This window comes from Triticum aestivum, chromosome 5D (genome assembly GCF_018294505.1).
Source record: "Triticum aestivum cultivar Chinese Spring chromosome 5D, IWGSC CS RefSeq v2.1, whole genome shotgun sequence".
Taxonomy (NCBI): Eukaryota; Viridiplantae; Streptophyta; class Magnoliopsida; order Poales; family Poaceae; genus Triticum; species Triticum aestivum.
Genome location: NC_057808.1, coordinates 74,831,786 through 74,903,874, shown reverse-complemented (window position 1 = coordinate 74,903,874; position 72,089 = coordinate 74,831,786). Strand labels below are relative to the sequence as shown.

Sequence of the window (72,089 nt, the reverse complement as noted above, 5' to 3'; positions counted from 1 at the left end):
TTTTGTTAGGAAACCTCCATGCATGTCTCTCCAACTCTCCTCTCCTTGTTACATGGTCATATCTCATGCATAACTACCTAGATCCTCCAGCTTCAGGACTTGGATTTTATTTTTTCTCCATAACAGCTGTGGCGAAATAATCCCCCTCCGCCCAAGAGTTCTGCTGATGTAGTCAGAGCATCTTCAAATTTGACCCTTATTAATTGTCCGCGGACATGTATGAACTCCGAACCATCATTTGTCCGTGCATGGAGCTTTGTCTCCCCAAATTATTTGGACACGTGTTATATGATTGATGCGGATGAAGAGAGAGAAAAGAAGAAAAAAAATGATCCGGGGTGGGCCAGGTCCCACGTGGCGTGCATTCACACGTCCCAATTCCCCATTTTGCCCCCAAATATGAGCTGAACTTGGGTGTTTGCAGACAGCTCGGACACATGGAACGATTTGGAGGTCCGGCTATGTGTTGTTTTTTTTCTCTCTCCTCTTCGGACAATATCTAGGCTGTCTAACCATACATATAAGGACAGTTTGAGAGCCCAGTTGGAGATGCTTAATATGTAGGAAAAATAAAATAGGTAAAATAAAGACTTGAATCCGGCCAGATGGTACCTTTGAACGTGCGGTTACTAGCTGTGGTCTAGGGTCACTTTCCAGAGGGCACCATATGGTGATGTTTCTGGTGTTAACCTGACCCTGACGCCAGGCCCCTCGACATGAAGCTCCGACTCATATATGTGTGCATTAACTGATTGATTCGTACTGCATGCAGGAGGTCAGAGTCACCAGCTGGAGAGCAGGGCCATCACGATGCTTGGAGGACACAAGCGGCGGCAGCAGCAGCAACAACAACAATAATGGTGCCACCTTACCTGACGACCTCCGAACCTCATGATAATGAACACATCATGCCGGAGAACGGAATGGCACGGCCAGCAGCCCCACGCCGTGGAAGGCCGTCACCGAACAACACCAGCAGCAGCGGCAGCGACGACGTCGACGAGACCGAGAGCTTCGGATGGTTGGCGTTGACGCGGCGGCGCTACGATGAGGACTGTGCAGGCGACCGTGTGCTGCAAGACACGGCCATGGTTATGGCTCCGAGCCTGGAGATGAGGCTGGGGAGGCAGGGGTGGGAGCAGATGGAACCCTCGGCGTCGGCCTCCAAAGAGCTAACCCCGATAGTCAGGTGCTTGTGAAATGATTATAATAAGTACTGGTGGGATTAATATGTTGTTGATTAACTATTACGCAGTACTCAACAAAAGCAAGAGCAACCATGTGAACTCAAAAGCTAGCTAGCGAGCTAGTCCTCTGATCTGTTTTCACTGAGTTTTAGTTATGGTCTCGTTCACCTGGACAGCCGTTGGATGAAAAGCATGCTGAGATTCTTGCTGTTGTGTAGTTGTCCAGTCGCGTGTAGTATTTTTTTGTCCGATGGTTGACGGTGCAGCCCGCTGGTTTATGGGCCTTTTTACTTTTCTTTCTATTGCCAGGCTGAGCTTTTGCCTGTTGCGAACAGTGCCACCAGCCACTGTTTTCTATTATTTCTTCTATGGAATGTTACTTCACGTTGTTTGAGGTGATACCTTTTGTATTGTTTGAACATTCGTACACACTTCTTTACGGGAGCTTCACACTTTAAAAGGGCACATACAATTGGTTTTATTATTTTATATTTTTTTTGTTCTTCATTCTTGATTTTGCTTTTTTTTCATGTTTTTGCTATATTTTTCAGAGGAGTTTCAACTATGCTTTGTTCACGCCATTAGTTGTCAGATCAAATTGCTGTCATTCGCATAGGTTGTCCAATGAGTGTTGTGTGCGGCTACTTGCCCTACGGGTTTTTTTTTCCTTTTTTCTGATTCCACGTTAACATTGCTCCCGGCCCGTCGCTGCGTTTTCTAATTTCGGCGTTATTTTGTTTTGTCAGTGTCCTTTTTTGATACGCAGGTTCAAAATTGGATGAGGGTTGTTGCTAGTTTGTGTGTGTGATAATATACAAATCTGAATTTTTGATATTTTTTATGTATGTGTAATTCATTTTAATTTGTTTTGAAAATTTTGATGCATGTGCCACTTCAAAATTTTCTCCCCTTAAATAAAAGTTTTTCTACGATCCTAGTTAGGTTCCTTTTTTTCTTTAGTTTTAGTAAAATTGCTCAATCTACTTTTTTTTGCCTTTTGTTTTTTATTCATTTTGGAGTATTTTTGCTATTTTTCAGGTATACGCTAATGCATATGTAATTCAGGTTTTTAAAGTAGTAGTTGCAATTACATATTAGCAAAAGTAGTCACAACTCCAAGTTTTAGAAGGGTAGTCGCAACTACAAGTTCTTTAAACTCAGTGGGGGAGGGGGTGGTGGTCCGCAACCGCGCGTGTCTCTAGGGGAGGGGGAGCGGGTTGTAGTCGCAACTGCACATTTTTCGATGGTGAATCGCGATTGCAAGTTTTCCATGGCTAGTCGCAACTACAAGTTCCTCTATGGTAGTTGTAACTATAGGTTTTCCAGGAGGAGGAAGGGGGCCGGGGGTTGCAACTACACATTTTCTAAGGCCGGTCGTGACTGCAAGTTTTTCTATGATACTCGCAACTATAAGTTTTCAAGGGGGTTGCAACTGCATATTTTTCTATGGTACTCGCAACTGCAAATTTTCTAGGTTAGTCGCAACTACACGCTTTTTCAAACGTTGATCGCAACTGCGAGTTTTAATGGGGGCTCGCAACTACATGTTTTCTCGAGGGTAGTTGCCAATGCAAGTTTTCAAGGAGGGGGGGGTCAAAATTGCAAGTTTTTAGGGAGGCGCAAAACTGCAAGTTTCTGTAGGGTACTCGCAATTGCAAGTTCTCAATGGGGATCGCAACTGTTGTTTCTCTAGGGTAGTCGCAACTGCACATTTTCATGTGGGGATTGCAACTGCACGTTTTTCAAGGCTGGTCGCAACTTCAAATTTCTATAGGGTTCTCTCAACTTCAATCTTTTAAGAGGGGATTATGCAACTCCCGAATACCGGAGGAACACCTTGTGTGCTATCAAACGTCACAACATAACTGGGTGATTATAAAGATGCTCTACAGGTGTCTCCGAAGGTGTTTGTTGGGTTGGCATAGATCAATATTAGGATTTGTCACTCCGTGTATCGGAGAGGTATCTCTGGGCCCTCTCGGTAATGCACATCACTATAAGCCTTGCAAGAAATGTGACTAATGAGTTAGTTACGGGATGATGCATCACGGAACGAGTAAAGAGACTTGCCGATAACGAGATTGAACTAGGTATGAGGATACCGACGATCGAATCTCGGGCAAGTAACATACCGATGACAAAGGGAACAACGTATGTTGTTATGCGGTTTGACCGATAAAGATCTTCATAGAATATGTAGGAGCCAATATGAGCATCCAGGTTTCGCTATTGTTTATTGACCGGAGATGTGACTCGATCATGTCTACATAGTTCTCGAACCCGTAGGGTCCGCAAGCGTAACGTCAGATGACAATTTGTATTATGAGTTATGTGATTTGATGTACCGAAGGGTGTTTGGAGTCCCGAATGAGATCACGGACATGACGATGAGTCTCGAAATGGTCGAGACATAAAGATTGATATATTGGAAGGTTATATTCGGGCACCGGAATGGTTCTGAAGTGTATTGTGTATTTTCTGGACTACCGGGGGGTTACTGGAACCCCCCCGGGGGGTTAATGGGCCTTCATGGGCCCTAGTGGAAGAGAGGAGGCAGCAGCCAGGTGGAGGCGCCCCCCCCCCCAAGCCCAAACCTAATTGGACTAGGGGTTGGGGGGCGGGCCCCCTTTCCTTTCTCTCCTCCTCCTCTTTCCCCCTTCTCCTTGTAGGAATAGGAAAGGGGGGGCGAATCCTACTTGGAGTAGGACTCCCCCCCTTGGGCGCGCCACCCTTGGCCGCCCTCCTCCTCCCTCCCTCCTTTATATACATAGGGAGGGGGCACCCTAGGACACACAAGTTGATCTTTTGGCTGTGTGTGTTGCCCTCCTCCACAGAAACACACCTCGGTCATATCGTCGTAGTGCTTAGGCGAAGCCCTGCGCCGGTAACTTCATCATCATCGTCGCCACACCGTCGTGCTGACGAAACTCTCCCTCAGCCTCAACTAGATCAAGAGTACGAGGGACGTCATCGAGCTGAGCGTGTGCTGAACACGGAGGTGCCGTACGTTCGGTGCTAGGATCGGTCGGATCGTGAAGACGTACGACTACATCAACCGCGTTGATAAAACGCTTCCGCTTTCGGTCTACGAGGGTACGTAGACACACTCTCCCCGCTCGTTGCTATGCTCTCCTAGATAGATCTTGCGTGATCGTAGGCAAAATTTTGAAATACTACGTTCCCCAACAGTGGTACCAGAGCCAGGTTTATGCGTAGATGTTATATGCATGAGTAGAACACAAAGAGTTGTGGCAATAATAGCCATACTGCTTACCAGCATGTCATACTTTGATTCGGCGGTATTGTTGGATGAAGTGGCCCAGACCGACATTACATGACCACGTTCATGAGACTGGTTCTACCGCCGTGCTTCGCACACAGGTGGCTAGTGGGTGTCTGTTTCTCCAACTTTAGTTGAATCGAGTTTGACTACGCCCGGTCCTTGTTGAAGGTTAAAATAGCATACTTGACGAAAAATCGTTGTGGTTTTGATGCGTAGGTAAGAACGGTTCTTGCTAGAAGCCCGTAGCAGCCACGTAAAACTTGCAACAACAAAGTAGAGAACGTCTAACTTGTTTTTGCAGGGCTTGTTGTGATGTGATATGGTCAAGACGTGATGATATATAATTTTTTGTATGAGATGATCATGTTTTGTAACAGTTATCGGCAACTGGCAGGAGCCATATGGTTGTCGCTTTATTGTATGAAATGCAATCGCCATGTAATTGCTTTACTTTATCACTAAGCGGTAGCGATAGTCGTAGAAGCAATAGTTGGCGAGACGATAACGATGCTTCGATGGAGATCAAGGTGTCAAGCCGGTGACGATGGTGATCATGACGGTGCTTTGGAGAGGGAGATCAAAGGCACAAGATGACGATGGCCATATCATATCACTTATATTGATTGCATGTGATGTTTATCCTTTATGCAACTTATTTTGCTTAGTACGGCGGTAGCATTATAAGATGATCTCTCACTAAATTTCAAGGTATAAGTGTTCTCTCTAAGTATGCACCGTTGCTACAGTTCGTCGTGCCGAGACACCACGTGATGATCGGGCGTGATAAGCTCTACATTCACATACAACGGGTGCAAGCCAGTTTTGCACACGCAGAATACTCGGGTTAAACTTGACGAGCCTAGCATATGCAGATATGGCCTGGGAACACTGAGGCCGAAAGGTCGAGCGTGAATCATATAGTAGATATGATCAACATAGTGATGTTCACCATTGAAAACTGCTCAATCTCACGTGATGATCGGACATGGTTTAGTCGATATGGACCACTGATACGTCTCCAACGTATCTATAATTTTTGATTGTTCCATGCTATTATATTATCTGTTTTGGATGTTTAATGGGCTTTAATATACTTTTTTATATTATTTTTGGGACTAACCTATTAACCAACGATCAAATCTCGGGCAAGTAATTAACATACCGATGACAAAGGGAACAACGTATGTTGTTATGTGATACGTCTCCAAAGTATCTGTAATTTTTTATTGTTCCATGCTATTATATTATCTGTTTTGGATGTTTAATGGGCTTTAATATACCTTTTTATATTATTTTTGGGACTACCCTATTAACCGAAGGCCTAGTGCAAATTGCTGTTTTTTGCCTATTTTAGTGTTTCGCAGAAAAGGAATATCAAACGGAATCCAAACAGAATGAAACCTTCGCGAGGATCGTTTTTGGAACAAACGCAATCCAGGAGACTTGGAGTGGACGTCAAGGAAGCAACGAGGCGGCCACGAGGTCGGAGGGCGCGCCCAGGGGGGTAGGTGCGCCCCCACCCTCGTGGGCCCCTCGCAACTCCACCGACCTACTTCCTTCGCCTATATATACTCTTATACCCTGAAAACATCCAGGAGCACCACGAAACACTTTTTCCACCGCCGCAACCTTCTGTACCCGTGAGATCCCATCTTGGGGCCTTTTCCGGCCCTCCGCCGGAGGGGGAATCGATCACGGAGGGCTTCTACATCAACACCATAGCCTCTCCGATGATGTGTGAGTAGTTTACCACAGACCTTCGGGTCCATAGTTATTAGCTAGATGGCTTCTTCTCTCTCTTTGGATCTCAATACAAAGTTCTCCTCGATTCTCTTGGAGATCTATTCGATGTAATACTTTTTGCAGTGTGTTTGTTGAGATCCGATGAATGGTGGGTTTATGATCAAGAATATCTATGAACAATATTTGATTCTTCTCTGAATTCTTATATGCATGATTTGATATCTTTGCAAGTCTCTTCGAATTATCAGTTTGGTTTGGCCTACTAGATTGATCTTTCTTGCAATGGGAGAAGTTCTTAGCTTTGGGTCAATCTTGTGGTGTCCTTTCCCAGTGACAGCAGGGGCAGCAAGGCACGTATTGTATTGTTGCCATCGAGGATAAAAAGATGGGGTTTATATCATATTGCTTGAGTTTATCCCTCTACATCATGTCATCTTGCCTAATGCGTTACTCTGTTCTTATGAACTTAATACTCTAGATGCATGCTGGATAGTGGTCGATGTGTGGAGTAATAGTAGTAGATGCAGAATCGTTTCGGTCTACTTGTCACGGACATGATGCCTATATACATGATCATGCCTAGATATTCTCATAACTATGCGCTTTTCTATCAATTGCTCGACAGTAATTTGTTCACCCAACGTAGAATATGCTATCTTGAGAGAAGCCACTAGTGCAACCTATGGCCCCCGGGTCTATTTTCCATCATATTATTTTCCCGACAACTAGCTTTTTCTGTCGCCGTTTATTTTGCAATCTTTACTTTTCAATCTATACAACAAAAATACCAAAAAATATTTATCTTATTATCTTTAGCAGATCTCACTTTTGCAAGTGGCCGTGAAGGGATTGACAACCCCTTTATCGCGTTGGTTGCAAGGTTCTTAATTGCTTATGCAGGTATTAGGGATTTGCGTGTAGTCTCCTACTGGATTGATACCTTGGTTCTCAAAAACCGAGGGAAATACTTACGCTACTTTGCTGCATCACCCTTTCCTCTTCAAGGGAAAACCAACGCATGCTCAAGAGGTAGCAAGAAGGATTTCTGGCGCCGTTGCCGGGGAGATCTACGCACAAGTAAAGACATACCAAGTACCCATCACAAACTCTTATCCCTCGCATTACATTATTCGCCATTTGCCTCTCGTTTTCCTCTCCCCCACTTCACCCTTGCCGTTTAATTCACCCTTTTCCGTTCGCCTCTTTTCGCCTGCTTCTTGTTTGCTTGTGTGTTGGATTGATTGCTTGTCACAATGGCTCAAGAAAATACTAAATTGTGTGACTTTTCCAATACCAACAGCAATGATTTTATTAGCACTCCGATTGTTCCTACTACCGATGCTAAATCTTGTGAAATTAATGCTGCTTTGTTGAATCTTGTCATGAAAGATCAATTTTCTGGCCTTCCTAGTGAAGATGCCGCTACCCATCTAAACAACTTTGTTGATTTGTGCGATATGCAAAAGAAGAAAGATGTGGATAATGATATTGTTAAATTGAAGCTATTTTCGTTTTCGCTTAGAGATCGTGCTAAAACTTGGTTCTCTTCTTTGCCTAAAAATAGTATTGATTCATGGAATAAGTGCAAAGATGCTTTTATCTCTAAGTATTTTCCTCCCGCTAAGATCATCTCTCTTAGTGCAACTTGATCATCAGAATGCTGCACAAGCTTGGGAGAGGATGAAATTAATGATACATAATTGCCCTACACATGGTTTGAATTTATGGATGATTATACAAAAATTTTATGCCTGATTGAATTTTGCTTCTAGAAATCTTTTAGATTCGGACGCGGGAGGCACTTTTATGGAAATCACTTTAGGAGAAGCTACCAAACTCCTATATAATATTATGGTTAATTATTCTCAATGGCACACCGAAAGATCCACTAGTAAAAAGGTTCATGCGATTGAAAAGATTAATGTTTTGAGTGGAAAGATGGATGAACTTATGAAATTGTTTGCTAATAAGAGTGTTTCTTCTGATCCTAATGATATGCCTTTGTCCACTTTGATTGAGAATAATAATGAATCTATGGATGTGAATTTTGTTGGTAGGAACAATTTTGGTAACAACGCGTATAGAGGAAACTTTAATTCTAGGCCTTTCCCTAGCGATTCCTCTAATAATTATGGTAATTCCTACAACAATTCTTATGGAAATTTTAGTAAGATACCCTCTGATTTTGAGACTAGTGTTAAAGAATTTATGATTTCACAAAAGAATTTCAATGCTTTGCTTGAAGAAAAATTGCCTAAGATTGATGAGTTGGCTAGGAACGTGGATAGAATTTCTCTTGATGTTTATTCTTTGAAACTTAGATCTGTTCCTCCTAAGCATGACATCAATGAGTCTCTCAAAGCCATGATAATTTACATTGATGAGTGCAAAGAAAGAACCGCTAGGATGCGTGGAAAAAATATTGCTATGTGAAAGCATGCTCTTCTAGTTTTCGTGATAATAATGATGAAGATCTAAAAGTGATTGATGTGTCCCCTATTAAATCTTTGTTTTCCAATATGAATCTTGATAATGATGGGACTGGAGATGAGTCAACTTTAGTTAAGAGGCGTCCCAACGATTCGGATTTTTTAGATCTTGATGCAAAAATTGGTAAAAGTGGGATTGAAGAGGTCAAAACTTTACATAGCAATGAACCCACTATTTTGGATTTCAAGGAATTTAATTATGATAAATGCTCTTTGATAGATTGTATTTCCTTGTTGCAATCCATGCTAAATTCTCCTCATGCTTATAGTCAAAATAAAGCTTTTACTAAACATATCGTTGATGCTTTAATGCAATCTTACGAAGAAAAACTTGAATTATAAGTTTCTATCCCTAGAAAACTTTATGATGAGTGGGAACCTACTATTAAAATTAAGATTAAAGATCATGAATGCTATGCTTTGTGTGATTTGGGTGCTAGTGTTTCCACTATTCCAAAAACTTTGTGTGATGTGTTAGGTTTCCGTGAATTCGATGATTGTTCTTTAAATTTGCATCTTGCGGATTCCCCCATTAAGAAACCTATGGGAAGGATTAATGATGTTCTTATTGTTGCAAATAGGAATTATGTGCCCGTAGATTTCATTGTTCTTGATATAGATTGCAATCCTACATGTCCTATTATTCTTGCTAGACCTTTCCTTAACGATCGGTGCAATTATTGATATGAAAGGAAATATTAGATTCCAATTTCCATTAAGGAAAGGCATGGAACACTTTCCTAGGAAGAAAATTAAATTACCTTATGAATCTATTATGAGATCCACTTATGGATTGCATACCAAAGATGACAATACCTAGATCTATTCTTGTTTTTTTTTTGCCTAGCTAGGGCGTTAAACGATAGCGCTTGTTGGGAGGCAACCCAATTTTATTTTTGTTCCTTGCTTTTTGTTCCTGTTTAGTAAAAAATATTTCATCTGGCCTCTTGTTAGATTTAGTTTTATGTTTTAATTAGTGTTTGTGCCAAGTAAAACCTATAGGATCTTCTTGGATGATAATTATTTGATCTTGCTGAAAAAGTCAGAAACTTTCTTCTCACGAAACAAATTGTTAAAAATCACCAGTACGTGATAAAATACTGATTCCAATTGCAGTAGATCAATAAACAAATTATCTAGGTCTTCCTATTTTGGCAGAATTTTGTGAGTTACATAAGTTTGCGTTTGAAACAGATTACTACATACTGTTCTGTTCTTGACATATTCTATTTTTCATGTGTTGTTTGCTTATTTTGATGAATCTATGGCTAGTATCGGGGGTATGAACCATAGAGAAGTTGGAATACAGTAGGTTTAACACCAATATAAATAAATAATGAGTTCATTACAGTACCTTAAAGTGGTGGTTTGTTTTCTTACACTAACGGAGCTCATGAGATTTTCTGTTGAGTTTGCTGTTGTGAACTTTTCAAGTTTTTGGGTAAAGATTTGATGGATTTTGGAACAAGGAGTGGCAAGAGCCTAAGCTTGGGGATGCCCAAGGCACCCCAAGGTAAAATTCAAGGACAACCAAAAGCCTAAGCTTGGGGATGCTTCAGAAGGCATCCCCTCTTTCGTCTTCGTCTATCGGTAACTTTACTCGATGCTATATTTTTATTCACCACATGATATGTGTTTTGCTTGGAGCGTCTTGTATGATTTGAGTCTTTGCTTTTTAGTTTACCACAATCATCCTTGTTGCACACACCTTTTGGAGAGACACACATGAATCGGAATTTATTAGAATACTCTATGTGCTTCACTTATATCTTTTGAGCTAGATAATTTTGCTCTAGTGCTTCATTTATACCTTTTTAGACCACGGTGGTGGTATTATTTTGTAGAAATTATTGATCTCTCATGCTTCACTTATATTATTTTGAGAGTCTTTTAGAACAGCATGGTAATTTGCTTTGGCTATAAAATTAGTCCTAATATGATAGGCATCCAAGATGGGTATAATAAAAACTTTCATATAGAGTGCATTAAATACTATGATAAATTTCATACTTGATAATTGTTTTGAGATATAAAGGTGGTAATGTTAGAGTCATGCTAGTTGGGTAATTATGAAATTAAGAAATACTTGTGTTAAGGTTGGCACGTCCCGTAGCATGCGCGTATGGTGAACATTGTGTGACAAATTTGAAGCATGGGGTGTTTTTTGATTGCTTTCCTTATGAGTGGCGGTCGGGGACGAGCGATGGTCTTTTCCGACCAATCTATCTCCCTAGGGGCATGCATAGTAGTACTTTGCTTCGAGGGCTAATAAACTTTTGCAATAAGTATATGAGTTCTTTATGACTAATGTGAGTCCATGGATTATACGCACTCTTACCTTTCCGCCATTTGCTAGCCTCTACGGTACCGTGCATTTCCCTTTCTCACCTTGAGGGTTGGTGCAAACTTCGCCGGTGCATCCAAACCCCGTGATATGATACGCTCTATCACACATAAACCTCCTTATATCTTCCTCAAAACAGCCACCATACCTACCTATTATGGCATTTCCATAGCCATTCCGAGATATATTGCCATGCAACTTTCCACCATTCTGTTTATTATGACACGCTCCATCATTGTCATATTGCTTTGCATGATCATGTAGTTGACATCGTATTTGTGGCAAACCCACCTTTATAATTCTTTCATGCATGTCACTCTTGATTCATTGCATATCCCGATACACCGCCGGAGGCATTCACATAGAGTCATATTTTGTTCTAAGTATTGAGTTGTAATTCTTGAGTTGTAAGTAAATAGAAGTGTGATGATTTTCATTATTAGAGCATTGTCCCATGTGAGGAAAGGATGATGGAGACTATGATTCCCCCACAAGTCGGGATGAGACTCCGGACGAAAGAAAAAAAAAGAGGCCAAAGAAGCCCCAAAAAAATAGAAGGGACAATGTTACTATCCTTTTTCCACACTTGTGCTTCAAAATAGCACCATGATCTTCATAATAGAGAGTTTCTTATTTTGTCACTTTCATATACTAGTGGGAATTTTTCATTATAGAACTTGGCTTGTATATTCCAATGATGGGCTTCCTCAAAATGCCCTAGGTATTCATGAGCAAGCAAGTTGGATGCACACCCACTTAGTTTCTTTTTTATGAGCTTTCATACACTTATAGCTCTAGTGCATCCGTTGCATGGCAATCCCTACTCCTCGCATTGACATCAATTGATGGGCATCTCCATAGCCCGTTGATTAGCCGCGTCAATGTGAGACTTTCTCCTTTTTTGTCTTCTCACATAACCCCTATCATCATACTCTACTCCACCCATAGTGTTATATCCATGGCTTGCGCTCATGTATTGCGTGAGGGTTGAAAAGGCTGAAGCGCGTTAAAAAGTATGAACCAATTGCTCGGCTTGCCATCGGGGTTGTGCATGATGGGAGCATTTTGTGTGACGAAAATGAAGCATGGCCAAACTATATGATTTTGTAGGGATAAGCTTTCTTTGGCTATGTTATTTTGATAAGACATAATTGCTTAGTTAGTATGCTTGAAGTATTACTATTTTTATGTCAATATTAAACTTTTGTCTAGAATCTTTTGGATCTAAACATTCATGCCACAATAAAGAGAATTACATTGAAAATTATGTTGGGTAGCATTCCACATCAAAAATTCAGTTTTTATCATTTACCTACTCGAGGACGAGCAGGAATTAAGCTTGGGGATGCTTGATACGTCACCAACAGTTCTATATTTTTTTGATTGTTCCATGCTATTATATTATCTGTTTTGGATGTTTAATGGGCTTTAATATACCTTTTTCTATTATTTTTGGGACTAACCTATTAACCGAAGGCCCAGTGTAAATTGCTGTTTTTTTTGCTTATTTCAGTGTTTCACAGTAAAGGATATCAAACGGAATCCAAACGGAATGAAACCTTCGCGAGGATCGTTTTTGGAACAAACGCAATCCAGGAGACTTGGAGTGGACGTCAAGTAAGCAATGAGGCGGCCACGAGGTAGGAGGGTGCGGCTAGGGGGGTAGGCGCGCCCCCCACCCTCGTGGGCCCCTCGCAGCTCCACCGCCCTACTTCCTTCGCCTATATATACTCTTATACCCTGAAAACATCCAGGAGCACCACGAAACACTTTTTCCACCGCCGCAACCTTCTGTACCCGTGAGATCCCATCTTGGGGCCTTTTGCGGCCCTCCGCCGGAGGGGGAATCGATCATAGAGGGCTTCTACATCAACACCATAGCCTCTCCGATGATGTGTGAATAGTTTACCACAGACCTTCGGGTCCATAGTTATTAGCTAGATGGCTTCTTCTCTCTCTTTGGATCTCAATACAAAGTTCTCATCGATTCTCTTGGAGATCTATTCGATGTAATACTTTTCGCAGTGCGTTTGTCGAGATCTGATGAATTGTGGGTTTTTGATCAAGATTATCTATGAACAATATTTGATTCTTCTGTGAATTCTTATATGCATGATTTGATATCTTTGCAAGTCTCTTTGAATTATCAGTTTGGTTTGGCCTACTAGATTGATCTTTCTTGCAATGGGAGAAGTGCTTAGCTTTGGGTTCAATCTTGCGGTGTCCTTTCCCAGTGATAGCAAGGGCAGCAAGGCACGTATTGTATTATTGCCATCGAGGATAAAAAGATGGGGTTTATATCATATTGCTTGAGTTTATCTCTCTACATCATGTCATCTTGCCTAATGTGTTACTCTTTTCTTATGAACTTAATACTCTAGATGCACGCTGGATAGCGGTCGATGTGTGGAGTAATAGTAGTAGATGCAGAATCGTTTCGGTCTACTTTTCACGGACGTGCCTATATACATGATCATGCCTAGATATTCTCATAACTATGCGCTTTTCTATCAATTGCTCGACAGTAATTTGTTTACCCACCGTAGAATATGCTATCTTGAGAGAAGCCACTAGTGAAACCTATGGCCCCCTGGTCTATTTTCCATCATATTATTTCCCCGACAACTAGCTATGTTTGTCGCCGTTTATTTTGCAATCTTTACTTTTCAATCTATACCACAAAATACCAAAAATATTTATCTTATTATCTTTATCAGATCTCACTTCTGCAAGTGGTCGTGAAGGGATTGACAACCCCTTTATCGCGTTGGTTGCAAGGTTCTTAATTGTTTGTGCAGGTATTAGGGATTTGCGTGTAGTCTCCTACTGGATTGATACCTTGGTTCTCAAAAACTGAGGGAAATACTTACGCTACTTTGCTGCATCACCCTTTCCTCTTCAAGGGAAAACCAACGCATGCTCAAGAGGTAGCATTATGCGGTTTGACCGATAAAGATCTTCGTAAAATATGTAGAAGCCAATATGAGCATCCAGGGTATGCTATTTGTTATTGACCGGAGATGTGTCTCGGTCATGTCTACATAGTTCTCGAACCCGTAGGGTCCGCACGCTTAACGTTCGATGACGATTTGTATTATGAGTTATGTGATTTGATGTACCGAAGGTTGTTCGGAGTCCCGGATGAGATCACGGACATGACGAGGAGTCTCAAAATGATCGAGACATAAATATTGATATATTGGAAAGTTATATTCGGACACCGGAATGGTTCTGAAGTGTATCGGGTATTTTCCGGAGTACCAGGGGGTTACCGAAACCCCCTCGGGGGTTAATGGGCCTTCATGGGCCCTAGTGGAAAAGAGGAGGCAGCAGCCAGGTGGAGGCGCGCGGCCCCCCAAGCCCAAACCGAATTGGACTAGGGGTTGGGGGGCGGCCCCCCTTTCCTTTCTCTCCTCCTCCTCTTTCCCCCTTGTCCTTGTAGGAATAGTAAAGGGGGGCGAATCCTACTTGGAGTAGGACTCCCCCCTTGGGCGCGCCACCCTTGGTCGGCCTCCTCCTCCCTCTCTCCTGTATATACGTGGAGAGGAGGCACCCTAGGACACACAAGTTGATCTTGTAGCCGTGTGCGGTGCCCCCCTCCACAGAAACACACCTCGGTCATATCGTCGTTGTGCTTAGGCGAAGCCCTGTGCCGGTAACTTCATCATCATTGTCGCCACACCGTCGTGCTGACGAAACTCTCCCTCGGCCTCAACTGGATCAAGAGTACGAGGGACGTCATCGAGCTGAACATGTGCTGAACACGGAGGTGCCGTACGTTCGGTGCTAGGATCGGTCGGATCGTGAAGAAGTACGACTACATCAACCGCGTTGATAAAACGCTTCCGCTTTCGGTCTACGAGGGTACGTAGACACACTCTCCCGCTCGTTGCTATGTGATACGTCTCCAACGTATCTATAATTTTTGATTGTTCCATGCTATATTATATTCTGTTTTGGACATTAATGGGCTTTGTTATACACTTTTGTATTATTTTTGGGACTAACCTATTAACCGGAGGACTAGCCCAGAATTGCTGTTTTTTTGCCTATTTCAGAATTTTGCAGAAAAAGAATATCAAACGGAGTCCAAACGGAATGAAACCTTTGGGAACGTGATTTTTGAAACGAACGTGATCCAGAGGACTTGTACCCTACGTCAAGACATCAACCATGAGGGAACGAGGTAGGGGGCGCGCCTACCCCCCTGGGCGCGCCCTCCACCCTCGTGGGCCCCATGTTGCTCCACCGACGTACTTCTTCCTCCTATATATACCTACGTACCCCCAAACTACCAGATACGGAGCCAAAAACCTAATTCCACCACCGCAACCTTCTGTACCCGTGAGATCCCATCTTGGGGCCTTTTCCGAAGCTCCGTCGGAGGGGGCATCGATCACGGAGGGCTTCTACATCAACACCATAGCCTCTCCGATGATGTGTGAGTAGTTTACCTCAGACCTTCGGGTCCATAGTTATTAGCTAGATGGCTTCTTCTCTCTTTTTGGATCTCAATACGATGTTCTCCCCCTCTCTTGTGGAGATCTATTCGATGTAATCTTCTTTTGCGGTGTGTTTCTTGAGACCGATGAATTGTGGGTTTATGATCAAGTTTATCTATGAACAATATTTGAATCTTCTCTGAATTATTTTATGTATGATTGGTTATCTTTGCAAGTCTCTTCGAATTATCAGTTTGGTTTGGCCTACTAGATTGACCTTTCTTGCAATGGGAGAAGTGCTTAGCTTTGGGTTCAATCTTGCGGTGTCCTTTCCAAGTGACAGTAGGGGCAGCAAGGCACGTATTGTATTGTTGCCATCGAGGATAACGAGATGGGGTTTATATCATATTGCATGAGTTTATCCCTCTACATCATGTCATCTTACTTAAAGCGTTACTCTGTTCTTGTGAACTTAATACTCTAGATGCATGCTGGATAGCGGTCGATGTGTGGAGTAATAGTAGTAGATGCAGGCAGGAGTCGGTCTACTTGTCTCGGACGTGATGCCTATATACATGATCATACCTAGATATTCTCATAACTATGCTCAATTCTGTCAATTGCCAACAGTAATTTGTTCACCCACCGTAATACTTATGCTCTTGAGAGAAGCCACTAGTGAAACCTATGGCCCCCGGGTCTATTTTCCATCATATTAATCTTCCAACACTTAGCTATTTTTATTGTCTTTTATTTTACTTTGCATCTTTATCATAAAAATACCAAAAATATTATCTTATCATATCTATCAGATCTCACTCTCGTAAGTGACCGTGAAGGGATTGACAACCCCTTCATTGCGTTGGTTGCGAGGATTTATTTGTTTGTGTAGGTGCGAGGGACTCGTGCGTGGCCTCCTACTGGATTGATACCTTGGTTCTCAAAAACTGAGGGAAATACTTACGCTACTTCGGGAAAACCAACGTAGTGCTCAAGGGAAAACCAACGTAGTGCTCAAGAGGTAGCAAGAAGGATTTCTGGCGCCGTTGCCGGGGAGTCTACGCAAAAGTCAACATACCAAGTACCCATCACAAACCCTTATCTCCCGCATTACATTATTTGACATTTGCCTCTCATTTTCCTCTCCCCCACTTCACCCTTGCCGTTTTATTCGCCCTCTCTTTTCCGTTCGCTTTTTCTCGCTTGCTTCTTGTTTGCTCGTGTGTTGGATTGCTTGCTTGTCACGATGGCTCAAGATAATACTAAATTGTGTGACTTTACCAATACCAACAATAATAATTTTCTTAGCACTCCGATTGCTCCTCTTACCGAAACTGAATCTTGTGAAATCAATGCTGCTTTGTTGAATCTTGTCATGAAAGATCAATTCGCCGGCCTTCCTAGTGAAGATGCCGCTACCCATCTAAATAGCTTCGTTGATTTGTGTGATATGCAAAAGAAGAAAGATTGATTTGTAAAAGCGTGTTCTTCTAATTTCTATGAAAATAAAGATGAAGATCTAAAAGTTATTGATGTGTCCCCTATTAAATCTTTGTTTTGCAATATGAATCTTGATAATGAAGGGACTGAATATGATCCACCTTTACCTAGAAGGCGTTCCAAAAATTCGGAGTCTTTAGATCTTGATGCAAAAATTGGTAAAATGGGATTGAAGAGATCAAAACTCTAGATATTAATGAACCCACTATTTTGGATTTCAAGGAATTTAATTATGATAATCGCTCTTTGATAGATTTTATTTCTTTGTTACAATCCGTGCTAAATTCTCCACATGCTTATAGCCAACATAAAGCTTTTACTAAACATATCGTTGATGCTTTGATGCAATCTTATGAAGAAAAACTTGAGTTGGAAGTTTCTATCCCTAGAAAACTTTATGATGAGTGGGAACCTACTATTAAAATTAAAATTAAAGATCATGAATGCTATGCTTTGTGTGATTTGGGTGCTAGTGTTTCCACGATTCCAAAAACTTTGTGCGATTTGCTAGGTTTCCATGATTTTGATGATTGCTCTTTAAACTTGCACCTTGCGGATTCCACCATTAAGAAACCTATGGGAAGAATTAATGATGTTCTTATTATTGCAAATTGGAATTATGTGCCCGTAGTTTTTATTGTTCTTGATATAGATTGCAATCCTTCATGTCCTATTATTCTTGGTAGACCTTTCCTTAGAACGATTGGTGCAATTATTGATATGAAGGAAGGAAATATTAGGTTCCAATTTCTGTTAAGGAAAGGCATGGAACAATTTCATAGAAAGAAAATAAAATTACCATATGAATCTATCATGAGAGCCACTTATGGATTGCCTACCAAAGATGGCAATACCTAGATCTATCCTTGCTATTATGCCTAGCTAGGGGCGTTAAACGATAGCGCTTGTTGGGAGGCAACCCAATTTTATTTTTAGTTTTTTGCTTTTTGCTTCTGCTTAGGAATAAATATTTGATCTAGCCTCTGGTTAGATTTGTTTTTATGTTTTAATTAGTGTTTGTGCCAAGTTTAACCTATAGGATCTTCTTCGATGATAGTTATTTGATCTTGCTGAAAATTGCAGAAACTTTCTGTTCACGAAAATAATTGTTAAAAATCACCAGAATGTGATAAAATATTGACTCCAATTGATGATGATCAATAAAAAAATTGTCTAGGTCGTCCTATTTTGGCTGAATTTTTGGAGTTCCAGAAGTTTGCGTTAGTTACAGATTACTACAGACTGTTCTGTTTTTAACAGATTCTGTTTTGTGTGTTGTTTGCTTATTTTGATGAATCTATGGCTAGTAAAATAGTTTATAAACCATATAGAAGTTGGAATACAGTATGTTTAACACCAATATAAATAAAGAATGAGTTCATTACAGTACCTTGAAGTGGTGTTTTGTTTTCTTTCGCTAACGGAGCTCACGAGATTTTCTATTAAGTTTTATGTTGTGAAGTTTTCAAGTTTTGGGTAAAAGATTTGATGGATTATGGAACAAGGAGTGGCAAGAGCCTAAGCTTGGGGATGCCCATGGCACCCCAAGATAATCTAAGGACACCTAAAAGCCAAAGCTTGGGGATGCCCCGGAAGGCATCCCCTCTTTCGTCTACTTCCATCGGTAACTTTACTTGGAGCTATATTTTTATTCACCACATGATATGTGTTTTGCTTGGAGCGTCTTGTATTATTTGAGTCTTTGTTTTTTAGTTTGCCACAATCATCCTTGCTGTACACACCTTTTGAGAGAGACACACATGATTCGTAAATTGTTAGAATACTCTATGTGCTTCACTTATATCTTTTGAGTTATATAGTTTTTGCTCTAGTGCTTCACTTACATCTTTTAGAGCACGGCGGTGGTTTTGTTTTATAGAAACTATTGTTATCTCATGCTTCACTTAGATTATTTTGAGATTCTTAAACAGCATGGTAATTTGCTTAAATTGGGAAATTAATCCTAATATGATAGGCATTCGAGATTAGTAAAAAAATTCTTATGAGTGTGTTGAATACTATGAGAAGTTGGATGCTTGATAATTGTTTTGAGATATGGAGATGATGATATTAGAGTCATGCTAGTTGAGTAGTTGTGAATTTGAGAAATACTTGTGTTAAAGTTTGTGATTCCCGTAGCATGCACGTATGGTGAACCGTTATGTGATGAAGTCGGAGCATGGTTTATTTATTGATTGTCTTCCTTATGAGTGGCGGTCGGGGACGAGCGATGGTCTTTTCCTACCAATCTATCCCCCTGGGAGCATGCACGTAATACTTTGCTTTGATAACTTGTAGATTTTTGCACTAAGTATATGAGTTCTTTATGACTAATGTTGAGTCCATGAATTATACGCACTTTTCTTCCTTCCTTCCACCATTGCTAGCCTCTCTAACACCGTGCACCTTTCGCCGGTATCATACACACACCAGATACCTTCCTCAAAACAGCCACCATACCTACCTATCATGGTATTTTCATAGCCATTCCGAGATATATTGACATGCAACTTTCCACCGTTCCGTTTACTATGACACGCTGCATCATTGTCATATTGCTTTGCATGATCATGTAGTTGACATCGTATTTGTGGAAAAGCCACCGTTCATAATTCTTTCATACATGTCACTCTTGATTCATTGTATATCCCGGTACACCGCCGGAGGCATTCACATAGAGTCGTATTTTGTTCTAAGTATTGAGTTGTAAGTAAATAAAAGTGTGATGATCATCATTTTTAGAGCATTGTCCCAAGTGAGGAAAGGATGATGGAGACTATGATTCCCCCACAAGTCGGGATGAGACTCCGGACTAAAAAAAAGAGGCCATAAAAAAAGAGAAAAGGCCCAAATAAAAAAATGAGAGAAAAAGAGAGAAGGGGTAATGTTACTATCCTTTTACCACACTTGTGCTTCAAAGTAGCATCATGATCTTCATGATAGGGAGTCTCCTATGTTGTCACTTTCATATACTAGTGGGAAATTTTCATTATAAAACTTGTCTTGTATATTCCAATGATGGGCTTCCTCAAAATGCCCTAGGTCTTCGTGAGCAAGCGAGTTGGATGCACACCCACTTAGTTTTTTTTTGAGCTTTCATATACTTATAGCTCTAGTGCATCCGTTGCATGGCAATCCCTACTCACTCACATTGATATCTATTAATGGGCATCTTCATAGCCCGTTGATACGCCTAGTTGATGTGAGACTATCTTCTCCCTTTTTGTCTTCTCCACAACCACCATTCCATTCCACATATAGTGCTATGTCCATGGCTCACGCTCATGTATTGCGTGAAGATTGAAAAAGTTTGAGAACATCAAAAGTATGAAACAATTGCTTGGCTTGTCATCGGGGTTGTGCATGATTTAAATACTTTGTGTGGTGAAGATAGAGTATAGCCAGACTATATGATTTTGTAGGGATAACTTTCTTTGGCCATGTTATTTTGAGAAGACATGATTGCTTAGTTAGTATGCTTGAAGTATTATTATTTTTATGTAAATATTAAACTTTTGTCTTGAATCTTTCGGATCTAAATATTCATACCACAATTAAGAGAATTATATTGAAATTATGCCAAGTAGCATACCACATCAAAAATTCTGTTTTTATCATTTACCTACTCGAGGACGAGCAGGAATTAAGCTTGGGGTGCTTGATACGTCTCCAACGTATCTATACTTTTTTATTGTTCCATGCTATATTATATTCTATTTTGGACATTAATGGGCTTTGTTATACACTTTTATATTATTTTTGGGACTAACCTATTAACCGGAGGCCCAGCCCAGAATTGCTGTTTTTTGCCTATTTCAGAGTTTTGCAGAAAAAGAATATCAAACGGAGTCCAAACGGAATGAAACCTTCGGGAACGTGATTTTCGGAACGAACGTGATCCAGAGGACTTGGACCCTATGTCAAGACATCAACCAGGAGGGCACGAGGTAGGGGGGCGCGCCTTCCACCCTCGTGGGCCCCATGTTGCTCCACCGACGTACTTCTTCCTCCTATATATACCTATGCACCCCCAAATTACCAGATACGGAGCCAAAAACCTAATTCCACCGCCGTAACCTTCTGTACCCATGAGATCCCATCTTGGGGCCTTTTCCGGATCTCCGCCGGAGGGGGCATCAATCACGGAGGGCTTCTATATCAACACCATAGCCTCTCCGATGATGTGTGAGTAATTTACCTCAGACCTTCGGGTCCATAGTTATTAGCTAGATGTCTTCTTCTCTCTTTTTGGATCTCAATGCAATGTTCTCCCCCTCTCTTGTGGAGATCTATTCGATCTAATCTTCTTTTGCGGTGTGTTTGTTGAGACCGATGAATTATGGGTTTATGATCAAGTTTATCTATGAACAATATTTGAATCTTCTCTGAATTATTTTATGTATGATTGGTTATCTTTGCAAGTCTCTTCGAATTATCAGTTTGGTTTGGCCTACTAGATTGACCTTTCTTGCAATGGGAGAAGTGCTTAGCTTTGGGTTCAATCTTGCGGTGTCCTTTCCCAGTGACAGTAGGGGCAGCAAGGCACGTATTGTATTGTTGCCATCGAGGATAACGAGATGGGGTTTATATCATATTGCATGAGTTTATCCCTCTACATCATGTCATCTTACTTAAAGCGTTACTCTGTTCTTGTGAACTTAAGACTCTAGATGCATGCTGGATAGCGGTCGATGTGTGGAGTAATAGTAGTAGATGCAGGCAGGAGTCGGTCTACTTGTCTCGGACGTGATGCCTATATACATGATCATACCTAGATATTCTCATAACTATGCTCAATTCTGTCAATTGCTCAACAGTAATTTGTTCACCCACCGTAATACTTATGCTCTTGAGAGAAGCCACTAGTGAAACCTATGGCCCCCGGGTCTATTTTCCATCATATTAATCTTCCAACACTTAGCTATTTTTATTGTCTTTTATTTTACTTTGCATATTTATCATAAAAATATTAAAAATATTATCTTATCATATCTATCAGATCTCACTCTCGTAAGTGATCGTGAAGGGATTGGCAACCACTTTATTGCGTTGGTTACGAGGATTTATTTGTTTGTGTAGGTGCGAGGGACTCGTGCGTGGCCTCCTACTGGATTGATACCTTGGTTCTCAAAACTGAGGGAAATACTTATGCTACTTTGCTGCATCACCCTTTCCTCTTCAAGGGAAAACCAACGCAGTGCTCAAGAGGTAGCACTATGCTTCTCCTAGATAGATCTTGCGTGATCGTAGGCAAAATTTTGAAATACTACGTTCCCCAACATTTTTTTGTTTCGTTTCCTTTTCTTTTATGTTTTCTTTCTTCTTTGAAAAATGTTCATGATTTTTTGAAAATATTCATAAATTTCAATAAATGTTTTTCTTTCTCATAAGTTATTCAAAAATCCAAAATGGTTACTAAAAATGTGAATTTAAAAATGCGGTGCTTTTCACATTTTGTTCAGAAATTAGAAAAAGTTCCTGTTTTCAAATGTTGTTCACTATTTTTAATTTTATTCGCAAATTAAAAAATGTTCAAGAATTTAAAAAATGTTCCAATTTTTTAAAGTGTGTTCATAAATACAAAATATGTCATTGTTTTCAAATTTTGTTCATAAACTCGAAAAATGATGCTAGTTTGAAAATTTGCTCATAATTAAAAAACAATTTTCTAGATTTTTTTGAGAAAGTACTAAAATTGTTCGATCTGTCATGGTAGATAGTTCTTTAAAGTTTTCATGGTGTTTATTAATCACCAACACTATCAGCTCTAATGTGTTGCAACATGCATTAAGCAGTGATAGAGCTCCCATGTGAACGATTTTTTGGCGATTTTTTCACGTGATACAGCGATGCGTCTACTAATGGGCCGGCCCAGTCGGGGCCTATACCGTGTGCGGCGTGCGGAAATCGGCAGCAATGGGTTTGTAGACAAGTTGAAACCCGTAGATAGCAACAACCCGCATCTGTGTGAAAGCCCATACGTAATTTTACAACAGACAACACATAATAAAGCTTAAATGGGCTAGTTTAAAAAAATTAGATGTGTTAATGGGGAGAATTACAAAAACCTGGTCCTTGAAACAGCCGAAATAGGGGTGAGACAGTTGAGGTAAGGCGAATGATACCAAACTATAACTCATCTAGATGAGTTCTAGGCACTCCCTAAGAAATATCTGAAGGAAAAGATGTTGGTGAACCCCCTTGCGCATGCATCCTCTATCAAACCATGCGTCAAGGTCCATGCCTAAAATTATTTGAAAACTCTTAACAACAACCGGATGATTCTTTCTCTCGTCGAGCAGTCTCCACTGCGTGCCATGCGCCCCTGTTGGGTCAGCCCACAGTTCCCCACCTTATCTATTTATAGAGCCATCTCTTCCACATCTCTCTCTCTCTCCCTTCCGTCTTCTCCATCGCGTGCAAGCAGAGGAAAGGCCCCCATGATGAGCACCACCACCGCCTACTACAACCAGAACACCCCTATGTAGCCCGACCTTTCTATTCTCCATCGAATTCGACCCCCTTTGCCAAATCTTCCTTCCTGCGAGGAGTTCCTGCTGCCTGCCCTTTGCCACCCCACATGTCGGAGCTCACCAAGGCGATTTTGTTGTTCGTTGATCGCTGCCGGTGCTGCAACCCGGGGGCGATGCAGCAGCTCGTTGACTGTTGCGGGCGCTGCAAGCGGGGGGCGATGCAGCAGCTCGTCGACTGTTGCGGGCGCTGCAAGCCTGGGGCGATGCAGTAGCCCGTCGACTGTTGCGACGCTGCAAACGTGATGGTTGAAAGATCATTGGCACTGTGATGCAACACTCTTTGGCCTTGACAAGGTTTCGTGATGCGAGCCGGACTACAAGGAGGTGTCGTCGTGCTGCGCGGAGGGTGGCATCGTCGGCACTACAATGACGAAGCTGCAAGAGTGATCATTCATGGTGTTGCACTCCGTGATGTCTCTGTTGTTACTTCATTTGCCTTTTTAGCATAACAACCTCATCACTCATCTTTGTATATAACTTTGATTATTTTTAATAGAAAGTTACCGTAGAAGAGCCTAAAAAAAACCCTCATCACTCATCTTTATTATTAATTTTGCATTTTTAATACTCCCTCCGATTCATATTAATTATCGCTAATTTAGTATATCTTTATATTAAAATTGTACTAAATCAACAATAATTAATATGGATGGAGGGATTATATTTCTTGATTTCTTTTTCATCCCAGGTGCAACTGCATCCACAAGCCAAAACACCTCTTTTTTGCGGAAACATAGATATTGATGTATTTCTTTTGTTCATGTGCATGTACATACATATGTCGGAACATTTATATGATAATGTGATTACTTGATTCAGAACCATAGTTTCACTTATCCACGTCCTTCAAGCTGAAGAGGAACAAGTACATTATTTGACGTCCTTCGTCTATAGTAACAATGCTCGATTCCATGTTTCCTTCTATACATAACAAGTACAACTACACTAATTAGGTTCCAGTTCTGATTACCATGTATACGTGTTACTGATTCTTCTATTGGGCATGTGATTCCTTTTAAATGTTTCTTGGAAGTCCATATTTTATTTTACTTCATTCTAATTGTCACATACTTGTATTTTTTCTCTTAATTCATGATGTATAATTATCGGTTAGGAGAAAATTGCCTTCCAAGTTCGCATACATTTCGAACACTTACATATTAAAACGAAAAGGTCTTCGGTTTCCTTTCTACTTTCAAAATTTCAAAATCACTAGCCCGTGCGGACGCCCGGTTTGATGACTAGTATACACAAATTGGTATAGACCACGGGTAATACCATATTCCATTTTCTAAAAAGATATGCATAAATATATCGAAGCAAGAGTGATCAATCATGGTGTTGCTCTCTGTGATGTCTCAACAGCCCATGCAGTGTACTTCATTTGAATACTTTTTAGCATAACGACCACATCGCTCATCTTTATCCTATTGCAAGGCGAGTCATTGGAGCAAAGCAAACCAACTTCCAATACCGGCAGAAGAAAGTTACCGTGCAAGTTGCAACTTGAAGAGGAGTCTTGCAGTAGCCGGGCATCAACAACATGGGTCAGCTCTGAGGGAAATGACTGGTAAACCCATCGCCTAAGGCTTAGTTCTCCGACGAACATAGCATCTGTAGGCTTCCTTCCAGTAAAAACTTCAAGGAGCATTATTCCGTAGCTAAACACATCACTCAGTCGTGATGCTTTTCCATATGATCCATACTCTACACAATCAAAACATGAACACAGGTTTCAACATGACTCATGAGTCTAACAAGAAATGGATATATATATATATATATATATATATATATATATATATATATATATATATATATATATATATATATAATAGTTATTCTTCACCTCCTCTATTTTACCATCAATGGACCGTAATTTTACGTTTCGTAAGTTTTGTCTTATTTCCGACATAAAAAGAGACCGTAATAATATATATAATCGTCGTAAAAAATATTTCATAATATGTAAAATTACAAACGTAAAAACATAGTGTAAAATACACATAAACTGCAAATTTTCTTGCCTTATGACCTATGTTTTTATTTTTTATGCCAAATTTTACGTAGTGAATCAATAGGAATGTAACTATTTGAATTCCAAACGTAATTTAATTATGATATGATCGTAAGATTACCTCGAGTGAAGAATAACTTATTCTGCACCCTGGATGATGAATAGTAACTATATATATATATATATATATATATATATATATATATATATATATATAAAGCAATATAGTCAATCTTAAGTACCTGGTGACATGTATCCAATTGTACCAGGCATGTTCGAAGAGATCGTTGAGCTATCCTCACCTTGTAGTAACCTTGCAATGCCAAAGTCTGCCACGTGTGCAGTCATGTCCTCATCAAACAATACATTGCTAGGCTTCAAATCGCAATGCAAAACCACTTCATGGTATCCATGGTGCAGATACTCCATTGCCATTGATACGTCAAGCATAGCACCTAACCTCTCACGAAACCCGAATTGTCTTCCCCCATCTTCTGAGTGGTGAAGTAGCATGTCTAAGCTGCCGTTGGGCATGTACTGCAACACTAGTGCTATGAAGTCCATGTTAGAGCATGTGTTGATTACCCGTATCAGGTTGCGGTGCCGCGCCATGCGGAACACACGACATTCCGTGTCAAAACTTTTAACGCTGTGCTTGGATCGCATGTCAAGAACCTTTATTGCAACCACCAAACCGCTGCTCAGTTGGCCCTTAAAAACTTTTCCAAAGCCCCCAAATCCCAACATGTGATCTTCACTAAAATTATCTGTGGCGCGGACAAGATCGACATGAGAGATTAACTGATGACTTACCGGGTCTTCCAGATCAATAGAAGCTTCGACCTTGCCTTTCTCAAGTTTCTTTCCGATTGAGAGGCACCAAGTGTAGAAGCAAAAAGCAGTAGCACCAAGAGCTATAGTGGCACCCGGGAGTATGATTATCAGCAAACTGGAGGCCATTGGGGTTTCACTTTGTTTGATCTATGTGTCTACACGTATTTGCTGGAGTGTTGGTTGCTGCATCGGTGGAGCCTGGATGTGCTTATATTGATGGATGGCCCGGGTGAAAAGGAAGCTAGGTAGAGAGAAAAGTCATGGTTGGCAGGGATTGCAATTTACGGAGATGCCCCTGATTGAGCCCTGGCTCGGTCAATGCTGGCTGAAAAGTATGTGGCAGTGTGTATACATACGTAGCTTCGTTCTCTCGATGAGCCCCTTCGCAGATGGTCTTTGTAAATTGGTAGTAAATGTTTAGGAACGGCCGGCCGGCCAGCAATTGGGCCGATCGCGCGCGCGTCCTACGAATGGCACTTAATCCATCGGTCCTCAGGTCTGCCGTCTGCGTTGGATCGAGGCAACCAATCCATCGTATCGTATGTATAGCAGCCATCCCTGTCCTCCACACACTGCCCTTTCTCCCCTCAACCTTATCTACAGGGTGAGACAAAACCACAGCCATGTATGCACATTGTGGCTATCGTCTACTTCAATTCAAATCGCCACCTCAATCTATGACCGCGCCCCGGCATGCTGCAGCTTGCGATTTTGCAAGGGCCAGGCAGCAGGCACTGCGACAGCCATGGGCCAGCGAAGCTATGAGGTGTTACGTGTTGCGGCTAACTCCGTTTTTTGCTAGAACAGAAGAAAGCGAGGGCTGCGACCGGCTCGCAGCGGAGCTGCAACCAGCAGCACCAATTGCTGCGATCGCCGTCATTTTTTGCTGGAACCAAAGACCTTGGGAGTTGCGGCCCAGGTGCATGGAGAAGCTGCAACCGACAACGGCAAATGCTGCGGCCAGTGGCCAAGAAAGCTACGACCACTGACTACAAACGCTTCAACCCAGAGATGGCCAAGCTGGGAGCTGGCAACGCACAACCTTAAAAGCTGCAACCGGCGGTAGAGAAAGGTACAACCATTGACGGAAAAAGTTTCAACCTAGTGACATCGTTTTTTTCTGGGATTGGCAACGGCTTCGTAGAGAGACAATAGGATGCAACACGCGTATATTCACAGGCATCTAGTGCCAATATAAGATGTACAGGGTGATCATCACGTCCAGAACTAAACCCTAATGAGATGGGCGGAGATTAGAGTACATGTGTATATACGAATACATAGGTTGCTCAACACCCCCCCCCCCCCCCGCGCGCAGTCAAAGCATCGGCACCGACGCAAAGACTGAACCAAAACTCCTCAAAAACCGACATCGGCAACCCCTTCGTCATGATATCCGCAAGCTGCTGAGAGGTAGGCACGTGAAGAACTCGAACGTGGCCAAGAGCCACCTGCTCCGGAACAAAGTGGATATCCAGCTCAATATGTTTGGTACGGCAATGGTGAACGTGGTTGGCTTAGAGGTAGACGGCAGAGACGTTGTCGCAATACACAACGGTGGCCTTGCCAACAGGACAAGAGAGCTCATAGAGAAGTTGCCGAAGCCAGGAGCACTCAGCAACGACGTTAGCCACGACACGATACTTAGCCTCGGCACTAGACCGAGAGACCGTGGGCCGCCGCTAGACACAGTATCCGAAGGTGGAACGCCGTGTGTCGGGGCAGTGTCAGGACCCTGATTCTAAGCCACATCGATCTAGCATGTAACACACCATATCACTTTGCGGCCTCACGCACGGTATTCCCACGGGTGCCACCTTACCTGGCCCGAGACCGTTTGCGCCTTTTGGCTCATGTATATGATAGTGCCGCTAGCATCCATATGACAGAGAACCCGGGCCGACATGACTAGTCGTGAACCCAAAGTGGCACTAACTTACAGGGACAGGCATACATGACCCAGCAACGAACGCGTCGGTCATCAGCGAGTGAATTCGGGCTATAGCAACTGGGCTAGCAGGACTCCGGGAATCCGGGCTGTAGCAGGCTAACAGGACTCCGAAAGACACCGCGTGACATTTCCCCGAAGGGACAGAGACAGGATCGAAGAAGGACACATGCCGGCCGGTCTAAGTGTTCCGGAGCAGTAGTAACTCGGCTAACAGGACTCCGGTAAACCGGGCCGTAGCAGACTACCATGGCTAAGTGGAAGCACTAGACTACATTTCCCCATAAGAGAGGCTACTAAGGATAGACAACTAGGTTGTCGGATCCTACACATACCAAGCATTTCAATCATAGACACAATATGCTCGATATGTGTAAATACAACATGGCATCACAACAAAACTCTACGACTCGAAGTATTTATTCGTAAGGCTCCGAAGAGTCAAGTATTACAAACATGGGTCTCATGACCCAACATTCAAGTCATACAAGCAATAGCACATGCGGAAGCTTAACATTGTCTGAGTACAGACAACTACAAATGAAGAAGGCTGAGAAGCCTGACTATCTACAAGACCCTCCCAAGGGTACAAGATCGTAGCTGAGGTAACAAGCTAAACGTCTAAGTCCACACGGAACTACTAGTGAGACTGACGTCTCTCTGCAAAACATAAATTAAGCAAACGTGAGTACAAATGTACCCAGCAAGACTTACATCTGAACTATCTACATATGCATCAGTATCAACAAAGGGGTGGTGGAGTTTGACTGCAGCAAGCCAGCTTTGACTCGGTGGCTATCCTGAACTACGACTGCAAGTAACTCTTTTGAGGTGGCGCACACGAGTCCACATACTCACCATATCAATACACCACTATGGATCCGCTCCCGTCTCCCTACGAGAACGCCATCCATAGCACTCACACTTATTTTCCGCATTTTAGAGTATCCACTTTCACTTGTCTATGAACTGTACAGGCAACCCATAAGTCCTTTTCCGCGGACATGGCTATTCGAATAGATGATGTTAACCCTGCAAGGGTGTACTTCTTCACACACGCTCTCGCCACTTACCACCATGTACACGTCGTGTATCTCGGCAACCTTCAAGCAGAAGCCTGGCGAGGGAGTCGGCCATGACCTGACTAACCACACAAGTCTCTCGTCCAGGTTTATCGCCTATTCGGGTTCCATCCACAAGGAGATCCGGCCGGGGTGTCGCTCACGGCCCCAAACGATGTGTGCAGGGTTCCCAAGCCCACCTCGACGGATGGATCTACGCTTGGTACACCGTGCCACGGTGCCTAGTCTCTCCCAAGCCCACCTGTACCGGGTGCCACTTGGTAGACTACTAACACAACCTACAAACACCAGAAACTAGTTGCAACTCCTGGACAGAGATCAGGTTGATATAAGTCGAGACAGCTTGGAGTGCCCGGAGCCCAATGTGTGGTAGTAACTGTTCATGGATCACAAACACAGAACTCAGTTCCTGAGGACGGTTTCAATGAGACAACCCACCATGTACTCCTACATGGCCTCTCACCGCTACCTTTACCAAATCGTGTTCACACACTTAGCTCTCAACAGTAGGACATGTTCACCACATTCCAATTCATTCCCGATGAACAGAACTGACTCAACTCTAAGCAGTAGCAGGCATGACAACAAGCATGAATGAGTAGGCACATCAGGGCTCAAACAACTCCTACTCATGCTAGTGGGTTTCATCTATTTACTGTGGCAATGACAGGTCATGCAGAGGAAAGGGGTTCAACTACCGCAGCATGTAACAGTTGAATCGTTGTTGTCCTAATGCAGTAAAAGAGAGCAGAAGCAAGAGAGTGGGATTGTATCGGAATGAACAAGGAGGTTTTGTTTGCCTGGCACTTCTGAAGATAGTATAGCTCCTCATCGGTGTCATCGAACTCATCGTCGGAACCACGTCTACTGAGAGGGGTCGAATACCGGCAACAGAGAAGGAACATAATCAATGCAATGCAACAATATGATGCATGATCATGACATGGCAATATGCTGTGGTTTGAGCTAATGCAGCTAGCAATGATTTAAAATGAAGTTGTTTTGAGCCCAAGGTTCAAATTCAAACTTCATATGTGAAATTCAAATGCCATTTATATGATTTGTCCTAAACAGCAGCCATAAGTTGTTCTAACATGCATGGAAAAGGTACATATGGATAGATTGGATTTTTCTGATCATTTTTCATATATAAATTATTTCATTTGGAGTTACGGTTGATTTTTAGAAGTTTAGGCAATTTTCTGGATTTTCTAATTATTTAGAATTAAACTAATTCCAGAAAATGAATTACTGTGTCAGCACTACATCAGCATGACATAAGCGAGTCAATGGGGCAGCCAAGGTCAAACTGACCAGTGGGTCCCGCGTGTCAGTGATTAGAGTAACTAACCTAATTAAAATTAACCCTAACTAACTTGGTTAGCCGGGCGGGGCCCGCATGTCTGTGACCCATGGGGGTCAAATCCTTGGTCGACCGGGGCTAAACCATCGGCGTTTAGCCGCCGGCGATGACCAGACGCGGCGGAGGCTCGGGATCGCTCCTCCGACGACCAAAAGCAAGGCGGAGGGCATCTACGCGGAGCTGGCGAACGCGCGCACCCAATGGGGCAAGTGGGAGTAGCTGGGGTGGCCGGAGCTCGCCGGAAAAGAGCTCGCGGCGGCGGGCGGCGTTCGGACGTCGAGCAGGACGAGGCTACGGAGTACTAGCGGCTGGTCAAAGGGGTTCTATGGACTCCTGGGAGCTCCAGGAGCATAACCGTGCGGCGGGTTTGAGCGAAGGAGCTCGCGAGCGCAAGGCTCGCCGGCCATGGCGGACGGCGGCCTCGGGCGTTCGCGGGGCGGCGGCTTGCACGCATATTATAGCATGGGGAGAGAGGGGAGAGAACCGGGGGCTCACGGCGAGTTCGTGGAGAAGCTCAGCGGCTCGGGGACGGCTCGAGCGAAGCAAATCGTCGTCTTCTTCCTCGGGCGGCGGCTTGCACGCATATTATAGCATGGGGAGAGAGGGGAGAGAACCGGGGGCTCACGGCGAGTTCGTGGAGAAGCTCAGCGGCTCGGGGACGGCTCGAGCAAAGCAAATCGACGACGGCGATCTCGGGCGCCCGAGGAAGAAGACGACGGTGGCGATGGTGTTGTAGGGCACTTGGGGACGCGGGAGTCGTCTCGGAGATGCTGCGGAGCTCGGCGGGGATGCTAGCACGGCGAATCGTTGGCGCTGGCCACGCGGGCGGCAGCGGTGGCCGGCGGGGCTCTCTGTTCAGGCGAAGAACGAGGAGGGAGAGGGGGAAAAGGCCAGGGGAGAAGGGGGGTCAGCACGGGCCTCGTCCACGTCTCCTGGGCGCGGGGTTGGGAGGAAGGAGGCGTCGACACGGCGAAGCAGGAGGTGGTCGCTCGGGCGCGTGCGATGTCGCTCCCTCTGCCTACTGGCAGAGGTTGAAGATGACTGGCACTGGCCAGTGGCCTGTGCCAATGAGCTGGGCCACTAGCTACAGTGCTAGGCTGGTTGGTCGCGCCAGGTAAGCAGGTAAGCCTGCTCTCTCTTCTGTCTTTTCTATTTTCTGTTTTTCTATTTTGATTTAATTATTTTGCCACTGTTTGCAATTCAAATGATTTCAAACCAGTGCCAAAAATTCCTCTGAGTAATTTTATGTTGCACATTGGACATTTCCTATTGCACATAAAATATTTCAGGGTATTTGGAAATATATTCTATACATGTTATGAATATAATTCCAAATGCAAATAAAATAATGACTTAAATTCAGTGCCCAAAATATTCCTCAAAAATGTTCATTATTTTTGGTCTGGTGTAAAAACCTCTGCCAAATATAACCAACATTATTTAAGGCCATTTTGGAACATTGAATACATTTTCCACGGTTCTTTGCCCTGCTTTTGATTAAAGTTTTGAGGCTTCAACAATCCTCAATTCAAGTTTCAGAAATTTAAATATGATGCATGGATGCAATGCCACTAATTACAAGCGTTAAACTAGGGTTGTGACAACTCACCTCCACTAAACAAGAATCTCGTCCCGAGATTCAAGGCGCGAGGTAAGAAGACAGCGGGGACACAAAGCTAACACAATTTTCTCGATCCAACTGCCCTTCTCAGAGATGTTGATCCGCTACATCATATTGATTATGACATCCTTTCCTTCGAGAACTTCATCCAACATGGCGACAAGAGAGCAAGACAACCTCACAAGAATGGATCATTGATCTTAATGAACACATGATCAACTCACGGAATGAGACGTAGAAACATTTCTTGAGCTGAGACACAAGACACACATCGGGAGGGATGGAAGAAACAGATGACGGAGGTTCAATTTGGTAGGCAACAATTCCACGCTGGAGTAGGATGGTGCATGGTTTCAAAGTAGCGAGGAGATTGATTGCCATGATTCCACAACGGGGCACCTTGGGGGAGGTGACTCGTAGAATTATTACCTTAAGTGGCAAAAAGAATTACTTTTGATCCATAGATCATTGAAACTCTTCATACCAGCCTGAGGCAAATCACAATTGATCGTTTGAAAGAATTCGAGAGGATGGCATACTCAGTTTGGAAAGGAAACTACGGTTATAGAACAACTCGGCAAATGGAAGGCACATTCCAGTTGATACCAAGGATATAACCTAGTGACTGAGCGTTCTTTCAAGAACTTGAGCATTTCCATATTCATCAAGGTTTTACCAACATTTGTGCCGAGGATCCTGGCAACACAACATACTACCATGATGAGTAGTGATGGACGATGCAGATGCAAAGGAAGATAACACCTTCTCAGATTTCACCTTAGTGAGGCCAAGGAAACAAAATTTGGATGATCGACCGAGAGACATTTAGCACTCTGCTCCTCATGTTCTCCTTGATGTACTAGATACCACGATCATGCTTAAAGCATCAACATGGTCATTAAGTAAAGGTCGGACTTCGGGAGCTTAAGAATCCATAAGGATCAACTTCTAGAATAAGTCATGCGAGATCCTCATGGGGAGTGACCAAACGGATTAGTCAAGATACTACAATAATAGTGCTTCCAGCTAGGTGCGTCCACTTCACTGGAACCTATACCATAGTTCTTGGAAGAAGTTCCAACCATCATATCTGCCTGAGATTCAGATTTGATTGGTAACAAGATAATTCAGACGACGTGTCTGGAAAGAGAGTTTGCAACACAAACCGACGAGATGGCGTTGCAAGATTCTCGGGAAATGAACTACGGTAGTAAGCTCCAAAACATGAGCTGGTTTTGCTACACACATGTGAACATGTTGTCCAAGACAAGCATGACCACATAGTAGTCTTACAACGAAACACTACCGAGTTCAGGTGGGGAACCATCAACGAGGATGTCAAAGTCCTTGTATACTTATCGATGAACTTCTTATCCTTGAACAGATCAATCAGTGGCTTGGCGTGCTAGGAAACACATATGGAATGGAGGCGGCCAACCTATCAAACCATAGAGTACTTCACACATGCATGACTGACTCGGGATGATTCCAAAGGAAGCAAAAACAAGCTTTCTCGAATCCACGGCGGCAACTTGCATCAAATGCAGATGAATTAGAGGAAGTCACCTCTTTCAACTAACATATGCTTCATGAACTAGCATGAAGAAATGCTTACAAATGTTTCCAACACCACTTGGATGTTCGACATGAATCATGAACAAGATAAAATGATGTTGATGAGCTCAACAACAAATCATCGATACTTCCATGAAGATGGAATTCCACAACTATGTGAACAAGGTGATAGTATTGGTCAGACCCAAAAGATATAATGATGTATGCTCGAGGAAACAACGACGAGTAAGAAAACATTACGAACATCGTTGGTTTTGATTTGATTTGACGATAGCCCACACTCAAATCAAAGGATTGTAAGACAATAGCGCCGACAATTGATCACGTGGATCAATCGATGAAGATATCATCTTTCGTCAACACACACACACAAAGATATCCCTTTGGAAATGAACTAAGTTAGACAAGCTTTTATCTTCCAACTCTCGAAGTTGTTGTTTAGCTTGACCAACTAGCTCAGGGGTATTCAACACAGATTCTTGGAGAAGGGGTGGTTTACAAGAACCCAACTTGATCACAAACTCAACATAACGGTCAGGTGACAACCTGGTAATACTTCCGAGAAGATATTCGGAAAATCACGAACCACCGATATGTTCCTAAGCTCGAGATCAATCTTGCTTTTCAGGGCAAGACGATGTGATCAAGAGAGTGATGGATTGACACAATCCTAACTCGTTGACCGAAGAGTGCACCAGAAATAAGGACTAGGTAGCATGATTAATCTTAGAATGATGATTGAATAACCAACACGCTAGGAATGAAATTATTGTCCATTAACTACCAAGCAACGAGGTTGCTAGGCGTATTGATTTCGCACATCACAGTACACTTGTCAGCATTCCGGTTACAATAACACGGAAACCGAGGAATGAATAATGATGGCAAGAAGTATCACTGCGGCAAGAATCCATAAGAGGTGGTGCAATTCTCATGAAATTCTTGACATAAAGATGGTAACACTCCAAGGTAGAACAGAACAAAAGCTGGATTGGCATTTTGATCTGCGGAATACAACTACTTTGACCCAATCCTAGATATGGATAAGGTACTGGAGTTTGTTTCTCCTAGACATTCCGGAATAGAATGGCTTGACGGACCACAAGAATAATAGGCATCGACGAACGAATGCGCACATACTCTAGACTATCGATTGATAGCCAATGGTCGAAATACAAGTGAAGAGTAACAACTCAAGGAACATATATCTTTCTGAGTTGTGGATGCATAGATTAGTATGTCGAACAAAGCTCAACATATTTCTTCCGGATAACCCATGCAGAAAGGTAGAACTGGCAGAGTCACAACATAGAATCGAGAACTCATCAAGAGCACTCTAGTTGTGGTCTTTTGGTTCAGAAGAACTTCTGCCATGATGGTTCATGGTATTGGAAGAACGATAACCACGGACCTCGAGGACTATCACAAGGTTACTAATATCCTAAAGGAACGAGCAAACACTATCAACAGGAAGTAAGCAGAGTGAATCTTGGGTTCAAGAACCCAGAGATAGAATACCTACCAACTAAATGGCATCACGAGATGCTTTCGAGAAAGATGGCCAGAATCATCACACTGGGGATAAAAGCATTGCTAGATTACTGGGAGATTCACTAAGACACCTAGGTTCATAAGAATAGCTCCAACATATATGCCAAGGCAATGGAGTACCTCAACAGACGATTAGTGTGGTTAATCTGGCCCAAAGGAACATCGAGAACGGAAAGAAGGGATTTGCAAATGCATCAGACTATTTAGAAATCTGGGATGACTCGGACAGCGTAACGGCTGTAATTGCTCAAAAAGATTTGAGACATCCTGCAAAATGGTGGCATAACCACTTAACAACACAATATCAAGGTTCTGAGATTAACTAACAACACACAGAAGTAGTAGGAACTGAACTGGGGCTTGAAACCAGCAATCCTATAAGTCTATGGATAAGTAACACGTGATCCTGATAGAAAGAAAAGAAAGCCTAGTTCTTAATCCCCGTAGAAAAGAAGAGGTTGACTCAGATCAGAAGGGCATAAGGTAAAGGAGTAAAAAGAGCCTGACGTTCCCTTCCACAATCAATTCCCTTATATAACTAAAGCATTTCTAGACTCAACTTCGACCAGTTTGGCTTGGTAATCCTACAGGCAGTCAGGCTCTGATACCAAATCTGTCAGAACCCTGATCCTAAGCCACATCGATCTAGCATGTAACACACCATATCACTTTGCGGCCTCACGCACGGTATTCCCACGGGTGCCACCTTACCTGGCCCGAGACCGTTTGCGCCTTTTGGCTCACGTATATGATAGTGCCGCTAGCATCCATATGACAGAGAACCCGGGCCGACATGACTAGTCGTGAACCCAAAGTGGCACTAACTTACAGGGACAGGCATACATGACCCAGCAACGAACGTGTCGGTCATCAGCGAGTGAATTCGGGCTATAGAAACTGGGCTAGCAGGACTCCGGGAATCCGGGCTGTAGCAGGCTAACAGGACTCCGAAAGACACCGCGTGACATTTCCCCGAAGGGACAGACATAGGATCGAAAAAGGACACATGCCGGCTGGTCTAAGTGTTCCGGAGCAGTAGTAACTGGGCTAACAGGACTCCGATAAACTGGGCCGTAGCAGACTACCATGGCTAAGTGGAAGCACTAGACTACATTTCCCCATAAGAGAGGCTACTAAGGATAGACAACTAGGTTGTCGGATCCTACACATACCAAGCATTTCAATCATACACACAATATGCTCGATATGTGTAAATACAACATGGCATCACAACAAAACTCTACGACTCGAAGTATTTATTCGTAAGGCTCCGAAGAGTCAAGTATTACAAACATGGGTCTCATGACCCAACATTCAAGTCATACAAGCAATAGCACATGCGGAAGCTTAACATTGTCTGAGTACAGACAACTACAAATGAAGAAGGCTGAGAAGCCTGACTATCTACAAGACCCTTCCAAGGGTACAATAGGATGCAACACGCGTATATTCACAGGCATCTAGTGCCAATATAAGATGTACAGGGTGATCATCACGTCCAGAACTAAACCCTAATGAGATGGGCGGAGATTAGAGTACATGTGTATATACGAATACATAGGTTGCTCAACACCCCCCCCCCCCGCGCGCAGTCAAAGCATCGGCACCGACGCAAAGACTGAACCAAAACTCCTCAAAAACTGACATCGGCAACCCCTTCGTCATGATATCCGCAAGCTGCTGAGAGGTAGGCACGTGAAGAACTCGAACGTGGCCAAGAGCCACCTGCTCCGGAACAAAGTGGATATCCAGCTCAATATGTTTGGTACGGCAATGGTGAACGTGGTTGGCTTAGAGGTAGACGGCAGAGACGTTGTCGCAATACACAACGGTGGCCTTGCCAACAGGACAAGAGAGCTCATAGAGAAGTTGCCGAAGCCAGGAGCACTCAGCAACGACGTTAGCCACGACACGATACTTAGCCTCGGCACTAGACCGAGAGACCGTGGGCCGCCGCTAGACACAGTATCCGAAGGTGGAACGCCGTGTGTCGGGGCAGTGTCAGGACCCTGATTCTAAGCCACATCGATCTAGCATGTAACACACCATATCACTTTGCGGCCTCACGCACGGTATTCCCACGGGTGCCACCTTACCTGGCCCGAGACCGTTTGCGCCTTTTGGCTCATGTATATGATAGTGCCGCTAGCATCCATATGACAGAGAACCCGGGCCGACATGACTAGTCGTGAACCCAAAGTGGCACTAACTTACAGGGACAGGCATACATGACCCAGCAACGAACGCGTCGGTCATCAGCGAGTGAATTCGGGCTATAGCAACTGGGCTAGCAGGACTCCGGGAATCCGGGCTGTAGCAGGCTAACAGGACTCCGAAAGACACCGCGTGACATTTCCCCGAAGGGACAGAGACAGGATCGAAGAAGGACACATGCCGGCCGGTCTAAGTGTTCCGGAGCAGTAGTAACTCGGCTAACAGGACTCCGGTAAACCGGGCCGTAGCAGACTACCATGGCTAAGTGGAAGCACTAGACTACATTTCCCCATAAGAGAGGCTACTAAGGATAGACAACTAGGTTGTCGGATCCTACACATACCAAGCATTTCAATCATAGACACAATATGCTCGATATGTGTAAATACAACATGGCATCACAACAAAACTCTACGACTCGAAGTATTTATTCGTAAGGCTCCGAAGAGTCAAGTATTACAAACATGGGTCTCATGACCCAACATTCAAGTCATACAAGCAATAGCACATGCGGAAGCTTAACATTGTCTGAGTACAGACAACTACAAATGAAGAAGGCTGAGAAGCCTGACTATCTACAAGACCCTCCCAAGGGTACAAATGTACCCAGCAAGACTTACATCTGAACTATCTACATATGCATCAGTATCAACAAATGGGTGGTGGAGTTTGACTGCAGCAAGCCAGCTTTGACTCGGTGGCTATCCTGAACTACGACTGCAAGTAACTCTTTTGAGGTGGCGCACACGAGTCCACATACTCACCATATCAATACACCACTATGGATCCGCTCCCGTCTCCCTACGAGAACGCCATCCATAGCAATCACACTTATCTTGCGCATTTTAGAGTATCCACTTTCACTTGTCTATAAACTGTACAGGCAACCCAGAAGTCCTTTTCCGCGGACACGGCTATTCGAATAGATGATGTTAACCCTGCAGGGGTGTACTTCTTCACACACGCTCTCGTCACTTACCACCATGTACACGTCGTGTATCTCGACAACCTTCAAGCGGAAGCCTGGCGAGGGAGTCGGCCACGACCTGACTAAACACACAAGTCTCTCGTCCAGGTTTATCGCCTATTCGGGTTCCATCCGCAAGGAGATCCGGCCGGGGTGTCGCTCACGGCCCCAAACGATGTGTGCAGGGTTCCCAAGCCCACCTCGACGGATGGATCTACGCTTGGTACACCGTGCCATGGTGCCTAGTCTGTCCCAAGCCCACCTGTACCGGGTGCCACTTGGTAGACTACTAACACAACCTACAAACACCAGAAACTAGTTGCAACTCCTGGACAAAGATCAGGTTGATTAATAAGTCGAGAGAGCTTGGAGTGCCCGGAGCCCAATGTGTGGTAGTAACTGTTCATGGATCACAAACACAGAACTCAGTTCCTGAGGACGGTTTCAATGAGACAACCCACCATGTACTCCTACATGGCCTCTCACCGCTACCTTTACCAAATCGTGTTCACACACTTAGCTCTCAACAGTAGGACATGTTCACCACATTCCAATTCATTCCCGATGAATCAGACCTGACTCAACTCTAAGCAGTAGCAGGCATGACAACAAGCATGAATGAGTAGGCACATCAGGGCTCAAACAACTCCTACTCATGCTAGTGGGTTTCATCTATTTACTATGGCAATGACAGGTCGTGCAGAGGAAAGGGGTTCAACTACCGCAGCATGTAACAGTTGAATCGTTGTTGTCCTAATGCAGTAAAAGAGAGCAGAAGCAAGAGAGTGGGATTGTATCGGAATGAACAAGGGGGTTTTTCTTGCCTGTTACTCCCTCCGTCCGGAAATACTTGTCGGGGGAATGGATGTATCTAGATGTATTTTAGTTCTAGATACATCCATATTTATCCATTTCTCCGACAAGTATTTCCGGACGGAGGGAGTACTTCTGAAGATAGTATAGCTCTTCATCGGTGTCATCGAACTCATCGTCGGAACCACGTCTACTGAGAGGGGTCGAATACCGACAACAGAGAAGGAACATAATCAATGCAATGCAACAATATGATGCATGATCATGACATGGCAATATGCTGTGGTTTGAGCTAATGCAACTAGCAATGATTTAAAATGAAGTTGTTTTGAACCCAAGGTTCAAATTCAAACTTCATATGTGAAATTCAAATGCCATTTATATGATTTGTCCTAAACAGTAGCCATAAGTTATTCTAACATGCATGGAAAAGGTACAGATGGATAGATTGGATTTTTCTGATCATTTTTCATATATAAATTATTTCATTTGGAGTTACGGTTGATTTTCTATGATTTTTAGAAGTTTAGGCAATTTTCTGGATTTTCTAATTATTTAGAATTAAACTAATTCCAGAAAATGAATTACTGTGTCAGCACTACATCAGCATGACGTAAGCGAGTCAACGGGGCAGCCCAGGTCAAACTGACGAGTGGGTCCCGCGTGTCAGTGATTAGAGTAACTAACCTAATTAAAATTGACCCTAACTAACTTTGTTAGCCGGGCGGGCCCGCATGTCTGTGACCCATGGGGGTCAAATCCTTGGTCAACCGGGGCTAAACCACCGGCGTTTAGCCGCCGGCGACGACCAGACGCGGCGGAGGCTCGGGATCGCTCCTCCGACGACCAAAAGCAAGGCGGAGGGCATCTACGCGGAGCTGGCGAACGCACGCATCCAATGGGGCAAGTGGGAGTAGCTGGGGTGGCCGGAGCTCGCCGAAAAAGAGCTCGCGGCGGCGGGCGGCGTTCGGACGTCGAGCGGGACGAGGCTACGGAGTGCTAGCGGCTGGCCAAAGGGGTTCTATGGACTCCTGGGAGCTCTAGGAGCATAACCGTGCGGCGGGTTTGAGCGGAGGAGCTCGCGAGCGCAAGGCTCGCCGGCCATGGCGGACGGCGGCCTCGGGCGTTCGCGGGGCGGCGGCTTGCACGCATATTATAGCATGGGGAGAGAGGGGAGAGAACCGGGGGCTCACGACGAGTTCGTGGAGAAGCTCAGCGGCTCGGGGACGGCTCGAGCGAAGCAAATCGACGACGGCGATCTCGGGCGCCCGAGGAAGAAGACGACGGTGGCGATGGTGTTGTAGGGCACTTGGGGACGCGGGAGTCGTCTCGGAGATGCTGCGGAGCTCGGCGGGGATGCTAGCACGGCGAATCGTTGGCGCTGGCCACGCGGGCGGCAGCGGTGGCCGGCGGGGCTCTATGTTCAGGCGAAGAACGAGGAGGGAGAGGGGGAAAAAGCCAGGGGAGAAGGGGGGGGGGGTCAGCACGGGCCTCGTCCACGTCTCCTGGGCGCGGGGTTGGGAGGAAGGAGGCGTCGACACGGCGAAGCAGGAGGTGGCCGCTCGGGCGCGTGCGATGTCTCTCTCTCTGCCTACTGGCAGAGGTTGAAGATGACTGGCACTGGCCAGTGGGCTGGGCCAATGAGCTAGGCCACTAGCTACAGTGCTGGGCTGGTTGGTGGCGCCAGGTAAGCAGGTAAGCCTGCTCTCTCTTCTGTCTTTTCTATTTTCTGTTTTTCTGTTTTGATTTAATTATCTTGCCACTGTTTGCAATTCAAATGATTTCAAACCAGTGCCAAAAATTCCTCTGAGTAATTTTGTGTTGCACATTGGACATTTACTATTGCACATAAAATATTTCAGGGTATTTGGAAATATATTCTATACATGTTATGAATATAATTCCAAATGCAAATAAAATAATGACTTAAATTCAGTGCCCAAAATATTCCTCAAAAATGTTCATTATTTTTGGTCTGGTGTAAAAACCTCTGCCAAATATAACCAACATTATTTAAGGCCATTTTGGAACATTGAATACATTTTCCACGGTTCTTTGCCCTGCTTTTGATTAAAGTTTTGAGGCTTCAACAATCCTCAATTCAAGTGTCAGAAATTTAAATATGATGCATGGATGCAATGCCACTAATTACAAGCGTTAAACTAGGGCTGTGACAGGCAGCCAGCCCAGCCTGCATCAGAGTATGCCACGATGCCCATAGTTGCTGAGGCATGGAGCGAGAGGCCAAGATCATAGTACCACGAATGTAACGGAGAATTCATTCACTCATGCACTGCCAAGTGACGAAGAATCTAGAGGCATAAACTTGGCGATTTGATTCAAATTTGTATAAACACGGCGATTTCATTCAGATTGTACAAAAAAAACAGAAAACAACTACGCCTAGCCCTACTACGCCGCTGCCGCCGCCCGCCGGAGCCCTACTACGCCGCTGCCGCCGCCCTACATGCCGAGGAGCTTGTAGAACCGGGTGTAGTCGCCGCCGCCATCGTCATCGTCGTCATCGTCATCGTCGCTGCCGCCTTGCGTCCCGCCGGAGCCGCCCCCGTCCCTTACTGCACCCCCTGACCAGGGTCGCCGACGCGCTGGGGGTTGGACGGCCCGGGCGCGTCCTCGTCGTCGCTGTCGAGGACGAGAACGCTGCCCTCGTCGCGTCCGCGGCGCCGGGCCTTGATCTCCTCGTAGGCTCGGCACTGGCGCTCCACCTGTTCGCGAACATAGTCCGCCTTCGCCCACTTGCGGGCGGTCTCGTCGGTGGCGGCCATCTCCGCGTGCTCCTTCCTGACGGAGAGCAACCCCGGCTCGGTCTTCGGCCGGACGAGGCAGAGGGAACGAGGGGAGGGGCGGCCGCCCTCATTGATGACGAGGGCGCCGCTGCGGGTGCGGCGCCCAAGCGGCGTCTCCTGCGTCTCCGGCTTGACGGCCGCCGGTGACCCGGAGGAGAGTGAACCGGAACCCGACGACAAGGAGGTCGCCGCCTCCATTTGCCGCGGCGTCCAGGAACTCCCGCGGCGGCGAGAGAAGGATGGGGGCGCCGGGTACTCGAGGCGCGGCGTGTTGCCGGTCTCCATGTGGTCGAGGACGGCTTCGAGGGTGCACCCGAACACGCCCCACCATTCGCGCCGCCCGTCGGCGTTGAGGCGGCCGCGGGGGATGGCGCCGTTTGTGGAGGTGACCTGGTCGGCGTGGCGGCGGTCGAATTACATCGTCCACAGCGTGTGGCTGTCGGCGGAATACCTCGGCTCGTTCCGTTGCGCCTCCGGCGGCGATGAACGGATGTGCACGATCTCGGCGCGCCGTTCAACCCTGGTGGGCACCGGAACGGCGCCGGCACTCAGCCTCCACGAGCCCGGCACCCACATGTCTGGGGGCGCCGTGTAGTCGGCCTCGTAGAGGAGGCGCGCCTCGTCCTCGCGCAGATGGCGTCGGCCGAAGCCGTTCGCCGCCGCGGCGTCGCTTGGGTAACACTCGGCCATTGCTCGTCGGCTGGGAAAGAGGGGTGAGTGGCTTCTGTGGCGAGACGAGGCTAGAGAGGCGGCGAGTTGTGGCGACTGTGGCGTTCACCGGCGGTGAGGTCGGCTTTTATAGCCGAAACGGGGCGGTGAGAAGCTGCCCGCTGGGTGCCGCGTGGCGGGAGCGGGCGGGACGCGCGTCGCGGCGCCTTCACTGTGCCGCCCGTGAGGCATCAATGAAAGGCTGACCGGCACGGCAGTCTTGGCATTGATTCCCGCGGGAATCGAGACGATGAGGACGACGAAGCGGCGTGTCGCTAACTCGGCGGGCCCATTGCCGTTCGCGCCAAATTCAGTTTCCCTGGCGCCCCAGGCACCCCCAGCGCGCCGGGTTCGGCCTGGGTCCGTCGGTGCCAGTTTCGGGCCTAACCGGACAAAAGCGGGCTTCTGATGGTCTGATTGGGGCGAATTTTCGGCGCCAGCGCTAAATAACGACCTTTTGGGGGGGGGGGGGGGGGGGGGGCTTTGAATCCGGCAGATGGTACCTTTGAACGTCCAGCTACTAGCTGTGGTCTAGAGGGCACCATATGGTGATGTTTCTGGTGTTAACCTGACACTGACGCCAGGCCCCTCGACATGAAGCTCCGACTCATATATGTGTGCATTAACTGATTGATTCGTACCATTCTAAAAAAACTGATTGATTCGTACTGCATGCAGGAGGTCAGAGTCATCAGCTGGAGAGCAGGGCCATCACGATGCTTGGAGGACACAAACAGCGGTAGCAGCAGCAACAACGATAACAACAATGGTGCCACCTTACCTGACCACCTCCGAACCAAATGATAGTGAACACATCATGCCGGAGAACGGAATGGCACGGCCAGCAGCCCCACGCCGTGGAAGGCCGTCACCAAACAACACCAGCAGCAGCGGCAGCGACGACGTCGACGAGACCGAGAGCTTCGGATGGTTGGCCTTGACGCGGCGGCGCTACGATGAGGGCGGCGATGGGGACCGTGCAGGCGACCGTGGGCTGCAAGACGCGGCCATGGTTATGGCTCCGAGCCTGGAGATGAGGCTGGTGAGGCAGGGGTGGGCAGATGGAGCCCTCGGCGTCGGCCTCCAAAGAACTAACCCCGATCCTCAAGTGCTTGTGAAATGATTATTATAAGTACTCGTGGGATTAATATGTCGTTGATTACTCTTTCTGTCCCATAATATAAGAGCATTTTTGAATAGTAGTGTCAAAAACGTTTATATTATGGGATGGAGGGAGTAACTATTACTGTTCTCAACAAAATCAAGAGCAACCATGTGAATTCAAAGCTAGCTAGTCAGCTAGTCCTCTGATCTGTTTTATGTGGTTTTCTTAAGAAATATTTGAAGGGAAAGATGTGGATGAACCCCCTTGCGCCTACATCCTCTATCTAGCGATCTATTTTGCGTCAAGGTCCTTGCCCAAATTTTTTTCTTTTGTTTCTTCCAAACAAAACAGCATATAGACGGCAAACTTTATAGGTCAATAAAGCATTCGAACTACAATATGTAACAAAAATATAGATATTTTTGGCACTATAAACATTTTTGGGCTTATAGCTTATTAAGCAAAGAGAAAATTGCACAAATACACAACTTTTGGGCGGAGGTAACACAAAAACCACAACTTGGGATTTCAACCAAAAGAAAAACACAACTCAAGGATAAATCTGTAAATTTTTTTCCTCCGATCAGTTTTTTTGGCGGGATTTCTCTGATTAGTTAATTAAGGAGAATTACGAAATTTGGGGACTATAGTGACGGATTGGCTTGAGAGGTTAGCTTAACCAAGCCGACCTCAGCTAACATATAAAATATTACAATATCTCAACATCTTAAAATGGGTTAAAAAATTGAAATCTAGAAAAAATTTATAGATCAAGCCAAATTTTCAAAAAAAAAAAACCAAAAAACTTCTAGTAATTAAAAACATTTGTAATGATCAAGTTGAGAAGTTTTCATCCAATTTAGCCTAGCCATTTTAAAATTTGCACAAGTTTTGTAAGATTTGGTCAACTTTCCAAAATTCAAAATTTCAGAAAAATCTAAACACATTTCCAGTAATTTTAAAAAATCTTAAATGATCAATCTGGGAAGTTTTCGACCAGTTTAGCCCAACCATTTTAAAATTTGGACAGATTTTGTAAGATAAAAGCAAGTCATTTTTTAAGCTCCACTCTGCTCGGCTCGAGTCTCAGCTCAAGCCGAGCTCCAATGTAAGCTAAGGCTAAAAGTTAGCTCACTACTACTTTGTGTCTATGACTATTGGGGTCCGATCGTTAGATTTGTGTTCGACTTGTAGATTTGGGGGTTTTATTACCGATTAGTCCTAGAGTTGTGGTTCTTTGTTAAAATCCCCTAGAATTTGTGGTTTTGTGTTACCTCAGCCCTTGAAAGTTGTGTATTTGTGCAATTCCTCTTAAATAAAGTCTCATTTTGAATAATTATGCGGCACAAAAATTCCACAATGTTTTTCCAAATTGTAGTATCTATTTTTTTGCTGGTCGGCAAAGTTTATGCCTACTACTCCCTCCGTTCCAAAATAGATGACCCAACATTGTACTAACTTTAAAATAGATGACCCAACATTGTATTAACTTTAGTATAAAGTTAGTACAATGTTGGGTTATCTATTTTGGAACGGAGGGAGTAATAGTTAAGTGCATGTGTGTCGCAACAGGTGCATAAATATGCTAGTGGTTTAACGCCCATCATGTCAAACATATACATTTTGATATTGTCACGTGTATCAGTGGCATTGATGACTTCTTTTCATGGGTTGTACTCCCTCCGTCCCAAAATGAAAGACATATTTTTGGCAGTAGTGTAGTGCCGAAAAACGTCTTACATTATGGGACGGAGAGAGTATATTTTTATAGCACCTCACTCCCTGAATATACCACACATGGGCATATGCACCCACTTTAAAAAAAATGCATTTTAAGCATGTTGTAAAGTGTCAAGAATTTTAAAAGAAAATTTCATGCATACATGTTCGCAAATATGTGTGTGCAGCACAAAGTTTTGTGAAAAAAAATATCTTTTTGTTTTGTCTTCATAAAAACACAAATTCAAAGATTATAAATAGCGTTGTACGACACAATTTTTTGCCTTTTTTGCACAGGCCACAAAAAAAGTTATTTTTCCGTGAAACTTTATGCATGCACATATAACATGAAGATGTACCCATATCTTTTTTAGCATTTAGAAATGTGTTTTCCGAAGTGGGTTCATATGTACCCGGATTCATTCATGCACTTACCTTAACCTCCCTTTATGTAGTAGTGTGGACTATGGAATGTCTCTCATGCCTGGGTTCACTCCCCCTTGCCCCTCATCCTTTCCCACGACTTAGGTTACAATCATCGATGTCAGTGGCTCCGGTTGTCCCAACCCGAGCACTTCAGCGCTCCACCCAGAAATCAGGTTGGCCTTATTGTTGCAATGAAGAGATTGTGAGATAAAAAAATGAGGTAATATCACAGGTGGTGCTTAAACTTGCCACCGATGTTCACTTTAGTGTCTGAAGTTGAAAATACACCGAACTGGTTTCAAAACTTGGCACGAGCGTACAAATACAGTGCTAATCTCATTAGTAGACGTTTTTACGCTGATATGGCACCGTAGTTCGCTTAGCATGCACAGACAACCTCGCCCTAGCAAACTGGAACTACTGGCCAGTACGGCATACGTTTTCTCGTGCATGTTAATGAAAACAGATCTTTTTTTAGAATAATGAAAACATTTCCTATTTTGTTAGATAAAGAAACACGTTCGTGGGTTTTAATGGCCTGCTGCAGTGCAGCCCAGTTTGCGCATGTTAGTTTGATTTAGAAATTTGTAAAAAAATTGTAAATTATAATCACAGTAATAAAAATACATTTCAAATTTTTGTGCTTCAAATTTTTTATAAATACATATAAATTAAATAACTAAAATGTTCATGTAATTTAAAAAAATAGTCAGCAATTTACCTGTGATTTATAGTTAAAGCTTTTCGTAAATAAATTTTCTAAATTGTTTAGTATATGCAAAAATAATTATAAAAAACTTAATTTTTTGAGTAAATTCCAAAAGAGTATGCATGCTTGGCTTATGCTTAAATGAAAAAAAATGTTATAGGTAGAAACATTTTAATTAATATTCACATGTGTATAAATTTCTTTTTTTGCGAGAAACATGTGTATAACTTTCATCGTGTCATATATTCAAAAAACATTTATAATTAAAATATAGTCAGTAGTGAATATTTTTCATAAACTGAAATTTTAAATTTTGGATATTTATGAACATTTTACATTGTTGAAAAATTCTTAAACAATATGAATTGTAAAAATGTACATGTAACTATTAAAAGGTTTATGTAGTTAAAATAATATTCATGAATTGTAGTATAGAAAATATTTATATAATTCTAAATTATACAGCCATTTTTATAATCAGAAATACCATTTTATTTATATGATACGTTTAAAACAAATATGTGAATATTTTTATTACTGTGATTATAATTTACAAACTTTTTTACAAATTTCTAAATGAAACTAAGATGCGCAAACTGGGCTGCACTGCTGAGCCGAATAAAACCCACGTGCGTGTCTCTTCTTTCTTATCTAAGAAAATAGGAAATGTTTTCATTATTCTAAGAAAAAGGATCTGTTTTCATTAACAGGAACGAGAAAACGTATGGCATACTGGTTCTTTCCTAGGGCGAGGTTGTCTGTGCATGCTAAGCGAACTACGGTGCTACATCAGCGTAAAAACACGTCTATTAATAGGATTAGCACTGTATTTGCACGCTCGTGCCAAGTTTTGAAACCAGTTCGGTGTATTTTTCAACTTCAGCCACTAAAGTGAACATCGATGGCAAGTTTAAGCACCACCTGTGATATTACCTCTAAAAATTTTGGCAAATAGAGGTCGATCTCCATGGAGACCGAATTTGAAAGCTTAAAAATTCAAATTCTTCAGTTTCAAACAAATATGAAAAAACTACACATATACCAAGAGTTATAATGGCTTTTTAGCATATGTAATGTTCATCCTCAAAGTCCATGAATTTTTCGTGCGGCTCGTAATTCAAGGTATTTCATCCAGGAACCTCCGGATGATGATCCTCATAGGCACTGTAGTTGCTAAGCATCAGTGTCTAAGTATGCAACGTATGATTCGTGGCAGATTTAAACAATTTTTAAATCTCAAGCATGTTTTTGTAAAGGTAAATATTTTTTTGAAACATGAATAGTTTCGAAATTTGTGAACAAAATTTTAAAAACTGGAACATTTTTTTGGAAATACAACTATTTTATGAAATTACGAACATTTTTTTGGAAAACCCGAACATTTTTAGAATTTGAGAGGAAATTTGAAAACAAACATTTTTTATATTTGTTAACAGATTTTCAAATATGAAAAATTTATTAAGTTCTAATTTTCTACAAAATTGGAAAATTATCAAAAACATATGCAAAAAATAGAAATCTCAATTATTCCTGAATTTCTGAACATATTTTGAAACTACTGATTTTTTTTGAAAACATGAACATTTTTTGTAATTTTTAAAAATGTTAACATTATTTAAACTTCTGGACATTTTTTAAAAACAAAATAAACTTGAAAATTAAAAGTAAACTTGAAGAAAAACTCGAACGGGAAAGAAAAAGAAAAATGGAAACAAAAATATAAACAAAAACACAAACAAAAATATATAAAGGGTCAGCCAAGTCGATGGCGCACCTGTGCGAACCCCTGACTATTTTCCAAGGAGCACGCAGGGCCGGTCCTGAGTTCTTGGGGCCCGGGGTGAACCTAGAATCCGGGGCCCTTTAGTATAAACAGCAACAGAGTAAACAATATATGTTATATATCAGATGTATCAAAAATCACTATAGTTATCTATGAAAGCAAATGTCTCCTCAAAATGAATTCTCTGAAAACAATACTCATATCAAATTGCACGTGCACATGTCTTATAAATTTCTTATAAGATTATGTGATGCATCACAATAAATCTCATCCGGTTATTTTAATGCATTATATCCAAATGCCTTTTTACTAGGTGACATGAGATGCTGAAATTTGAAGAAATAGTTGGTAATTCAAAACTAGCTAGAATCTACAAAAATACTAAATCAATTAATAAAGTCTTACCGACTATAAAGTTGAACTCATAAATTACAAATGTATAAAGCCAATAATATGTCACTTAACAGTGTTCAATCAGTCGACGATAATCAATGTCATGTTGCAATCATGAAGACATGATCATCATCTATAATTTTTTAGAAATCCTTAAGGCATACGCTTGTAAGATACCTTCTCTGATGGATTTGTGTCGTGGCCGCGTGGACAGAGGGAGACTACCGACTGCCACCGGGCGTCACTGTGGCCTCCTCGTTGTTGTTCGCATGACCTGTCTCGAGCGGCCGCTGCGCCTGCAAGCGTTATGATGACGCATTGACGCGAGAGGTGATAGTGTCCTGGGCAGGGAATTGTCGATGTGATTAGGCAAGTCGATGGCGCGTCAGGCGATGGAGGGATTAGGAAAAAATGGATGAAGGGAGATCAAGGGATTATATTAGATAAGAAGAAGGCAATCATACAAATCAAGCAAAAAATACTACGTCGCGTGAGTGATGGGGGTGGAATGCTAGAATCTTTAACGTGCAGTTATGGTATCCAATTGCTATTTCGGTAGGTCCAACACGGCAACCCTAGCCTGTGACCCAGGCATCATGCTTAGCCTTGTCCAGGCGCTACGAATAACTCGCCTAGAGCGTCCTGACTAGCTGTCGGGTAGCAAATCCTGCTCGGACTTGCTGCATTTTTTGTGACCTGCTACTCTCAAATCAAAGAGTTGCCAGACTAAGCTTTATCCAGGCAAGATCTACAACCAAACATCCCGTGCCTGACTAGCCATGAAACTTCAGATTTTTTCAGGCAGTCTTCAAGCATCAGATTTTGCCAGGCATGAAAGCCAATGTCCGAACCAAACAGTCCTATATTTCGCTCAGCACGAGTACAACTTCCGTCTCGCTGAAGGGTTCCCTTACGTGTGTCTACTGGCAGGTCCACTTATGTTTTTATTTTTCGTTCGCTACTTCGGCGGGTTTCTTTTATTTTTATTTTTGGCTTTTTCTGTTTCTTCACGGGTTTTTATTATTATTCTGTTTTTATTTGTTTTTCACTGATTTCCTTGTTTGTTTCATAGATTTCACTGGTTTTTCTTTTTCTTTGTTTCTTTCGCGGTTTTTACTGGGGTTTTTCTTTTCTTTTCTCTTCTTTCATTTTCTTTGTTTCTTTCTTGCTTTCATCAGTTCTTTACATTTTCTTCAATTCTTTCTCGGTTTTCATGCCTTCATTCTTTTGCAATGGTCTTTTTCGGTTTTCATTTTCATTTTTTGGTTTTCTTTGTTTTTATTTTTTACTTTTTATTTGGTTTCTTCATTTTTCTTTGTTTCTTTGTCGATTTTCACCGGTTCCTTTTTTTCAACACAAGTCTACTTTTTTCCCTACACATTCAACATTTTTCGTATACATCAGAAAATATTTTATGTACACATTTAACATTTTTTTAATGCGTTATAACATTTTTAAATACAAATATTTTTATGTCTACTTTCTTCCATACAAATTGCACATTTTTAGCATATATCTAATACATTATTTAATACACATTTAACATTTTTAAATACGCGGTCAACATTTTTCAACAACATTTTTGTAATGGCAATAAATACTTTTTCACACACAATGTAAATTTTTCGTATACATCAGGAAAATTTTTATACACTTTTTTAATATTTTAAATACAGAAATAACTTTAGTTTAATATATATTTTTTGATGCCTACTATTATTTAATGTACATTGTACATTTTTTGTATACACCAAGAACTTTTTTTGCACGTTTAATATTTTACAAATACATATTCAACATTTTTTCATAAATATATTTTAAATATATTTTCGTATACATGACATATATTTTTCTATACACATTTAAAATTTTCCAAATGCTTGATTAACACTTTTTAAAATACAAGATCAACTTATTTTCATACGCATTGTATATTTTTTTGCATATATTTTCGTATACATGAATAACATTTTCTATATATACATTTATCATTTTTCAAATGTTTGGTTAACATTTTTTAACTTTTTATGTAAGGTATTTTTGTAATGTACATATTTGGAATATCTAGAAGTATAAACAACAATAATAATAAAATAAAAAACATGAAAAAATAGGGGGGACGAGGCAACGGCATGTGGCCTCCCGTGTCGACATAGCGCTGCTGGGGGGAAGCCTAGGCGAAAAACAGGTTGGGAAAGGCCCATTAGGGCCTATTCGGCAAGTGCCCAGCTCCTGGCTTCTCTGAATCAGCGGGCGAAGCTGGGCCGAACGGGTCAGCTCCCAGAAGCTAGCTTCCTAGATCTAAGGCCGGTCGTAGTGCAAAAACGTGGAGCTGCTGTTTGGGCGACCAAGGAATTGCAAAACATGGAGTTGAGGTTATTTATAGAGAGAAAACGATTCGTACGAGGGAAGAATAGAACAGAACAAGTACCAGCGCTCCCTAGCAGGCCAGAATCGAGATTCATGGGCTAGGCGGCTATCAGCCCAAGACTACCGATCTAGGATCTGGGAATTCTATTGCGAATGGTTTTTCTGATCCACGATTTTCATCGAGAAGCTGGAAGCGACATCGAGGAGCTGGATTTGAGGATTTCTGGGCATTGGGCAGTTGCCGAACAGGCCCTTAATGTCAGAATAAGCTAGAAGCTGAAAAGAACTCGTTTTAGAGAAGCAAGCTTAGCTTTATTTCACCTTCCTCTCCTTCATAATGGAAAAAAGCTGGGGGTAGGGTGGTTTCCTGCAACTTCCCGCATCTTCTCACTTAAAAACGAAAGGGTATCGCGATGTGGCCGTGTTGTCTGATCTTACTACATCGAAATTTCCGTCGCCCAGTCCCGCACAGAATCGTCCCCGGTGAAAGATTGTGGATGTCGCCTAGAGGGGGGGTGAATAGGCACTTTAAAATAATTATGGTTTAGGCTTGAACAAATGCGGAATAAACCTAGCGGTTAATTTGTCAAGCACAAAACCTACAACAACTAGGCTCACCTATGTGCACCAAAAACTTATGCTAAGCAAGATAAACTACTAGGTGATAGCAAGATATATGACAGGAAACAATATGGCTATCACAAAGTAAAGTGCATAAGTAAAGGGCTCGGGTAAGAGATAACCGAAGCACGCGGAGACAACGATGCATCCCAAAGTTCACACCCTTGCGGATGCCAATCTCCGTTTGGAGTGGTGTGGAGGCACAATGCTTCCCAAGAAGCCACTAGGGCCACCGTAATCTCCTCACGCCCTCGCATGATGCAAGATGCTGTGATTCCACTAAGGGACCCTTGAGCGCGGTCACCGAACCCGTACAAATGGCAACCCTTGGGGGTGGTCACCGAACTCGTACACTTTGGCAACCCTTGGGGGTGGTCACCGGAACCCGTCAAATTGCTCGGGGTGATCTCCACAACCTAATTGGAGACCACGACGCTTGCCCGGAGCATTACACCACAATGATTGAGCTCCGAACACCACCAACCGTCTAGGACGCCCAAGCACCCAAGAGGAACAAGCTCAAGGGTACCAAGCACCCAATAGTAATGAGCTTCTCAACTTGTAACTTCCACGTATCACCTTGGAGAACTCAAACCGATGCACCAAATGCAATGGCAAGGGCACATGGAGTGCCCAAGTCCTTGTCTCCAAAATCCCAGCAAAGCAACTAATGCTAGGGAGGAAAATGAGAGGAAGAACAAGAAGGAGAACACCAAGAACTCCAAGATCTAGATCCAAGGGGTTCCCCTCACATAGAGGAGAAAGTGATTGGTGAAAATGTGGATCTGGATCTCCTCTCTCTTTCCCCCCCAAACTAGCAAGAATCCATGCAGGGATTGAGAGATAGCAAGCTCGAAGAAGGTCAACAATGGGGGAAGAACACGAGCTTAAGGGATAAGGTTCATTGGGGAAGAATACCCCCTTTTATAGGTGGGAAAAAATCCAATCGTTATACTCACAGCCCGCACAGAGCGGTACCACCGCTCATGGGAGCAGTACTACCGCTAGGGCGTTGGAAGCCCTTTGAAAAACAACAGTGAGGAGGCAAAAGGATAGTAGAACCGCCGGAGCGGTACTACCGCTCGTCCTCACGGTACTACCGCTTGGGGTAGCGGTACTACCGCTAAGGGTAGCGGTACTACTACTTGCGAGCGGTACTAAAAAATACATCCGTGCCTACCACCGCTGGAATTAAAACAAGATTTTGGTCCGGAGCGGAAGTAGCCATGGTAGCACCGCTCTAGAGCGATAGTAAAAAATTACATCCCCTCCAAGTGGTAGTAGCCGCGGTAGTACCGCTGCAGCCTTTTAAGGACACCAAAACAGCCACAACTTCTGCAAACGGACTCCGAATTCAACGAAACCAAGTTTGTTGGAAAGCTAACGGCAAGGGCTAACACAATCTTGATATATATAACAATAATAAGCAAATGAGAAAAGGCCCATAATAAAATGGTGAGAACCCTTCCTTGAATAAGACCGGTAAAACCTCCGACACCGAACACGCAATAGAAGAAGCATATGAAATTCGTTTTCGATGTACTAGAGCTTGTCACGAAGATAACCACAAGCTCTAAAACCTCAAAAGAAAATACAAATAAGAATCAAGAAAGATTATGCAAGGATGCAATGGTTTGAGCTCTCGACGAACGATACGATCAAGCTACTATCACTTGAGAGCCCCCCTTGATAGTACGACTATCGATCCTACGCTTTGTGTGATGATCAACTTGAATCACTCTCTGTACTTAGTCTTGATCAACCTTGACTCTTTCCAACTCTCTTCATTTGGATGACGCCTTGAAGGTAAACATGAATGATCACACAATCTTCTTCTTCAAGACATGCTTGCAATAAGCTCAATACTCACATGACCAAACTTTGGAAAATTCCTTAATAGCACCTTGGTCAACTCATAAACTCCTTGAAACCAACACATGGACTTCAAGAAATGCCTATGGACAAATCATTCAAATATAACTCAATGCAACCATTAGTCCATAGAGAATGTCATCAATTACCAAAACCACACCTGGCGGCACCGCATGTCCTTTCAATCTCCCCCATTTTGGTAATTGGTCACAATCACTTTCAAGAGAGTTTATATAAGGAATTATGCATCAGCATCACTACAAAAAAAATACACTTCCGTGATGATACATGTTTGTCACAGTAGGTCACGTTTTCTGTCATGCATGTACATCCATGATGATTTTGTGACAAATCAAGATAGTCATACCTGTGCTGTCGTAGAAGTGTTCCATGACATTACCAAAATTATCATCACGCAAGTGTCCACCTCCATGACGATAAATCACACGTCACAGAAGTGCTTTCGTCAAGGGTGACCGACACGTGGCATCCACCGTAATGGGTCGCCATTAAGCTATCGGGTTCCGGTTTGGATCCAATAACCCGTTAACAGCCCGGACCAATGGGGATTTTCCATGTGTAAAATTCTCATTGGCCGGGGAAACACGTGTTGTCTCACCGCCGGGACAGATGTCTGTTGGGGAACGTAGCAGAAATTCAAAATTTTCTATGCATCACCAAGATCAATCTATGGAGTTTACTAGCAACGAGAGGGAAGGAGTGCATCTACATACCCTTGTAGATCGCGAGCGGAAGCGTTCAAGAGAACGGGGTTGATGGAGTCGTACTCGCCGTGATCCAAATCACCGATGACCGAGTGCCGAACGGACGTCACCTCCGCGTTCAACACACGTACGGAGCAGCGACGTCTCCTCCTTCTTGATCCAGCAAGGGGGAAGGAGAGGTTGATGGAGATCCAGCAGCACGACGGTGTGGTGGTGGAAGTAGCGGGATCCCGGCAGGGCTTCGCCAAGCACAAGCGGGACGGAGAGGTGTTGCAGGGGGAGAGGGAGGCGCCAGGGCTGTTGTGTTGCTGCCCTCCCTCCCCCCACTATATATAGGGCCAAGGGAGAGGGGGGGGGGGGCGCAGCCTTGGCCCTTCCTCCAAGGAAGGGTGCGGCCAGGGAGGAGTCCATCCTCCCCAAGGCACCTCGGAGGTGCCTTCCCCCTTTAGGACTCTCCCTTTCCCTTATCTCTTGGCGCATGGGCCTCTTGGGGCTGGTGCCCTTGGCCCATATAGGCCAAGGCGCACACCCCTACAGCCCATGTGCCCCCCCGGGGCTGGTGGACCCCCTTGGTGGACCCCTGGACCCCTTTCGGCACTCCCGGTACAATACCGATAATGCGCGAAACCTTTCCGGCGACCAAAATAAGACTTCCTATATATAAATCTTTACCTCCGGACCATTCCGGAACTCCTCGTGACGTCCGGGATCTCATCCGGGACTCCGAACAACTTTCGGGTTACCGCATACTAATATCTCTACAACCCTAGCGTCACTGAACCTTAAGTGTGTAGACCCTACGGGTTCGGGAGACACGCAGACATGACCGAGACGACTCTCCGGTCAATAACCAACATCGGGATCTGGATACCCATGTTGGCTCCCACATGCTCCTCGATGATCTCATCGGATGAACCACGATGTCGAGGATTCAATCAATCCCGTATACAATTCCCTTTGTCTAGCGGCATAGTACTTGCCCGAGATTCGATCGTTGGTATCCCGATACCTTGTTCAATCTCGTTACCGGCAAGTCTCTTTACTCGTTCCGTAACACATCATCCCGTGATCAACTCCTTGGTCACATTGTGCACATTATGACGATGTCCTACCGAGTGGGCCCAGAGATACCTCTCCGTTTACACGGAGTGACAAATCCCAGTCTCGATTCGTACCAACCCAATAGACACTTTCGGAGATACTTGTAGTGCACCTTTATAGCCACCCAGTTACGTTGTGACGTTTGGTACACCCAAAGCATTCCTACGGTATCCGGGAGTTGCACAATCTCATGGTCTAAGGAAATGATACTTGACATTAGAAAAGCTCTTAGCAAACGAACTACACGATCTTGTGCTAGGCTTAGGATTGGGTCTTGTCCATCACATCATTCTCCTAATGATGTGATCCCGTTATCAACGACATCCAATGTCCATGGTCAGGAAACCGTAACCATCTATTGATCAACGAGCTAGTCAACTAGAGGCTTACTAGGGACATGGTGTTGTCTATGTATCCACACATGTATCTGAGTTTCCTATCAATACAATTCTAGCATGGATAATAAACGGTTATCATGAACAAGGAAATATAATAATAAACAATTTATTATTGCCTCTAGGGCATATTTCCAACAATGTCATCCACTCATTGGACAGGAGGCACCTATGATAGGTCGACACGTGGCACGACCCAACAATGGCCCATTTCGGTGAAAAGGCCATCCTGTTTGACTTGGTCAAATGGTAATGGGCCGGCCAACGGAAAGCCTGTTAACGGCATGTTCATATATAGCCCATTTACGGCCCGCTAACTCACGACCCGTTATGGCCTATCAGAATTAAGCCCAGTAGCTTCATCTGGGCCGTCCATTATGATTCCAGCCCATTGTAACTTCCGGCCCATGTATGGGCCATGATGTCTTTCGGCCCATATGAGGCCCTTTGTTACTCTTGGCCCATTAACGGCCCATGGTGAAACTGGCCCGTAATGAACAGTGCACCCGCTTTATACCCATTAACGACTCATTATTCCATTGGGCGTTTCCAACCCGTGTTATCTTTCGTCCTTCTTAGGGCCCATTTATTCTTGGGCTCATTTCCAGCATTCGGTTACTTACGGCCCGTTACTGGCCGTTTCTGCTTGTGTGCCAAATTCAGCCCATGGTTACAATCGGCCCATTTGCGGACCGTTAATCCGTTGGGCTGTTTTCATAATACGACCGATTAACGACAACCCGTTATGGTCGGCCCATGAATGGAAGATTCCAACTCTAGCCCGTTTACGGCCCATAATGCGGTCTGTTATTGGCCCATGTTTGGCCGATCGATCATACGGCCCGTAGAAGGCCCATTGATGCTGCGACCCGTAGATGGCCCATTGTTTCTATGGGCCTTAGAGGGCCCATTGTTTCTACGGCCCATAGGAGGCCCATGGTAACTACATCAAATATGTAGCCCATGGTTATTGTGGCCTAGTTTAAAAAAAATAGGTTATTGCAGCCACTAGCAAACCGCGGAAAAAGAACTGCACTGAGTATAAGCAAACAAATAAACAAGACAACAAGGAAATAAATCACGGCTATTACACATATTACATCCACTGGGCATCAAAGTTTGCCACCAGTGCAAAAATAGAGAACAAAGCAGCATATCATATACACTGGTTGTCAAAGTTGGCGACCAGTGCAAATAAACGCAGCAAAAAAAGTCGAGAACTAAAACCACTTTAGAAGAACTCAAGAAAAAATATCCTGGGTACCCATAATGCTGGCAAGATGCTTAGCAAGCTTATTAACTTTCTCTTGTTTGGCGCTTAAATCCTCCATCACTTGCTGTTGCACCAGAAAGTATGCATCTGAATTCTGCAGGGACTACCTCAGCCCTTTGGCTTCCTGTCGCATAACATCTGATCGATGTCTTTCAACTTGAAGTTGAGACTCAAGAAGCCGAACTGATTCAGGCAGCGAGTTCGAAGAGCTGGTGCCAGCAGTAGTAGCTAGTAACTCGAACACTACATCAAGACAGGACTTTGGGGTTGTCTCAGTGTCTTCAATATAATTTTTATCAGCTTTCTTGGATACCAATAGGGATGTCTCACTATCTTGAACCTTATCTGCATTACTTCCTTTACCATTGCATAACGCGGTACTCTTCTCCAATATTTTTTCCGCGTTCTAAAAGAGAAACAAACAAACACATCACGGGTTTACCATGTTGTATATGAAACTCACTTTGGTAAACCAATTCAGTAGTAAGGTGGACAGGATAACCGCATGAAACAAATATATATCTATGTAGTATGGTCACTGTATGGTCTATATCATTCTAGTTTATGTTGCCAAATCAAGATAGAGACAGTTCAAATCATATCTATTTAAGACAAAGCAGCATAGACAGAATATAAGTATGGAAACTACACAACAATAACAACACTTGTAATGTGCATGGCATGAGAACATAACTGTTTATTCAATTGAAACTGAAATCAACATAGAGCAAGTTACAACAGCAAACACGTTAAAGAAACAGGTTTAAAACATACTTGTTGCGCCATTGGAGTTTCAATTGCATCCTTCAAATTTGAAATTAGTTGGTATGAGTAAATACAGTAATGCAAGAGCAATGTAGTATGAACCATAGCTACGGAACCTGACCTGAGAACAATTCTTCTTCTGCTTTAAGCGTTGACTTGGGGTTCGGAGTGGTGGTCCTCGTGCTCTAGGCACTACATTTGCCTTACTAACTGCTCGTGTTTGGGTGCTCTGTGGTGGAGATGGTGCTATGTCAACTGGAACTGGGTTACTATCTACTGGGGTTGGGGTTAGAAGGGGTGTAGCTGGTTCTCTGTCCAACTGGGTAGGGGTACAACCTGCGTGAGTCTGGGTTATGTGTGGTGGGGCTGGTTCTTGGGCAAGTACAACCATGGTTCTAGCTGCATCGACAGGTAGTACGATCTTTTCTGAAGACCGTGTTTTACTCCCACAGATACTGCCATCACCCCCTCCAATTCAAATGGTTGATAAACAAGAAAAGTAATTGAATGTACAGACATTGTAAGATAGACAGGTGCAATGGATAGTAGGGAAGAAAACAGGGCATGAAATAATTCACATTTATGTTGTCTATCCAAACAGAATAGCATGACATAATTTCACATATATGATGGCTAATTAAACAGGATATCATGACAAAATTTCACATGTATGATGGCTAACTAAACAGGATAGAATGACATACTTCAAAAATGATGACTATGTAAACAGGATGACATGATATAACTATACGATGTGTCTATTAAAGTGGTTGGCATGCCATAAATCACAAACATGCCGTCGATGGAAACATGATGGCATGATATAATTCATGGATAGAATGACATAATTCAAAATATGATGACTATGTAAACTAGATGAGATGATTATAACTATATTATGTCTTTAGAAAATGGGTTGGCATGCCATACTCCAGATACATTCTTGTCTATATAAACATCATGTCATGAAATAATTCAAATATATGATTTATATACTAAGCAAGTGAGCAGAGGGCAATCGCATATATGATGTGTCAACTAAGGAGATGGCATTCAATATTGTGTATATGATGTAAAAACTAAGCATTGCAATACAACATATGCATGATATGAGTAATATAACCCTGCCAAGTTTGAGCATACACCTCAGGGGGATAATAGGACTGGTCATCTGCCTCTGAATCCTCTTCTGAAGAGCTATCTGTAACCAGCAAGATATCTGCTTCAGCAGGTAGCATTGTTTGCTCTGAAGACCTTGTTTTCACTCCAGATTTCTCCGTCAGCAATTCAAATGGCTGATGCACAGGAAGAGCAGTTGAATATACAAACATTGTCGACAAATGCAATGAGAAATACAAAAAAAAGGACGACATGATATAATTCACATATATGATGCTTGGCTAAATAACATGGCATTGCATAGTTCACATATATAATGCCTTGCAACAAGATAGCATTGCATAATTCACATATATAATGTCTTGCAACAAGATGGCATTGCATAATTCACATATATGGTAATTAGACACTAAACAGGTGGCATTCACAGAAAGCATGTATAAACTAAGCAAATGACATAGCAATGCAAGATACCATACGCACGATATGAGCAACATAACCCTGCCAAGTTAGAGCATGCACCTCGGGGAGGGGGGGGGCTAGGACTGTTCATCTGTCTCTGAATCCTCCTCCGAGGAGCTATCCGTAACCAGCAAGACATGCGCTTCGTCAGATAGCATTGTCTGCTCTAAAGACCTTGTTTCCACTCCAGATTTTTCCATGACCGTGCCGAATGGCTGATGCACAGGAAGAGTAATTGAATGTACTAAAATTGTTGACAAATTTAATACGTAATAAAAAAATGATGGCATGATATAATTCACATATAAGATGACTGGCTAACCAGGGTGGCATTGCAAAATTCACATATATGATGCCTGGCTAAACAAGATGGCATTGCATGATTCACATATACGATAAAGAAACTAAACAGATGGCATTCACACAAAGCATGTCTAAACTAAGCAGATGACATATTTGATGTATAAAGTAAGCAATGCAAGGCACCATATGCATGATATTACCAACATCAGCATGCCAAGTTAGAGCGAAGACCTCAGGGGGTAAATGAAGGAAATATGCCCTAGATGCAATAATAAAGTTGTTATTTATATTTCCTTATATCATGATAAATGTTTATTATTCATGCTAGAATTGTATTAACCGGAAACTTGATACATGTGTGAATACATAGAAAAAACAAAGTGTCCCTAGTATGCCCCTAATCAATGATGGTTAAGTTTCCTAACCATAGACATGTGTTGTCATTTGATGAACGGGATCACATCATTAGGAGAATGATGTGATGGACAAGATCCATCCGTTAGCTTAGCATAATGATCGTTAAGTTTTATTGCTATTGCTTTCTTCATGACTTATACACATTCCTTTGACTATGAGATTATGCAACTCCCGAATATCGGAGGAACACCTTGTGTGCTATCAAACGTCACAACGTAACTGGGTGATTATAAAGATGCTCTACAGGTGTCTCCGAAGGTGTTTGTTGGGTTGGCATAGATCGATATTAGGATTTGTCACTCTAAGTATCGGAGAGGTATCTCTGGGCCCTCTCGGTAATACACATCATTATAAGCCTTGCAAGCAATGTGACTAATGAGTTAGTTACGAGATGATGCATTACGGAACGAGTAAAGAGACTTGCAGGTAACGAGATTGAAGTAGGTATGAGGATACCGACGATCGAATCTCGGGCAAGTAACATACCGATGATAAAGGAAATGACGTATGTTGTCATTGCGGTTTGACCGATAAAGATCTTTGTAGAATATGTAGGAAACAATATGAGCATCTAGGTTCCGCTGTTGGTTATTCATCGGAGATGTGTCTCAGTCATGTCTACATAGTTCCCGAACCCGTAGGGTCCTCACACTTAAACGTTCGATGACGATTTGTATTATGAGTTATGTGTTTTGGTGATCGAAGATTATTTAGAGTCCCGGATAAGATCATGGACATGACGAGGAGTCTCGAAATGGTTGAGAGGTAAAGATTGATATATTGGACGATGGTATTCGGACATCGGAATGGTTTTGAAGGGGTTCGGGTATTTTTCGGCGTACCGAGGGGTTACCGGAACCCCCAGGGGAAAGTTATGGGCCTACATGGGCCATAGGGGAGAGGGGAGGCAGCCCACAAGGGGTGGCCGCGCCCCCTCCCATTGGGAGTCCGAATTGGACTAAGGGAGGGGGCGCGCCCCCTTTCCTTCTCCTCTTCCCTCTCCCTTCCATTTTCCTCCTCCGTAAGAAAGGAAGGGGGGCCGAATAGGACTTGGAGTCCTATTCGGTTTCCCCCCATGGCGCGCCCCCTTGGGCCGGCCGCCTCCTCCCCTCCTCCTTTATATACGGGGACATGGGGCACCCCAAAGAACAATAGTTGTTCTCTTAGCCATGTGCGGTGCCCCCCTTCAAAGTTTACTCCTCCGGTCATAGCGTCGTAGTGCTTAGGCGAAGCCTTGCGCGGATCACATCACCATCACCATCACCACACCGTCGTGCTGATGAAACTCTCCCTCGACACTTTGCTGGATCAAGAGTTCGAGGGACGTCATCGAGCTGAACGTGTGCTGAACTCGAAGGTGCCGTACGTTCGGTACTTGATCGGTTGGATCGCGAAGACGTTCGACTACATCAATCGCGTTAACCTAAGGCTTCCGCTTTCGGTCTACGAGGGTACGTGGACACACTCTCCCCCTCTCGTTGCTATGCATCTCCTCATAGATCTTGCGTGATCGTAGGATTTTTTTTGAAATTGCATACTACGTTTCCCAACAGTAAATAGGAGTGGTCTTCTCCTTCTGAATCCCCCTCAGAACAGTTATCTTCCTCTTGATTACAATTCGAAATGGGTGGAGGGGAGGGGGGGTTGCCTTTGCGCCCACCATGGAGCGACGTCTGCATGAAATTTTATTCCCACACAAGGCTAGTCTCTTTTACTCTACATGTTCAGTTCCATTGTGTACAATAACTGACATGCATAGGAATAAAACATAGTGAGATTATGTAAGGAGTCCATGCACAAGTCCAGAGTGATGGTAGCAAACTGTGGATAGACCCAAAACAAATGATAGCAGGCAGATAATAGCTTTAGTTAAAAAATATAGATAATGGCTCCTTTAATGTTTGTTTGCACCCAACATGAAACTCGTAGTAGACACCTGAGATTAACCAGATAGTAGACAGATAGTACTGATTGCTGCCCCAATATGTACCCCACAACCATTTAAAAACTCAAGTTTCTGCATTAGTTTGGACCTGACTCGGAGTCTAATAGGTGAACACGATGATAAAGTAGCATGTCATCATATTAAGCGATGCATAACGTAAGCAGACACGGAAGAGTGCGACCTCTCTTGCGGACCCGTGTAGTCCTCAAGGTCATCTGCTCAGTTGATGATGGTAATGCAGTTGTCGTGGATGCCGGCAACGGGGAAGAAGATCTGAGGTGGCGAAAGAAAGTCTGGAGAGCGGATCCCTGCTGTGGTGAACCCTTCCGTCGTTGGAGCAGCTGTGCTAGGGTGCAACACAGCTAAGTAGGAGCAGGACAAACCACACAAGGTTTTCTTTGACACATATCTGTAACAGAAGTAATTTGTAAGGGCTTATTCGAATTTGAGGGTTCTAACAATGCAGGGATAGGAAATACACAGGAATATGATAGGAATGCACGTGAAAAACAGAGAATTTAAAAACACATGATTTCTGCCAATCGGGGTGTTTGGTTCACAAGAATTGGAAGATCACAGGATGCAAAGAAGCATGGTGAGATTAAGTCAAACCACAAGAAAATGTACGGTTATAATGCTATTATGCTACTATCTCTTAGTCTTGTGCTTCATGAATAGGAATTTGGAAAGGAGGACAAGTGGATATTAAAATTCCTACGGGTTTTCTGTCAAGGAGACACTAAAGGAACAAATCCTACAGTTTTCCTTTGCTCCATTCCTTTGAACCAAATGCATGAATAATAGTACCATAGGAAACTTTCCAATTCCTATGTTTTCCCATCACTTTTCCTTTCAAGCACTGGTGATTTAGTAGGTAGGCTTGAGCAAGGAAAATCCTACACTCAAAAAATGTTTTTGTGCTACTTCTACTACTTTGGACCCAGGCCACTGCTCTACTAGCTCAACTCCCAGGCCCATCGACAAATACACAGCTCAAACGCACAGAGATAAATAATGATGGCGTTCAAGAGAGTCCATCACAGATAGCTAATGTAAGTGCATCTAGTGCCCCTTAGTGATTTTGGTGTATTGAAGACTTATAGGTTAAGGGACTGATGCGTTTGTGAGTGTACACAGGTCTATAAGTCTATGAGGAGTTTGATATTTACAGAGAAAGTCGACCCCTAAAATGAAGTTCTTCGACTGAAGACTTTGGATTTCTGAATACTTTGAAAGTGAAGAAATTGGTGTGACCTTGAAGACTTGGTATTCATTCGAGGAACATGAAGCGTGAAGACTTTTGTTTTCGTAGTTTCATATTCTCTTTCTTGAGTCATAGGAAACACCGTACTGTTAAAGGGGGTCGAGGAAATACTAAGGAAAAATTTCCAAGTGATGCTCATCTCAAAATCCTACACCTACCATTCCTTTCAAGTGAAGCCATTGGAAATCTCATACAGTTCAGTCAATTTCTTCAGTGACAGAGATGAAGGTCTTCGGGTCTCTGAGGAATTTGTTCTGACTGAGGAGTTAGGAATTTGCCAGTGCGGATTGCCTACAAGTGAGGAACATGATAGCCCTGAGGAATTTGATAGTCAAATTTCCGACCGTTGCTGTGCTATGCGCCAGCTGTCCCAAAATATCTTACCCACCTAACGGTCATATCATTGAAGGGCATTTATGTCTTATCATGTCGGGCTGCTCCCTAGGCTATAAATAGCCGCCCCCTACAACCACTAGCTGGCTAGCTGCTCCGAGAGAAACTGACACTTGTCATTTGAGAGCATGCCATCCTCTGAGGACTTTGAGCGAAAATCATCAAGCGAGGAAAACCCAATCCCAAACACCTACAAACCCAAAGTGATTGAGCATCACTGAAGAGATTGATCCTGTGTGGATCCGATGCTTGTTACCTTTGAAGACTGTGCATCTTCCAGACGGTTAGGCGTCATGGTCTAGGGCATCCAAGAGGAAATTATGGATCGCCGAGTGACCGAGTTTGTGAAGGTTTGGAAGTCACCTGAAGACTTACCACGAGTGATTGGGCGAGGTATGTGTGACCTTATCTCAAGGAGAATATGGTGAGGACTGTGTGTCCTTAGGTTTAAATACCTAGCCGCTCCAACCAGACGTACAACTGTCACAACAGTTGGAACTGGTCTACCAAATCATTGTCTTCACCAAGCCTACTGGTTCTATTTCCTCAACTCTTTCATTTCCTCATTACTATGTTGTGTGCTTGTTCATATCTGTTTGAAGACTTTGACTGAAGACTTTCTCAATTTCCTCAGTTCAATTTCTTCAGTCTGTTTGTCTTCATTCTGTTTTATCCTGTGCTTACGCTTCCTGTACTCTGTGTCTGTTTTCATTTCATCATGATGTCCATGTTTATGATATGTCATGTATGCATCTGAGTACTTATTCCGCTGCAAGTAGTTCTTCTCTTAGGAATTTCCTCACCCTGAAATTCCTCACTGAACAATTCATAAAAATTGCCTATTCACCCCTCTCTAGTTGACTTAACGCACTTTCAGCTAAGTTGCCTGGTATCTCACTGCTTGTCATATAGTAGGAGAAACTAATTGTATTTCACGTTACTACGTGTGCTCAGTGGACAATATATATAACATGTAGAGTAAAAAAGAGATGCAACAAGTGTACAACCTCTTTGGCGAAGCCATGTCGATCTCAGCGTGATTGGGTTGGACGGTGAGGATGCCCCGGCTAACTTGGCTGTCGGAGGTGGGGAAGAAGATCTTAGGCGTCTGGAGATGGAGATCAGGGTACTCCCCCGCTGTGATGGAGGGTTTCGTCGCTGGAGCAGCTCCAGTGAGTTGTACGACGCCGAGGTTGAAGCAGGACAAGAGAGACAACGTTAACCTGAGTGGAATTCTAATAGCATCTCCAATAGATGACGTAAAATACATAACCATAGAGTGCTAGATGTAAAATACATCAGCCGCTCATCTCTGAACTTAACTGACGAAACTGAATTTAACTATCGAAACTGAACTTAACTGTCGAAACTGAATTTTGCTGTCAAAACTGAATTTTACTGTCGAAACTGAGCGCACTAGTTGCAGAAAAGCAGTAGCAGCAGTAGTAGCAGCGTCCGGAGCAGTAGCGCGTGCGAGAGCCCGGCTGGTCGTGTAGCAGCATCAGGGTGAGGCTACATGTCAGTCGACTGACTTTTTCATCTCTAGTCAGTCAATTTTCCAGCCGTTGGATTCGAAATCAAGGGCCTGCAGTTCATCTTCAACCTCCACCCCCTGAGCCGCCAGCCACAATCGGCCAAACCGCCGCCCCCGCCCCCGCGGCCGGCGGTGCGCCGCCCCGCCCACCCCGAAACCACTCCCCACCGCCGGTCCGCCGCCGCCCCGGCCATCCCTCTAGCGCCCCCCCCCCCCGTGCCGAGATTTTTCTCCGGCGATCCCCACGCCACCGCCCCACCACCGCCGGCAACCACCGCCCCCACCCTGAACCCTAAGATAGATAGTGGGGTACCTCTCCAGCGAGCCCCCTCCCCACCGCGGCTGGTTCTTCCTTAACTCCGGCGAGCCCCCCACCCCCTGAAAATCGACTGACCCAAAAGTCGATTCAGTCGACTGAAGTGTAGCTAAATCGGAGCAGCAGCGCAAGCAAGAGCAAGAGCTAGAGTGGCAGCGCGAGCAAGAGCAAGAGCAGACCAGGCAGGGGACCGAGAGCAAGAGCAGAGCAGCAGCGCGAGCGAGAGCTAAAGCAGTAGCAGCTCCTACTGATGTGGACGTCGCCGCCGAGGGAGCGACGCCATGGAGGAAGTGACCAGCGATGCCGCCGTGGATGGAGCCGCACCATGTCGGCTCGGGACCGAGCGTCGGCAGCACCGTGAGATCGAATCAAGAAGAAAATGTGGCGATTATTGTACAACCTCTTTGGTGGCGCCGATTAGGCCTCAGCTTCATCCGAGGAAACGGTGATGATGCTGCTCTTTCGGTGGTGCAGGTGAAGACGGTGGTGTGGGAATGGAAGTGGTGCGAAAGACAAGGGGGACATTGGGGCAGCTCCTTGGAGGCGGAGGATGGGGTGGCTGAACCGAAGGGACGAAGAGATCAACGACGAATCCTCATCCAGTACGGTGGATGAGAGACATCGAGGTGTGGCTGTGGACAACGTCGTCAGGGAAGAGGCTCTGGCTGGGTGGCGGACGGAGGAGGGTGTGGGGCTTCGCGGGTTTTCACGGCCTCGGTGTACGAATGGGTGGGTGGATGGGATGGGAGTGGGGAACCATGGCTTAGGGATGCGCTTGTGTAAAATGTGGGGTTAAGTTATGAAAGTACCCCCACCGATTTGAGCTAGGCGGTTCTTTCGGTTCAGAGGTATCACGGGAATTTCGCATGTCGGGATTTTGCAGGAGGTGGGAGTTTTCGTGCGCGTTGTAATTTTGGGATAGCAAGGCGCGGGTTGAGATGGAGGGAGTTTTCGGAGCACAACGAGACAAAGATATATCTTAAATATTTTGGGGTAACAAGGCGCGGGTTGAAGAGGCGAGAGTTTTGCAGCACGATAGACAGAGATGCTAGCTTGAAATTTCGGCATAACAAGGTGCGGCTTGAAATTTCGGGAGAACAAGCTTAACGTGTACCCAGAAAAAAGACAATTCGCACCTCATCACTAGAGAGAGCCATGTCCTGTTTTACTATATTACTAGAAATGCATTCAAATACAACAACAAAAAAACTAAAAAAATCGGGATAACAAACATAACGTGTACAGTACCAAAACAGTTTGCACTTCCCTCAATAATAAAAAAATGTGTGTTGTCTAGCATATGGACTAAATTTGAGTACATTTCCCTGTTTGAATGGGATTGTACTCGGATTAGTTATACAACCATCTAAATATTATCTTCACAACACATGACATGAATATAGGAGAAGTAAATTCCTATATAAATACGAACTACATGTACATACGATCTCAAATTCAAATATATGTATCCATTTTATGTTGAATTCAAATCATAGTACATGTATTCTCTAGCTAGATGTTTGGAATCTAAACCATGTATGATACTACGTACAATGTGTTTAACATGCACAGCACAGCAGACTAAGGCATAGCCTAGTGGTGGGAAGGGGCTGATGCCTTCCTACCCACCCAGGTTCAAGACATGGTACTTGCAATTTGGGTTTGTTGCACCAATTATACTGTATGGGGGGGGGGGGGGTTCCCTTACAGTCTTTCTGTCAAAAAAAATATGCACAACACACACACAAACACCATTTAGACTAGTAAGGTACACGTGCATTGCACGCATGAGATTTGGCAACCACATTATGAATAAATACCACATTATAGCATGTAAGATTTAAGTCATATATGCATGATGTAGATGTTCGTTTAATTCTTATAGTTCATTTCATTCAAAATCATCTAGTTTTTATAAGAAAGCTAATGTATTTTAAGATTCATGGAATTGTGCATTGTAAAGCATAAAGTAAAAACAAATAATGGCAAATCATATAGAAAAACAATTGGGCAATTCTGATACGGAAGATTCTAGAACAAATGAGAAGTGCTTGTGTTTTGAGGTTTGTGCATTATGCTTAAGTTCAACCATGGAGTCTTCTAGATTGTACATGTGGCAAAATCTGGTGGAATCTAGATGATATCCAACGGCTAGTAGTGCTCGAATTTGCCATCTCTTCACCATCGGATTGGCTTCATCCAACGACCATCTTTCAAAGTTAAAGTTATCCGCACACTATATAAAAAATAAAATATAATATATAGGGGTATAGATATAGATATGTGATGCAAAAGCCACCCATCATCTCCAATTAGAATAGTGTGTCAATGCACGGATGCAATGTGGCCAAACGATGTCTGCCATCGGTATCTCAAATTCAAATCAGTCTGACCTTGTTCATTGTTTATACAGTACAACACGCTCGTTTCCAAACCATACCGCGCATATCTCAGTTATATTCATGCATGCATGGGTTTCAAACATCATGATCTCTTATTCAAATATTTGAAGTCAACTTTACATTGATTATGACCTCAGCTAGTCTTTTACACCCACACAGCCGTCTTCTCTTTATAACTGTACCACTAACTTTCTCTCGTGCATGCATGCACACACACTACCACTCGGCATTATTTATCGCACACATGCAATCTTTTTCTTCAGGTCGGTTTCCCATGCACGCACACACACACCTCCCCCTCTTCATCATATCGGGCATTCTTTATCTCTCACGTGCATGCGCAATGATCAATGTTCCTCTATGTGTGTGTATATATAGCTAGGTCTTTCCCAGTTTTCCACACAAACCAATCAATCTATATATCTAGTGAGGTCTCACCCTCTTTCCCACGTACACATCGATCAATCTATACCTCTATATATAGGATTACATAGCTAATACACCCACATTAATTATATATCCAACGTCCCCCTTTCATCATCCATGCCTTCCGCTTCATCTCTCAGACGCGCGCACAGTGGCGAAGACAGGGGCAGCAAGGGCCCTGCCCCCCTAACATCACTATATATTGAGGCTAATCTGAATGTGATCATTAGATCAATTGTTGGTAAAATAGTTTAAGTCGATGAATTGGACCTCCTCGTAAAGGATTAGCAATGCTTGGCCCCTAGCTCATTTATTTTTCATGGCTCCGCCACTGCGCGCAACAGCGCATGTTCTCGCCCCCTCTCTTTAAATATATATCTCGCACTTGTGCACTCCTTCATAGTCTCCCTCCACTTGGCCCCTCGCACCATCTTCTAGCCCCCCACCAGATTTTGCCACATGTACAATCTAGCAGACTCCATGGTTGAACTTAAGGATAATGCACAAACCACAAAACACAAGTGCTTCTCCTTTGTTCTAGAATCTTCCGTATCATTGTCGGTGTCAAAACCGGCGGATCTCGGGTAGGGGGTCCCGAACTATGCGTCTAAGGTCGATGGTAACAGGAGACAGGGGACACGATGTTTACCCAGGTTCGGGCCCTCTCTATGGAGGTAATACCCTACTTCCTGCTTGATTGATCTTGATGAATATGAGTGTTACAAGAGTTGATCTACCACGAGATCGTAATGGCTAAACCCTAAAAGTCTAGCCTGTATGACTATGGTAATGAGTATATCCTTTCCGGACTACACCCTCCAGTTTATATAGACACCGGGGGGATCTAGGGTTACACAGAGTCGGTTACATAGGAAGGAATCTTGATAGTTGATCGCCAAGCTTGCCTTCCACGCCAAGGAGAGTCCAATCCGGACACGGGTAGAGTCTTCGGCCTTCATGTCTTCACAGCCCACCAGTCCGGCCCATGGATAACAGGCCGAACGCCCGAGGACCCCTTAATCCAGGACTCCCTCAGTAGCCCCTGAACCTGGCTTCAATGACGAGGAGTCCGGCGCGCAGATTGTCTTCGGCATTGCAAGGCGGGTTCCCTTTTTCCCGAACTCCAAGATAGTCTTCAGACACAATGATAGTATCCGGACCTGTCACACGCACCATACACAACCACAGAGAAAATATAGTTTTTACACGAATCCAATCCGCTGACAAATGTTTTGTAGAATGACATCCCGTTCGACCGGTCATAATTCCGAACCATTTCTGTGTCCGCCGCTCCACGTCCCGAGACGCGGTTTCCATTGGCACGTCTTGTCAAAGCAGAGATCGTGTCCCCTTATCGTGGGATTTTCATCAATGCGGGTATGGGTAACCCAACCAGGCCGTTTATACAGCCCTTGGGAACAGGAAAATTCTAAGGAGAGCGGGGAGGCGTTCAATATTCACTGCCTTTATAAAGGGATAAGGATTCCCTCTTCCTCTCCCATGCCTTCTCTCCATCTCCGCCCTTCCAATATCGAGCTCCAGCGCCCAAGTTCTTATCTCCTTTCCACTCGAGCTAGCACTCAACCATGTCCGGATCCGAAGGTCAGGGCAAGTGGATGGTCTCCTCCGTCAAGGAGGAGGACATTACTGAGCTTCGGGCGGCCGGATACTTGGCGAAGGCAATCGCCCATCGTCTGCCGGCAGAGGGACAAATCGTCCCCACACCGGAGCCCAACGAGAGGGTGGTATTCCTCCCTCATTTCTTCCACAGACTAGGGTTCCCACTCCACGCTTTCGTCCGCGGGCTGATGTATTATTACGGGATAGATTTCCACGATATGTCCCCGAACTCCTTCCTCAATATCTTGGCGTTTATCGTCGTGTGTGAGGCCTTCCTTTGCATCCAACCCCACTTCGGGCTATGGCTCAAAGTCTTCAATGTGAAGCCGAAGGTGGTGGATGGCCAGCATGCGGAGTGCGGGGGAGCCATGGTGAGTAAGCTGTCAAACGTCTCATGGCCGAAAGGTACTTTCGTGGAGACAGTAAAGGAGTGGCAGAAACAATTGGTCTACATCACAGAACCCCGCGGCACCACGTAGGCCGCAGCTGCCGAATTCCGCTCCGGTGCTCCCATGCGACCCACCTCCTGGGTCGAGAAGAGTCTGAACTGGTGCTCGCCCGATGAGCTGATCGCGCTGCAAATGCGCGTTCAAAGTATGATAGCCAAGAGCGTCAAGCTTGTCGATGTAATCCAGGTGATGCTAGTTCGCCAGATCCTCCCGTGCCAGCGTAGAAGTCGCCCTCTATGGGAGTTTAACCTGAAGAAGCACCAAACTCTGGAGAGGCTCTTTGAAACCACTCATGAAGGTGCCTGGAAGTTGCTCTTTAAGGGAAACGAGAAACCGCCGGCCACAGATTCAGATCGTGGGCACGATTGCAAACACCTCGCCAGCAAGGTGTGTTATTTTTGACGTATCCCCTACTTAATTGTTTCGAGGATGATGTCTGAGTTTATTATTGCTTTTTTAGGATTGGATGGAGAGGGCGAAACGGATCCAGTGTCCGGCGCCGCTTCCTGAAGAACCGGTCATCCCGCGTCTGGCGAAGATGTGCCGGTGCCGTATAAGCCACCGGAGAAGAAGGCCAAGGGGGCCAAAAGTGGCCCCCGTCGCAAGGGCACTTCAGACGTGATGTCCGAAGACGAGGAATCCCATTCCTCTGTCCCTGAGGACGACGACGAGGAAGAGGAGGAGGAGGAGGAGGAGGAGGAGAAGAACCCTCCCCCTAAGGAGAAGAAGAGGGGGGCCTCCACGAATCTGGAGGCGGGAACGCCCAAGAAGGGGAAGGGCGCCCCTGCGGTCAACACCGCGTGGGACGTTGAAAGTAGTCCGGAGCGACGCCTCCGCACTAAGCCTCGGGCCGCATCGTAAGCACTATGATTCTTGTACATAAGTGCACCCGGCCTCTCCTTTTCATTGTTTTAACGTGATTAATTGTGCCATTGCAGTCCGGCCCGTGGCAGCATCCAGCGATCCTCATCTGGAGGTTCGTTGGATCCAGCAGAAATGGCCAGTATGTTGCCACCGCCTGCTTATTCCCCTGAGGCGAAGGACGACACCGAAGTGTTGTCCCGGAGGACCGCTCCGAGCCGGCGAGGGGCCCAGGACGCTGTCCTGGAGGCGCCACAAGGCGAGACCTCCGTTGCCGGACACACGGGGGAGCAGATCCCC

General features: G+C 44.0%; 2 protein-coding genes across 3 annotated transcripts in view; one reads left to right on the top strand and one right to left on the bottom strand.

The window, feature by feature from the left end:
• Positions 1-1,631, top strand: part of LOC123119546 (probable transcription factor KAN4) — a 5,262-nt gene extending 3,631 nt beyond the window's left edge. The window contains exon 5 of the mRNA XM_044539386.1: positions 773-1,631. Within this exon, the coding sequence (XP_044395321.1) occupies positions 773-1,199 (427 nt within the window). The 3' untranslated portion in view covers positions 1,200-1,631. The remainder of the gene's footprint in view (positions 1-772) is intronic.
• Positions 1,632-24,781: 23,150 nt separating this feature from the next.
• Positions 24,782-26,701, bottom strand: LOC123124380 (probable LRR receptor-like serine/threonine-protein kinase At3g47570). 2 transcript variants are annotated; one of them, XM_044545003.1, is made up of 2 exons: positions 25,781-26,701; positions 24,782-25,228 (listed from the first exon to the last, which is right to left on the bottom strand). In XM_044545003.1, exons 1-2 carry the CDS (start codon positions 26,496-26,498, stop codon positions 24,855-24,857), a joined length of 1,092 nt encoding a protein of 363 aa, XP_044400938.1. In that variant the 5' UTR covers positions 26,499-26,701; the 3' UTR covers positions 24,782-24,854. The 2 variants fall into 2 exon arrangements, with proteins under 2 accessions (XP_044400938.1, XP_044400939.1); XM_044545004.1 differs by having other exon boundaries at positions 25,841-26,701.
• Positions 26,702-72,089: the final 45,388 nt, after the last annotated feature.

What these genes read in the sequence shown, in the direction of transcription:
- LOC123124380 (XM_044545003.1), bottom strand. Translation starts at nt 26,498, where the DNA reads ATGGCCTCCAGTTTGCTGATAATCATACTCCCGGGTGCCACTATAGCT. An exon ending in AATTGGATACATGTCACCAG is followed by an intron (nt 25,229 to 25,780) that starts GTACTTAAGATT and finishes TTGATTGTGTAG; the next exon opens with AGTATGGATCATATGGAAAA.